Genomic DNA, 72089 nt, shown 5'->3' with positions numbered 1-72089 from the left:
TTTGATACATATATATTTTCATAGGCTGTCTTTAGTATTTTTATGTTTTTAAGTTAGTGTGTCTTGTTGTTTAATTAATAAAATCTTGTTCATTTTTTCTGAATTGGCGGAGCATCTGTTTCTTTTTAACCATCTTTATCTTATAGATTAGTTTAGGTGTAATTTAGAGTGCTACTAAGGGGATTGTCTATGTTCTTTTCATCTGTGTGTCTTATATAGTTTTCACTATCCCCTAGCACCATCAGGTCCTATTTAATTTATATACTGACTTTAATTGGGGTATATATTTTATTTTACCCTTATAGTTAGTTTTATTAAAGGGCTTGAGTTAACCTTATATATTATGTGTTGAGCAACTTCTCTTTTTGTGTGTTCTGTTTATACTTGCTTTTCTTAGCTTATGGTTTGTTAGCTCCACTTTATAATTGTTAGATTGGTTTTTTGGATCCAGGTGCTTCTGCCAATTCAGAGAATGAATATTAGCAGCAATGACCAAAGGCGGTTAGCTAGTGCTAATGAGATTTTCTCAATTATGGATGAGGGTACACAATCAGAAGTAATAGTATCCACCAGTAAGGATAAAGATAATATGCATACACTTAAACTGCTTACTCAAAAAAAACTGAGGGTTTGGTGGAATAAGACCGCCTTGGAAAAGTATATTTTCAATAAATTAATACCAAGGGGTCTGAGGTTGCAGACATTTCCTGCATTTCAATTCAATGACATCAAACTAAAGGAACAATGGGAGAACACACTTAGTACCTGTTCCTTTCAGTTGATGCATATTTTAATTGCACATGATGAAAGTGTGTTAAAGGACATAGCAGAACAAACAGAGTTAACATTGAAAAACATGAAAAGTGAAACAGCAGATCTAATTGCTAAAATAGAGCAGGACTTATCAAAATATGAGGAGGACATTACAACTGTCAAGAAAACAAAATTTCTACGTGACTCTGCTGATTATAAAGCAAATAATGTTTACCGCTGGGAAAGGGGCAAGAAACATGGTAAAAGGAATAAATCTAACATTGATGCAGCTGATATCTCCCCAGGCTTCACCTCTTCTGAAGCAGAATCTTCGGATACAGATGCCACACATGGAGCTGACTCCAATTATAGAGCACCTTTTTTAGGCAGAGGTGGCCAACAGGACAAAGCAGGAGGAGGACTCGGAGGGGACGCAAGACGCTTGCGAGACAGGCAACGTTATGGCTACAAAACAAAGAAGAAGTGACGGTTCCCGAAGACTCAGAAGAATTGACAGTTATGAATCTGTCAGACATCTGCCTGACTGCGGATCAAATTAATGTCCTTAAAAAGGGCTTATCATTCGCCCCTACTTCAACAATGGATAAGTTTGAATGGATTAAGGACTTACATCTATTTTGCCGCAAACTTCTTCTGAGGAAATTCTATTCCAAAGGTAAAGACACCTCCATACATTTGGAAGGAGATGATGGATGGAATATGATGGAACGTCAACTTATTTCTGATATGAATACCGAATTTGTAGGAATTGAAGATTCTGTCCCAAGGGAGTCCAAAATCCTAGCTCAATTTCGTCCTAAATCCACATTTTGTCCACCATTCCAGACATGCCCACAGATAGAAGTATTTGTATCCCTGGTGGCCAATGATATTTTGAAATTACCTGAGCGATCAGGGGCCAAAAATCTGAATTCCCAGGAATGGCGTGCTGTGAAAGAACTTGGCAAAATGACAACGGTCGAGTTCAAACCAGCTGATAAAGATGGCAATGTGGTGGTGTGGCCTAAATCCCAGTATGAGCGGGAAGCCTTTAAACAACTGCGAGATCGAAACTGCTATACAGAACTTAGTGCTGATCCCACTGACAAGTTCAAAAAAGAGCTTGAAATTATTCTCATTGAAGCCTGCACAATGGGTACTATAACAAGCAAAAATAGAGAGAGCCTAATTACCAAACATCCTATTATGGCAACCCTGTATTTGTTACCCAAGATACATAAGAGCATGACCAATCCCCCTGGGAGACCAATTGTGGCGGGTATTGGCAGCCTGTGTGAGCCCATCAGCCAATTCCTGGACCCTTTCTTACGCCCATCCGTGGAAGCTTTACCATCATATTTACGTGACACTATGGATGTCCTTTCACGATTGGATGGCATCATGGCTGATGCCAATACTATTCTTGTCACGTGTGATGTGGAGGCTTTATACACCTCCATAAACCACAAAGATGGCTTATGCGCTGTGGAATATTTTTTTGAAAACATCCTCTTTCAGTCCAAATCTCACTAATCTTCTCTTACAGCTTCTTTCATTTATACTATATCACAATTATTTTGTGTTTAAGAGTAGATTTTATTTACAGATTAGAGGGACGGCGATGGGGGCAACATGTGCCCCATCATATGCAAACTTATTTCTGGGTTGGTGGGAGAGGGAGGTGGTTTTTTGTGAGGAAAATCTTCATCTTACCATGCATGTTTTGTTGTGGTTGAGATACATTGATGATATTCTTATTCTCTGGCAGGGCTCTGCTACAGAGCTTAGGAGTTTCGTGGATGTGCTCAACCACAACAAACTCAATATTAAACTTACTTATAAATCAAGCACTGAATCAGTGGACTTTCTGGATCTCAGGATCTTCATTGATGAGGTTGGCAGTATTGGTACTGATATTTTCAGAAAATCTACCTCCACAAATTCAATCTTGCATGCCTCAAGTTTTCATCAGCAGCACCAGATTCGGGGCATCCCCCGCAGTGAATTTTTGAGATTAAAGCGTAATTGCTCAACCGAGGTTTGTTTCGAATCTAGAGCTGCTCAGATGCGTCAAAGATTTAGATCTAGAGGCTACAGCAATAAATATATTCACGCTGGGTATCAGCACAGTGCAAGTAGCAAACGCATTATATTATTACATCCGAAAATGAGGACACAAGACACCAAAACACGTTTTATTGGTACATATAATGACAGGTGGAAAGATCTCCAGTGTATTTTACAAAAACACTGGCCTGTCCTATGTACAGACGGAGAACTAAGGGAAGCGGTAGGTGACAAGGTCAACATGACAAGTCGACGGTCACCTAACCTCAAAGACCGACTTGTACATAGTCATTATGTTCCCCATACATGCGAAACATTCTTGTCTCTCAGGAAAAAGGGTTTCTCTAAATGCAACAGCTGCTCTGCCTGTAGGTATATGGTACAGACGGACACATTTTTGAACAGTAAACACACTAAAGAATATAATATTGGGTACACCCTTAACTGTAAGACCAAGGGGGTGATATACTGTTTAACTTGTCCCTGTGACCTTAAATATATTGGCATGATTACACGAGAAGTCCGCTTTAGGGTCTTAGAACACACAAAAAATATCAAAACGGCACAACGGGATTTGGATTCATTCAAAAAAATTACATCTGTAGCTAGACATTTCCTTCAACATCATGCTTCAGACAGTACGTGTCTAACAGCATTTGCCTTTGATAAAGTGGCCCTAGGCATAAGGGGTGGGGATTTGGAGAAAGCTCTCCTTAAAAAGGAGTGTCGCTGGATAGTTCTTCTCAATACCATGCAGCCCATGGGACTAAATGATTCTTTAGGGTTTGCTATGTTTTTATAGTTTATAATTGACATCTGTACATATATGCAATATTGTGTTCCAATTTAACTTCATTACCTTGTGAAGACGCGTGGCCCCCTTTCTTTTGAAATTAATTTTGCATAAATATGTATTATTTCGTTCCTCTCTGTTTTACTATTTAACTTTTTTAACAAAATTTCATAATTATTTTCTGATATAATGTCATCTTCTACTCTTTTATAAATATACAATTCTCCTCATTAATTTTCTCATGTTCTCAATACTAACTCTAAATATACTATTGTTCTATGTTATTAACATATATGTCTTTGCTTTGTCAGTGCATTGGCAAATGAATTGATTCCATCCAACTGCACCAGTCCTTGATATGATCTGCTAGTGACGTCATCTAATACATTACCTATGACGTCTGCTTCAGCATAACCCTTGCGTCAGAATCACAGCATCTATGGAAACATCTCCTATACAGATTCCTTGGTTTCTGTATTTTTGCTTGGACTATAAAATGCTTTGGTAAATGAATTGATACCTTCCATTGCACCAGTCTCTGATATGATCTGCTAGTGACGTCATTCAATACATCACCCATGACGTCTGCTTTAGCATAATCCTTGCTTCAGAACCATAGTATTGATGGAAATACCATCTACACAGATTTTTTTGGTTTCTGTATTTATGCTTCGATTGCTAAAGTGTGTCTATGTTTTCAGACTATGTCAGAGAATAATATTGTTAGTTTAGTATTATTGGTATAATTACAATGATGACTAGTAGTAACTGGATAAAACTAGATCTTTAAAGTTGTATTAATATACTTTAAACTACTTCATGCTGCATTTTATTCCTGATTTTGTGCAAAATGATGCTGTTTGCATTTCTAGAGATGCAAAAGAAAAACGGTGCTGCTGATTTTTATGTCTGTAGCTGCACCACGGTCTTTTTGGGGAGAGATGTTTGTTACAAAACCATAGCTATCTATATACTTGCAAGCTGTCACTTTTTGTGCTGTGAAGTTGTTATTTTCATACACACCAGTGCAAATATATGGGCTTAATTTGAAGCTTTGCCTGAAATGATTACAATATTGCTTGCACTGGTGTGTGTGACGCAGCTCAATTTAGCAGGTAGCTTTAATTGGACAGGAAAATAAGAACAAAGCTGGAACTAATTACTTTACCATCTATAAAACACTGCACACCTTCACTTTAAATTTTACCACTCCAGGAAGAAGCCCACTCAGGGTGAAACATGTTGAGTGTTTACTTTACTACAGCCTTTATGTAATCTTCTATTTTGAGGGACTTTTGATGGATCTGATGCAGCATTTTGGACTTTATTTTTTGTTCCTGTTATAAGCAGACTTTGGAAACACATCCTGTACAATCAATATGGACACAAACTCTACACAATCTAGCTGCAGCTGAGTATTACCCTCCTCTTACTGTTTGGGCATTACCTGTCCTTGCAGTGCAGTGCACTTTGTGGTGTTTTCAATATGTATGACTCTGTTTGATAATATGTCTTTATTAGTCATATTTTTCTTTATTTGCTGCATCAGTTCTCATTGATTTCATTTTGGGGAAATGCTGTTCAGGGTATAACTATTATTATTGTTATATTATTTTTCCCTGGTTGCTTTATTTCTTTTTTCCCCCTCTGTTTTTGGTATACATACTTATTTTTCCTGGCTATATACTGGGTCATTGACTATATACTTTTTCCAACGCAATTATTTATTATTCTTTCATGCATATGTCAGTGGGAATATATTTTGTATTGCCTATTATGTTAGACTAAACTACTTTGTTGTCATTATTTAAACTTTATTTAGACACATTTTAGCTTTTCTTTTTTCTCTTTGTAATACTGAAAGTGTTTGATTAGTAGTCCTCTCTTTATATTTTTGATACATATATATTTTCATAGGCTGTCTTTAGTATTTTTATGTTTTTAAGTTAGTGTGTCTTGTTGTTTAATTAATAAAATCTTGTTCATTTTTTCTGAATTGGCGGAGCATCTGTTTCTTTTTAACCATCTTTATCTTATAGATTAGTTTAGGTGTAATTTAGAGTGCTACTAAGGGGATTGTCTATGTTCTTTTCATCTGTGTGTCTTATATATATATATATATATATATATATATATATATATATATATATATATATATATATATATGGAACACACAATAGATGCCGCAATCAAATCACCCTTGTGTGATTAAATAATCAGTTAACCAGAGGTCAAGGTAAAAGGTAACCCTCTGGTGGTGCTACCGACCCAAAGGAATAATATGACTAAAAAGCTGATTTAAAAAAAGCTAAAAAATCAGCTGATTTACAGCACATTTAATGGTCACAACTTTATGTATTTCTAGCTATGTGCCTAACTATCTCTCATCATCATTAAGAGGTTTATGTATATTTACTACAATACTGTATATATCCAATCTTTTTCTTGTGGTCTGTATCTACTTACCATTTATATTCATTGCTACTCTTGTTCTGGATCGGCCGATCTCAGTAAACATTACTTGGGGAGAAATATTTTTCCCCTAGTTCTGTTATGTTATATTTGTAATGATATATTGTTACCCTGCTTTGGCTCTTATCAGACCAATTGTACCTCTTTGATGTTTTTACGTTGTGTCGCATAGCGATCTGACATGTGATTTGTGTGGGTCTGTCTTTTGTGTTTTTTATACTCTTTGTTAATAAAGTCCATTTCTATTTTTCATAATTCAGCATTTGAGTGCACCTTTTTGACCCTACTCTCCCTCCTTTTTAGTCATAATATATATATATATATATATATATATATATATATATATATATATATATATATATATATATATATGTGTGTATACAGTGTATATATATACACAGTATATACTGTATATGTATAGGGATTGTTATTATATATATACTGTATATATCCAGTATATATATACAGTATATATTTATTTCTCTTCATGTATTTATTTATTTATTTAGATTTATTTATTAATTGTGGATCTGCTGTGCGTGAATTTTTTTATTGGGAGTGAGGGGGGTGTTTGGCCCTTGGTGTGAGTTTAGGACTTGCAGCAGCAGCACAATTAATAAATAAATCTAAATAAATAAATAAATATAAATAAATACATTTAAAATACATTTTTATTGATAGTGTAGATGTGCAGAGGGTCTCCAGAGCAGAACCGCACTGGTTTCAGGTCTGGGGACCCCCTGCTCCCCGAGATACAGGCCCCTTTAGGGGGTGCCGGTATCCCTCTGCTCTGCTTGGTTTACAGGCCGCGATCACGTGGTCGGGCCCTTTAAACCAAGCAGAGGGATACCGGCACCCCCTGAAGGGGGCTGTATCTCGGGGAGCAGGGGGTCCCCAGACCTGAAACCAATGCGGTTCAGCTCCGGAGACCCCCTGCACATGTACACTATCAATAAAAATGTATTTCAAATGTATTTATTGTCATTTATTTATTTATTTATTTATTTAGATTTATTTATTTATTTTTTGGTGGCTGCTGTGTGTGTGTATTTTTTTTATTGTGGGTAGCGGGGGTGGGTGAATGGGGTATTAGCCCCAACAGTGCTTGTTTAGGGCTTGCGGGGGGGTAGCGGGAGGGCTTAACCCCTTCATGACCGTAGCGGTATTAAGTACTATGGGAGTGACAGTTGCTCATCTCCTCCCGTTTGGCAAAGTTTTTAATGAAGGTAAATATATTGTACAGTACATTATTGAGTTTAAAGCTGCAGTTCAAGCTGCCGTTTAAATAAATTCTTTTTTTTTTTAAAAACCAATACATTACAGTATGTGCATCAATACAATATGCACACAGACAAGTAATTAGCTACAGTAATCTGCAGATCGGTACGTTCTCCTGTAATCAATCGCTTTGCTCAGGGTTATTTAATTTAATTCAATTCTTGCACAATTATTGAAAATGTAGTCCTGCAATATGATTGACTGAGCAGTTACTACAGTAGATACAATTGGTGGATAGTTAGGGAGAGGACGGGGCTCAAGAGCCAGAGCCTATCAGAAGTTTGTTATCTTCATATAGACGCACATATATTGTAGGCTATTGCTTGAACTGCTGCTTTAATTCTCAATGACGCGACTTGACGCATGCGGAATACCGGAAATAATAGCATCATTTTTTTCCCCCAGGAAAGAAACTTTGACATCAAGCTGAAAAAGGCAAAAGGAGGGATTTTGATGGACCTCTAATATTGCTTTTTTAAAACGTTGCTTTCGCATTGTGAGGCTTTATAAAAAAACCTTATACAGTACAGTATGCTGCTATGTTTTCATATTCAATAATTTTTTACATTGTACTGTAATCATCACTACTGTTTGACGTTGCATTTTGCAGTGTGATTACAATAGACTTGCATGTGTAATTAACTCTGCTAAAACCCCCAAAAATAAAAGTGTTTATCTTTTATTCTATATGTATTATTTATTATTCAATACTTTCAAACGCATATGCGTGTCATCACATTTAGGCACATGCGTGTGTGTCTCATTGGAACCTTGGTGAAACGCATATGCATGTTATCACATTTAGGAGCATGTGTGTGTGAATTTCAAGTCTGAAAAAAAAAGAGAAACATCCTTTTTTTTTTCTCGACATGGGCTTAACAATTTTTGCCATTCTTACAATTAATCACTAGCTTTTTAATTCTACAGTAATGTATACTGTACTTTATGAGTTGGGTGGCATACTGTAAGCTTTATTTGGGGATGGGGTGTTCAAATGATTCTCATGAATTTAAAGAAGGAACAATTGTATTTGTACAGGATAATCAAGGAAAAATGAATAATACAAAAATACAGTAGGTCACCTCTTCTTCCAAATTTACAATCTTGTCTTTATTTACTTCATAATGGCTGCATTGCATTCTGTAGTTCTTTTGTCATTGAGAGAGGGGGGATTAGAGCAAATTACTGACTTCTACTACAGTATACACACAGTACAATACTTTTGCACATGTCCTCGCCCCCTTCCTGTAGTGCTGCAGCTCTGAAAAGAAAAGAAAAATTGTGCATTAAAGGCATTGAGTATTTCACAATATTGGACTATAACTACTGTCAAACTATATACAGTATAACTGTGTAACTACATTATACTGTACAGTATATACTTTAACTCTAAGCTGTATACAGTATAACTATAACATGTTTTGGATTGGAGCACTGTGTCTTACCTGCCAGTATTGGGGGGAGAGGGGAGGGTATTTCCTGCACTTTAACTTCAACCCAGCTACAGACATGCACATGCAAAACAGAAATAGAAATAGATGATTATACAGTACCAAGCATTAAAAACATTAAACAATGAAACAATTTAAAACAATCAACAGGTTTTTTTTTGTTAAAAACATTTTTCTATACATTTTGAACTACTGTACAGTACACTAGAATAGAACAGAAAAGTCGTTTGAAAATTGGCTGGCCTTCCAGGGAACAGCCCTTGTATACCTCAAAAGGCCATTGATGGTGTCACTCACGGTTCTTATAACATGAGTGTTAACATTAAAATAACGCTGTACTTCTTCCAAAATTGGGTTCCTATAATTTGCCGGCAGACTCTTCTTGCTTTTATTTCCTTGATAAATTACATTGTGGGTCCACTCGCTATATATCTCAAAACTGACGGGTGTTTAAAGATGAACAGGGCATATTTCTGGGCAAGACCAGCACTTCCGATCTTGTATTTCTCCCGGACGCGCTGGGGCACTTCTCTCAAGATGATGTCTGGGAGCGTAACAATCCTGGGTGCTGGAGCGGGTGTGCTTCTGGCAGTGGGCGAGGTTAGGTTGTCTGGGAGGATGCTTTCCTCCTGCCTTATCGAGGTTGTCATCTCTTGTCGTGGCCTTACCGGGGTTATCATCTCCTCCACCAGAAGGGCATGCATGTATTCTGCAGGCGGAAGGGGTGAGCGTGGAGGGTCCCATTGTGTGCTTGGTGTTGGAACCGTGAAGGTAGAATAAGGCACCTCCAGGCCACCCTCCTGCTCTTGCGTTGGACATACAGGGGCAGGGACTCCAAGCAAAAAATAGATCCTGCGATGTTCCTCTCCATCTTATTCATACGCCTATCCATATTCAACATGGTCTCCAAAAGAAGATTAATCTTTTGCACCAATGAGTTTTCAGGGATTTCGACAAAACTTAAACCATTCAGCATGTGGACGAACAAGCTGGATCTGGTGAGAGGAGTGCTGCAGACATCTGCGTGGATGGGTGCTGGAGCAGATGAGCTGGGGGTTCCCAGCAGAGCATCGTAGGGGATGGGTACTGGAGCAGATGAGCTGGGGGTTCCCAGCAGAGCATCAGAAGGGATGGGTGCTGGAGCAGATGAGCTGGGGGATCCCAGCAGAGCAGCATCGTGGGTGGTTGCCGGGTCAATGTCAGGCATCCAAAGCCTTTGCTTTAAGTATATGGCAGCCATTTTCTGGAATTTTAGATGGTAGGATAGTCCAGGTCTGTTAGCCGTGATCATGGGTTGGAGAATTCGCAGTAGTCGAGGGTAAGCTGAGGTCAATATCCAGAGGAGTCCACTTACAAGCCAGATCGGTACACAAAAGGTTAATCTGAAAGACAAGACTGGAAAAAGGCAAGGCACAACTGTAGGAAGAAGCGAGGCTGCACTGAATTATGCTGAGCACTGACTGAGAGCAGGAACAGGGTATATGTAGGCAGACAGAACCAATGGGACAGGGGGTGGAGTGGAGGCGCGGCCCCAGCAGAAGCTGGGATAGGCTGCAGGAGACAAGAGGCACAAATGATGCTTGACACGCAGCTGGGGATCGTTGCACGTCATCACGTGGGTGCGCTGCATGCAAGAGCAGCGCGGCGCATCTGGGGGCGGAGCCAAGATCTGTGGCAGGGGCTGAAGAGCTGCGGGTGCGCGCGCTCTGTAATCAGAGCGGGTTTGCGCGCATGAGCGGAGAGTGGAGCAGAGTCAGCAGCAGCACTAGATAAGGAGGGAACACGTCGCAAAGGACATGTTCCCCGATTCCTTACAGTACCCTCCATTGAGGTTCGGCCTCAGGACAATCTGCTTAATGTTTGTTCGGAAACCTGGCATAGAACCGCCGTAACAAACCGGGAGTGTGAATCTGACGATGTGGTACCCAGGAGCGTTCTTCGGGTCCAAAACCCTTCCAATGCATGAGGAATTGGACACCTCCCCTGGAGTATCTGGAGTCGATTATAGATCGGATCTTGAATTCCTCTTGACCGTGAACAATGACCAGAGAAGTTTCAGGAAACTGAGAGTTCAGGGTGACCGACTTCAACAAGGACACATGAAAAGCCGTCGGAATTCGAAAAGACCGAGGCAGCTGAAGGCGATACGCAACAGGGTTGACCCTTTCGAGGATGGTGAAGGGACTCAGGAATCTTGGAGCCAGCTTCAGAGTGGGTGTCTTCAGTCTAATGTTTGTTAAAGACAGCCATACCTTGTCTCCTGGCCTAAATTTGGGTGCCTCTTGGCGATGACGGTCCACCTGTCTCTTCTGTCTGAAGACTGCCTCTTGAAGAGTCTTTTACATTTTCTTCCAAGAGTTCTGGAGAAAATTTACCCTGAAATCAGCTGCCGGCACTACGGAAGGGTTGGAGGAAATAGGGACGCGGGTAGGGTGAAAGCCATAATTTACATAGAAGGGCGACTCTTGGGTGGACTCGTTCCTGAAGCCACCCTGTATTTTTTGTTGAATTTTTTTAAGTGCACTTGGTGCGATTTTCCCCTTCAGATTTTGTGCTTTTTTAAAAATAACTTTAGACCTTTGAGTAATATTGTCCTTTCGTACTGGGTCATTTAGCAAGATATGCCAATGTTTTTGGACTATCTTGCTAATACTACTGGCTTCCCTATTGTATGTTGTTAAAAAAGCTGTATCAAAGGTATTATTAGTGGTTACTTTGTTGACACTCGGTTGAATTAATTCCTCTCTTTTTAAAGTAGCCACTTTATCAAATGCTTGACTCAAATGTTCCTCCTTATAATCTTTCTGTATAAACCTTTCTTTAAGGGTTTCACATTGTTGCTTAAAGATATTATCATCCGTACAATTCCTACGTATTCTTCTGAACTGCCCATAGGGGACATTATCCATCCATTGGGATTGATGGCAGCTTGATCGTAAGATATAATTGTTGCTATCTACATTTTTGAAAAAAGATTTGGTCTTCATTTTATCCTCATGTATGCAGATAGTAACATCCAGAAAATCCAGTGAATCTTTACTAAATGTGGACGTGAATTCTAGATTGAATGTATTGACATTCATATCCTTTAAAAATACTTCTAAGCTATTGACATCGCCTTTCCAAATCATAATGATGTCATTGATGTAGCGCCGCCAGAGAACCAAGTTTGCCCCAGTCCACCCTCAACCCATATATGCCTCTCTTCCCTAAAACCCATGAAGAGGTTAACATAACTGGGAGCAAACTTGGTTCCCATGGCGGTGCCACATATTTGCAAGTAAAAATGGTCCTCAAACCAGAAAAAAATTCTTATTTAAAATAAAACTAATACCATTAATTATAAAGTCAATTTGGGATTCAGGGAGATCCTGATCTTGCATCAGAAAGTATCTAACAGCTTCACATCCCTGATGATGCAGGATGGAATTATATAATGAAGACACATCGATAGACACCAATATATAGTCTTCTCTCCATATAATTTTGTCTAATAATGATAAAACCTCCATTGTGTCTTTAAGATGTGATTTCAGTCTTTTTACAAAACTTTGCAGGAAGGTATCGATATAAGATGATAAATTAGCAGTTAGAGAATTTATTCCTGAAATAATAGGCCTTCCCTGGGGGTTGGTTAGACTCTTATGAACTTTTGGGAGAATATAGAAGATTGGTAATTGCGATGTTTTGTTATATAGAAATTTAAATTCTTGCTCAGTCAGAATACCTAGTTCTTTTCCTCCATCTAAAAATACTTTTAATTCTTCTGTAAATACTTTTGATGGGTTATGTTGTAGGATGCTGTATATATCCACATCTCCTAATAATCTTCTAGATTCACACAAATAATCCTCCCTGTTCATAATTACAACCCCTCCCCCTTTATCAGCTTGTTTGATTACTATGTTAGTGTCATTAGTAATCTCCTCAAGAGCCTCTCTTTCTTTTTTAGTTAAATTATTTTTAGACTTTTTCTTTATGAGGTCCTCAAAATCTTTAGTAATAAGTTGTTGAAGGACCTCTAAATGGTTTCCCTTTGATTGTACTGGGTTAAATGTTTATTTTTTCTTTAGATTAGAATGTCTGTACATATCAGCTTCTGCAGCTAAAACTGGATTCACTGGATTCACTGGATTCATTCTTGACTCAGTATTTTTACTTAAGAAAAAGCCTCTTTATTTTGATACTGTTGTAGCGACACTGAAGTACTGTATGTTTCTTCCCCTTTGCTACATTCAATCTACACAGTAGTTGGTTGCTGTATTAAGTGTGTGTGATATATTTGCGACTACACCCTCTTTATCTGTCTGTTTGTTTCCTCACCACAGGTTCTTTATTGCCATGAATTACTTATTTGTGCTATAAGTGCATTTTCTTTACATCTATTAGGAGTCTATAACTTGATACGGACAAGATCCGTGCCTCAGAGCCATTTTAACACACTTTGTGGGCTCTTATGCACTTTTTATATCAGGACATGTAATATTTATGTTTTCTCAACTAGGAGATATATCCATCTGCTGCGATTCTGTTGCTAGTATCTCAGGTACTCTTATATGAGCTGTTGTATCTTGGTAATATAGATTGTATTATCTGACACAATACATTTTGATTTACCTTTACCATCTGTGGGTTTATGTAGGAATTTCCATGTGCCATTTATTTGCAATTATTTCAATGATCAGTCTCTTGCTACCTGTTTAGAACGTACAGGTTCTTAACTATTTTCAGTGCTGGACCCAGGGGTTCTCCTTTATCAATTGTGAGTTAATGTATTACCAATAGTAACTATTTGTTATGGATTTCCCCTCCGTCTCAGTTTTTGTATAGAGCACTTTGGTTTGTTTTATATGTTTAGTCACTAATGCAAGTCGTCTATTGTTGAAACATTTATTTTATTTATTGATAATAAAGCATTGCTTATTAATTTATTCATCATTACATTTACTACAATGAGTGCTTTCAAAAGGGTGTTCTTGTCTTATATGTTTTATTGAATTTTAATATTTTATTGACTTAATATTTTTCTTAATATTTTTCTTGATAAATGTTTGAGTTTTTAATATAATTAATGTGATTTTAATAAAGTTTTGACACAGAGTTATGTACTCTTTGGAGAGAACCTGTGGGTAAATGAGCTAATTTATTTTACATATGTAATTATACTCATTAACATATTGCTATATAATGGATACACGCACTATGGACATTTTTGCGCTCCTGACGAAGCTGACTGTGTTCAGCGAAATGCCTTGAGCTGTGAGTTGTGACGTGACGCCGAGAGGAGTAGCCGCCGATTATCTGTCCCTTTCCCCGGCGAACCCGGAAGCAGTTGCAAGACCGGCGGATGTGACGTCAGACGCCATCCGAAGCAACCGGGCTGCGGGAGGATTCTATAGACAGAGACAGCCTCCGTGACTCACCAACCATTTCCTCGGCAGGATCAACAGTCACATTCACCTACTAATAGATGTGCCTTTTTAATGTATACACCATGTGAGTACATTACTGTTTTGTTTTTAGTGCTTATAAATTTTTAATTGATCTGCACTATCGGCTCTTTTCTGTTATTTCTCTCGGAGATACACCAGACTCTACAGATACCTGAGTAGCTGCTGATACATCTTCCTCTCATTGCTGGTCTAACTCCTTACAGTCTGTAAGTAGGCTCTCTATATAAGCCAAGTTACGTTATTTGTCTCTACATAAGTTGAAAACAGAAGTGCACTATATTTGCCTTTCTCTCATTCTGGGGTGATCCTGATGAACATGCTCCCTCCGATTCCTGGATTTGCTGACTTGTAGTTGGGATTGTGTACATTATCCCTTGGAGGTTGAGACTTAATTTTTATCACTTTACAATAATTAATTTGTTCACTTATATTTAAGTATTTCACTTCTTCACTTTATTAGTTCACCTGTGTTTAAAAGCGCCTGTTTGAATCACTTTGGTGTATATGAAACTCTCAGCATGTTTGGCCACCAAATGTTGCGTCTGATTAAATCTGAGGTTCTCTTGGTATCAGGGTTACCGGCAGATTTGGAGGAGTGACCCCAATCAAAGATTTTCCGGTGGAATCGTGGAGCAGCAAACATGCAACCGTCCGGCACCTCCATACCCTCGGAAATAAGTGTTTGAGACTCCAAAATCTGGTCCAGCACGTCAAAGGAGTTTGCAGAGAGGATATACTTAGGGAGAAGAATGCTTTCTGGACATCTTCGGACTTGTCTTCATTGATGAATTGGCGGGATAAGGCATCAGCCTTCAGATTCTTAGTACCAGGAATGTAAGAAATAATATAATTGAACCTTGAGAAAAAGAGTGCCCAACGAGCCTGGCGTGAGCCAAGGCAGTGAGCGCCTTTGATATACAATAATTTTTTATGGTCCGTGACGATTGAAATGGGGTTCTCGGTACCCTCCAGGAGATGTCTCCATTCTTGTATAGCAAATTTGATGGCTAACAGTTCTCTGTTCCCAACAGCGTTATTTTGCTCTGCAGAGGAGAATTTATTTGAGAAGAACCCACAGTGGTGTAATTTATCCTGAGGAGATTGCCTTTGTGAGAGTATGGCACCTGCCCCGATATCAAAGGCGTCTACCTCTAAAGTGAAAGGGAGAGTATGGTCTGGTTGACGCAAGATGGAGGCGGAAACGAACGCCCCCTTGAGAGACTCGGAGGCCTGGCATGCTCCAGGGGCAAGGAGGAAGGATCCGCGCCTTCTTAGTCAGGACAGTGGTAGGAGCCACAGTGACAGAGAAATTACGGATACATTTACAGTAATAATTGGCAAAGCCAAGGAACCGCTGAATCAAAATGAGAGAAGTGGGTTGGGGCCAATCAAGAACGGCTTTAAGTCCATAGCGAACACTTCATCAGAAATAATGTAGCCTAGAAAGCAGGTAGAGGTTTGATGAAATATACACTTTTCCATCTTGGAATAGAGATGATTCTCACGAAGGAGAGAGAGTACAACTTCGTATGCTGGATGTGTTCTGATAAGGACTTATAAAAAATTAGAATGTCATTGAGGTACACGATGACAAATGAGTTAAAGACATCACGGAAAATCTCATTTACAATCTCCTGGAAAACCGCTGGTCAATTACAAAGTCCAAAAGGCACAACCAAATATTCGTAATGACTGTCGCGTGTGTTAAAGGCTGTCTTCCATTCATCCCCTTGTCGTATGCATATGAGGTTGTAAGCCCCACGAAGATCAAGCTTAGAGAAAATGGCAGCGCCTTGCAAACGGTCATAAAGTTCTGAGATAAGGGCAAATGATTGCTATTTTTTAGGGTGATCTTGTTAAGACCTCTGTAATCTATGCACGGGCGAAGTGAACCATCCTTCTTCTTAACAAAAAAGAAACCAGCTCCAGCTGTAGAAGTGGAATTTCTAATAAAGCCTTTCTTTAAATTCTCTTGAATATATTCGGAAACAGCCATAGTCTCAGGAAGGGACAATGGGTAAGATCCAGCTTTACGAAGGATGGACCCGGGCAAAAGATCAATTGGGAAATCAAAAGGACAATGAGGGTGAAGGGCCTCTGAAAGGACTTTATCAAAGACATAATGAAGTCGCCATATACTTCAGGGAGAGAAGTTTTGACAGGATTGCCGATTTCTAGATCAGCGAGAACTTGAACCGTGGACACAGAAAGTTTCTTAGAAGATAACTCCCATTGTATAGGTCTTTTATCAGTCCAATCTATCAGAGGTTTGTTTTGTTGCAGCCAAGGGAGGCCCAGGATTACCTGCACAGAAGGGGAGTGGATTAGGTCCAGTGAAATCCTCTCCTTATGTCCGTCCTTTGTGGAGAGTGAAAGAACAAGAGTCTCCAAGGAAATGAAAGCTGGCTGGAGAGGGCATCCATCAATGGCCTCGAGACCAACAGGTACAGACTTCTTTATCAGAGGAATCTTGTGTTTGATGGCAAAATCCTAAACCACAAAATTTCCCCCAGACCCGGAGTCGATGAATGTGGAAGCAGGTACTCTCGAACAGTCGAGGAAGATAGGGAACATAATCCTTTTCAGCAGGTTACTTTGCATAGAGGGGGAAGAAGAAATAGTACACAATGAGATTCCCCCATACCTTATTGGGCGTTCACGTTTCCCAGCCTCGTGGGATAGTGATGCACCAGGTGCCCAGGCAATCCGCAATAGAGACATAGACCTTCGTTCCTCTGACGTTTTTTCTCTGAGAATGAAAGTTGATAACTTCCTAATTGCATAGGTTCTGGAGCTTCCAAAGCAGGGAAAGTGATAGGAGTAGGGCTGCGGATAGGAGGCATAGAGGTAAGAGTGCGTGAATGATGGCGTTCAACCCGCCTCTCCTGAAGGCGTTGATCCACCCTGATTCATACTGCTATCACATCCTCAAGCGCAGGAGGTTGTTCCTGGGCGGCTAACTCATTCTTTAGAGTCTCGGAGAGAACTTGCCAGAAGGCCGCTGATAGAGCTTCGTCGTTCTAGCCCGTCTCCGCAGTGATGGTCCGGAAATCAAGAGCATATTTTGAAACAGATCTGTGGCCCTGTGAAATGTGAAACAAGGAAGAGGCAGCAGTGACCTTACGGCCTGGAGTGTCAAAAGCCTGTTTGAATTCTTTTTGAAAACTTGCAAAGTTTCGCGTAAGTTCAGGTCTCTGTTCCCAGATGGGAGAAGTCCATGCCAAAGCATCTCCAGTTAATAATGCAATAATATAAGCCACTTTAGATTTGTCGGAAGAAAAGCGAGAAGGGGTTAATTCGAACTGAATGTCGCATTGGTTGAGGAAACCTCTGCACCCTTGTGGGTCCCCTGCATAGCGATTGGGAGTGGGGAGTCGTGGCTCCAGAGGGATATTAAGCTCCGGATTAGAGGAGGAAAAAGTTGTAGGCCGGAGAATTCTAGACTGAGACTTTTGGAACGAGGCTGTGGCTAACTTTTGAGTCAGAGAAATGACTTGATTATCCAAGTACTGGAAGTGCTCAGAAATAGAGGACAGTGCTTGGCCCCTCAGGGGGGGGGGGCTATGTTTGTTGGGATCAGCATACTGTAACGCTCGCACTACCCACAAACAAGGCAAGACCCTGGCATTGAGGTGGGAAGGTACAAAGCCACGCACCCACAGCAGCAGAAGCATGCCTGGAAGGCGGATTGTCTAGCATTGCCGGGTCTGGGTTGGAGAGAGAGGGTTAATCAGTATACTTGCAGGTCCTGGGATTGGAGAGAGTAGAATCGTAGAAGTCCGTTAGCCGTGGTCTGAGATTATAGATGGTAGGATAGTCCAGGTCCGTTAGGGGTTGGAGAAGTCGCCGTAGTCGAGGGTAAGCCGAGGTCAATATCCAGAGGTTCACTTACATGCCGGGTCGGTACACAATAGGTCAATCTGAAAGACAAGACTGGAACAAGACAAGGCACAACTGTAGTAAGCAGCGAGGCTACACCGAATTATGCTGAGCACTGACTGAGAGCAGGAACAGGGTATATGTAGGCAGACAGAACAAATGGGACAGGGGGTGGAGCGGAGATGCGTGGAGCCAAGCTCCGTGGCAGGGGCTGAAGAGCTGCCGGTGCGTGCTCTGTAATCAGAGCAGGGTTGCGCGCATGAGCGGAGAGTGGAGCAGAGTCAGCAGCACTAGGTAAGGAGGGAACACGTTGCAAAGGACGTGTTCCCCGATTCCTTACATGAGATAACTGTAGCTCTTGAGAGATTTGCCACTTTTGCATTCCACAAAAAAGGACGCCTATCTCTGAAGCCGCGTCCCAAGCACCCAGGGAAGATGCATGTGTGGGGTGCGATCTCTAGGATGCATCATCATCTTTGAGGGTAGAATAATGCACAAAGTCACATGCTGTGGCCTTATGCACTGTACAACTGTAATGTACAGTATTTGGTACATTTTTCTTTTCTTTTTTCTTTTCTTGTTCCAGGAATCATGGATAAAGTATTTTTCCAAGAGCAAATAGTCCCCGAGATTGTTGAATACATTAGGCATGATTTCCCATCTGGTCACCGTTTCTTCCAGGACAATGACCCGAAACACACGGCATCTACTGACCATATTTTTGCGAGTAGTATCATCTGGGTTAAGACACCACCGGAGTAAGTTCTCCATTGTACTGTACGGTAACTGTTTCTCATTGTTTTACACTGTTTATATCTCTTTAACTAATTCACCTTCCCCCCCCCCCCTTCAATTTCAGATCACCAGATTTGAATCCCATCAAATTGGTATGGGTGGATCATATGAAGGATCATATTAGAAAAGTTGTTAAACCGTTCAAAAAGGATGAATTGGCAAAAGGAAAAATGAGTTTCTGGAACAACATACTCACCGTACGATGCAATAAATATATAGGTCATATAGCTAGCGTGTTGCCCGTTCTTTTACAGCGTAATTGTCAGGCCAAAAAGAATGTAGCAAGGTACTGTACTGTAGTTAGGTAAGTATAGGTACAGTACAGGTACAGTATATATAATACAGGTATATATATCAAAATATATATTTATATATATATAATACAGGATGTACACGGTACAGTACATTTGTATTAGACATGTATGTGCTTTCAAACCTACAGTAGTATAGTTATAGTTATACAGTATATAGTTACAGTACAGGTTATACAGTAGTTATAGTCCAATATTGTGAAATACTCAATGCCTTTAATGCACTTTAATGCACTATTTTTTTATTTTATTTTCACAGCTGCAGTACTACATGATTGGGGGGGGGGGGGGGGGGCACACGTGCAAAAGTATTGTACTGTGTGTATACTGTAGTAACAGTCAGTAGTTTACACTAATCCCCCCTCTCTTAATGACAAAAGAACTACAGAATGCAATGCAGCCATTACGAAGAAGATAAAGAAAAGATTGTAAATTTGGAAGAAGAATGATTCATTTTCCCATGATTATCCTGTACAAATAAAATGGTTCCTTCTTTAAATTCTTTGTGTGTGTGTGTGTGTGTGTGTGTGTGTGTGTGTGTGTGTGTGTGTGTGTGTGTGTGTGTGTGTGTGTGTGTGTGTGTGTGTGTGTGTGTGTGTGTGTGTGTGTGTAGGGGGTGGGGGGGAGGGTGTTTCTATTCAAGTTTACAGCAGCCTTGCCAACCATGGCATGTGTATGCAGGATTATTACTGTAGTTCAAAGAAATCTTTTGAACAGGTCATCACAATATTTTGAACCCCCCCCCTAAAAATTACAGTATGCTACCCACCTCATAAAATACAGTTTACATTACTGTAGAATTAAAAAGCTAGTGATTGATTGTAAGAATTGCAAAAATTGTTAAGCCCATGTAGAGAAAAAAAAGGGATGTTTTTTTTTTCCAGACTTGAAATTCACATTGAATGTGGAGTCAGTAATTTTCACCAAATCCCCAAGAAGGGCTTTTCACAAGTGCACATGCGTGTGAAACCGGCCTCAAGAAGACTCTACACAAAGAGTCCAATTGAATGAATGAATTTGGGGGAGGTGTCAATAAGCAATTGAAATACTTTAGGCTTTGTGTGTGTGTGGGGGGTGGGTGGGGGGTAATACTTCTCAAGTTTACAGCATCTTTCCCAGCCCGGGCGTGTGTATGCAGGATTATTAGTTCAAAATAATCTTTTGAACAGGTCATCAGAATGTTTTGAACCCCCTCCACCCCCAAATAAAAATGACAGTATGCCACCCACCCCATAAAGTACAGAATACATTACTGTAGAATTAAAAAGCTAGTGAATGGCAAAAATTGTTAATCCTATGTCGAGAAAAAAAGGGATGTTTTTTTTTTCAGACTTGAAATTCACATTGAATGGGGAGTTAGTCATTCTCGCCAAATCCCCAAGAAGGATTTACAGTATCACACTGATCCGGGTGTGCAGGATTATACCTGTACCTGTAGTTCAAAGACATACACGCATGTGCTTAAATGTGATGACACGCATATTCGTTTCAAAAAGATTCCAATGAGAACCACACCCATGCGCCTAAATGTGATGCCACGCAAATGCGTTTCAACAAGGTTCCAATGAGATATACACGCATGCGCACAAATGTGATGACACACATATGCATTTCAATTAGGTTCCAATGAGACATACACGCATGTGCCTAAATGTGATGACACGCATATGTTTGCAGTATTAAAAGAAGAGCAAGACTACAGTAGCAAAAGTTGAAAGTATTGAATAATAAATAATACATATAGAATAAAAGATATACATTTTTTATTTTTGGGGTTTCTTAGCACTGTACACGCATGAGCGGAAAAAATATTTTACATTCGGAAGAAGAAGCGACGTATTTTTGTATTGCTCCTTTTCCCTTTATTATCCTGTACAAACACAACACTTAATTCGTTCAAAATACTTTTGTTGTGTACTCATATATTTTTTTTTTTTTATAACTTCAAGTTTATTGGAATATTTTCAATATAAATAGCATCGCAATACAAATAACACGAACATTCACAGTATTACAGTCATGTACGATACTGCTACATTCTCCTTCTGGAGCCACAAGCGTTCATGCGTTGCACATGATATCTCTAAAACCAGTTGGGATATTTATGTAGGTTAAACTTGGGGGAACAACACAAAAAAAAAGTAAATTAAGGCGGGGGAGGGTGGGAAGGAAGGAAGGGGAGGGGGGGGGGGCGCGGGCACGCTGCACTGCCACTTTCCCATAGGTGGCTGGTAGATTTACTATACACCGTTTGTTTGCCGACTTCTAGGGCCGCCCAAAGTGTTCACATGGTGTGTCCTCAACTAGGTCTCGTAGTCCGTTCCGCTTACTTTGTACGAGAATGCACTTGGAATAATCACTGCCATATCGTGGCTACCTCAACCCCCAGGATGTCTGTCTGTTCCAGCCAAGGCATCCAGACTTTTAGATATTTTTCGCCAGTGTCATTGACCAGACTCGTCAATTTCTCTATCTGGCATACGTACCATAATCGATTCCGAATTTTTGGGATATTTGGGATCTCTGGTAGTTTCCACATAGCTGCGATCTCGCACCTAGTTGCTGTTGCAAAATGTGCAACTAGTTTATTACCTGATTTTGAAAGACCCTTCCATGGTCTGTTCAATTTGGAACAGCCACGGATCAGGGGGAATTGTGAGGTCAAAAATCCTCTGGATCCAATGTCTAATTTCATCCCACAGGTGTGAGATCCGAGGGCAAGACCACGGCATGTGCAACAGGTCCGCCGATTCTCCGCACTGTTTGGGACACAGCGGGGAGTATCCTGTGACAAACCTTGATAATTTTAATGGGGTGAGGTACCACCTCATCAATACTTTATATGCATTCTCCTTCAAAGTAGTGCATATGGAGCTCTTGGCAGTAGCCTCTATTATAGCAGTCCAGTCATTCTCCTCCAATTCCTCCCCAATATCTGTTTCCCATCTAAGTTGGTACGTCAGTTTTTGTCGTTGCTGTGAGCTCCCAGAACCGACCACTTCTCTATAGATCTGCGATGTAAGTCCCTGTGTGTCTGTTTTCGTAAGACAGAGCTTTTCGAATGTGGTTAATGGTGGGAAGGGGGAGTTTTTGGCGAAGAACGCTCGTATCTGGAGGTAGCGAAAAAATTCGGAATGTGGGATGTTTTTTTCAGATCTAATTTGTTCGAATGATTTAACTCTGTTCGGTATACCCTCCAGATCTCTTAACCTAAGATATCCATATTTTTTCCAGGGCCCTGTGGCATTTGCCACTAGTCCCGGTGCAAAGTTAGGGTTGCCCCACAAGGGGGCCATCATAGAGCGCCTTGTGGTCAGGGTATGTTTATATTTTGTGGTCTCCCATACCGACAGTGAGTTGGCCACCGATGAGAGCGGTCGTTCAGCCCATTTAATAGCTGTTTTGGGTAACCATAGCAAATTCTCTATCTCTAGTGGGGCACAAGCCCTCTTTTCCAGATCCACCCATCTTTTCAGATCGGGGTTGGTCTGCCATTGTGGGAGTTGACACAATTGCGCCGCTTTGTAGTAAGAGACCAGGCAAGGTATCGCTAGGCCTCCTGTCCGCGTGGTTTTTTTCATAATTGTCTTATTTACTCTCGGTTTTTTCCCTCCCCAGATAAATTCGGAGATATCAGACTGAAGTGAGAGTATATCCTTCAGTCTAAGTGGCACTGGTAGAGTCTGAAACAATTATAGGATACGGGGGAGGAGATTCATCTTGACACTATATATCCTTCCTATCCAGGAGATCTTGTAGGGCGTCCATTTTTTAAAATCTGCTTTTAGTGTCTTGATTAGTTTGGGGTAATTAGCATCATAGACGCCCCTGTAATCTTTAGTTATGTAGACCCCTAGATATTTAATATGTTTTGGTTGCCAATTGAAATTAAAGTTCAGACTCAGTAGTTTTTCAGTTTCCTTTGGGAGTCTGATATTCAGGGCATCTGATTTGGTTTGATTTATTTTGAATCCTGATATTCTATTAAATTTATCCAACAGGTCAAATAGGTTCGGCAGGGAGGTTAGAGGCCTGGAGATTAGCAGCAGTATATCGTCTGCGTACAGGGCAATCTTATGTGATTGTGAATGCACCGTAATCCCTGAAATATCCGGGTTGTTACGGATTTGCGCAGCTAAAGGTTCCATACATAGGGCGAATAACAGGGGGGATAACGGGCACCCCTGACGTGTGCCGCTTTTAATTTGAAATAAATTAGAGGGGAAACCCTGATGTATGACCTTGGCTGCGGGGCCCGAGTATAGCGACATTATCGCCCCACTCACCCTTTCCCCAAAGCCGAATGCCCCAAGCGTCTGTTTTAAGTAGGGCCAGTCAATCCTGTCAAACGCTTTTTCCGCATCCAGACGCAACATCATAACGCTTAATTTCTGATTAGTGGCTATTTCTAGCAGATCAATGATTCGTCGGGTGTTGTCCGCAGCTTGTCTACCCATTATAAAGCCGACTTGATCTGGATGTATGAGTCTGGGCAGGATAAGACTTAATCTATTGGCCAGTAGTTTGGCGTATATTTTAACATCTGTATTAATTAGGGAAATTGGTCTATAACTTTTACAGTCCTGCGGATCTTTCCCAGGTTTATAGATAACTGAGATTGACGCCTGGAGCATCTGCTCCGGGAACGGGGCTCCTGCTAATACAGCATTATACATTCGGAGCAGCCATGGGGCTAGGTTCTCTGCGAACGCCTTATAATACTGCCCCGAAAATCCATCTGGCCCCGGGGCCTTTGAGGGTTTAAGGTCCGTGATGACCTGGGTAAGTTCTTCTAATGTGAAATCAGCCTCCAACCCCTCCCTGTCCTGCTCGCTCAGCCCTGTTAGGTTGGACCGTGCTAGAAAATCTTCCGTGGCCCTTGCCGTTTTGGAGTTATGTGCCACCTTCTCTCCATTATATAAATTTTCGTAGAATGATTTAAATTCCTCGACTATGCTTTTTGGGTTGGATGTGGAGGAGCCGTCCTTCAGACGCACCGCCTGTATGTTATAATTAGGCTGTCTAGTGTTTAGTTTGCGCGCTAGCATGGTATCCGGCTTGTTCGCCTTTTCGTAAAATTTCCTCCGTGACCAACTCAGAGACTTATCAGCCTGGGAGACCAATAGTAGGTTTAGTTCGATTTTGATGTTCTTTAACTCCAATAGGACCCTCGGATCTTGCGTCAGTTTGTGTCTTGATGTGAGGGAATTTAATTTGGATTGGAGGGCTGCTATCTTGTTATTACGCTCTCTCTTTCTACGGGCGGCAATACCAATTAAAGTGCCCCTTATGGTTGCCTTATGGGCCTCCCAGAGGGTGAGGTCGGAGCTCACCGAACCATAATTAGTCGTGAAGAATTGATCTATCTCCTCTCCGACTGAGTCGCATATAGCTGGGATCTTAATGAGTGACTCATTTAATTTCCAATTTGCACCGGGTCTATCAGGGCGAATTTGGTTGCACCTCAGCTCTATAGGCTCATGGTCTGACCATGAAATATCATGGATCAAAGCCTGGGCGACCAAGGGAACCAGTCTACTAGAAATGAAGAAGTAGTCGATTCTGCTATAGACGTCGTGGGGGTGGGAGTAAAAAGTATAGTTTTTTTCTGTGGGGTGAAGTTCCCTCCAGATATCTACTAGCTGGGCTTTCTTGAGACCTGATTTTAGGGTGTCAATCACTTTCTTACGACCGTTTCTAGCGATTCCCGATCTATCTAGCTTGGGGTTCATAGTAAGGTTGAAGTCTCCCGCTAGGATTATCTGACCTTTGGCTACCTGCGTCACTTTCTGAAAAAAATCCTTGATAAATTCGTGTCCTTGCTCACCCGGGGCATACACCGAGGCTATTGTCAGTGGCTGTTCTTGTATTGAACCCACTACTATTAAGTATCTGCCTTCACTGTCTCTCCTAATCGTGTCCAGTGTGAATGGAACCCTGTTGTGGAAGATAACTCCGACCCCTCTTTTTTTTTCTGCAGGGGGCGCCCAGTAGAATTGTGTGAATTGTCTATCTAGGAATTTGGGTACACTGTTACGGCTAAAATGTGTTTCCTGTATTAGGAGGATGTCGGCCTGTTTTGCCTTAAAATCTATAAAGGCGACTTTTCTTTTCGTAGGGTTGTTAAATCCCTTTACGTTTATAGATATAAAATTCAGCGCCATATAGTTAGGTCGGTGTCTGGGATCTGCGTAGAGATGTTATGGTTCTGAGGTGGTCCAAATCTGGGCCTCCTATTATCGTGAGTGTGACCTGTGATAGGTATGTGCCCCTGGGTTGGCCTTGCCCTGCTCTGATGGTAGGCCCGCAGCCCCAAGGATAGGGAAGGGGGGGAGGAGAGGGGGAAGGAGAAGGGGAAGAACTGGGTAAATAAAAAGAAAAAAGGAAGAGCCTTGTCTGGGCTGATCCAGAGTCGGCTCTTATGCCCTGTTTGTCGGACCGCTGACTGGCACCCGTCAATCGGGAGTGCCAGTCTTTGTGGGCATGTCCTCTGTAGGGCGTGTTGGCTCCCATGGACTACCTCCATGAGATACCTTGTGAGGCGCCGGCGAAGACCAAAGGTGTCTCGCACCGACATTGAACTTTGTGTGTGTATTGCGGCATCACATAACAATCTTTATTACAACTTCAAAAAGTAAAACAATAACTATAGACTTAGCGTAATTCAGCTTCGGCTCCACGGACGCATCCCGGCGTACTCATATTTTTTATCTGTGTATGGCTAAGGAGCCTTAGAAGTATGAACTCGTAACGTTAATCTTCAAATTACAAGTATACACACACACACTTGCAGAACTGTACGGCAATAAAAGACAGGTTGAATTGCTATTAGATTTTTAAGACAACAACTCGCGATTGCCCACTTGAGTTTCTCGGTGGTATTGCAGACCTCGCTAAAATGCAATTTTCTGAACCCGATAAATCCAGAGTCAACACATATCTTAAGGCGGTACGGCTGGAAGAAATCGTGCGCCATAATATAGGTATTCCGAGGTATACACCGTGTGATGTGTTCAAATAAAGGCAGATGCATCTGTACGTCCATCAAGTTCAACCTACTGTAGTGCCGACGGTTATTCTAACACAAACCAGTGGCAATCGACAAAAAGACCCAGGTACATGCTGGGTACATGCTGGGTCAAACTGAATGGGACTGCCAGGGACCCCTACTGTGTTAATCCGATGGGTCATTAGTCAATGCAAAAATGCCTTAAACTTGCCTTAAATTAGCCAGGTTACACCCAGCAAGTACCCAGGATGTAACCGGGCTAGTTTAAGGCAAGCTTTAGAATACTAATTGTCTCGTCTGTATGCTAAATTAAGACAACAGATACTTTATCCTATATCTATACTTCCTTATTGATCCAGAGGAAGGCAAACAAAAACCCCAGTGTCATATCATCCAATGATATCTCATAAGGGGAAAAATAAATTCCTTCCCGACTCCAAGACTTGGAAATCGGATGAATCCCTGGATCAACATCCTTCCCATGTATACTTATTTGGTATATCCCTGTATACCTTTCCTTTCTTAAAAGATGTCCAACCTTTTTTTGAACAAATTTATTGTATCTGCCATCACTGTCTGCATGGGTAATGAATGCCTCATTTTAACTGCCCTTACTATAAAAAACCCTTTCCTTTGTTGCTGGTAAAATCTCCTTTCCTCCAACCTAAAGGGTTGCCCCCGAGTCCTTTGTATTGACCTTGGGATGAATAGTTCATTTGATAGTTCCTTGTTCTGTCCCCGAATATATTTGTATACAGTTATCATATCCCCTCTTAGACTCCTCATTTCTAATGTAAATACATCTAATTTAGCTAGCCTCTCCTCATAAGTTACATTGTCCATCCCCTTTATTTATTTGGTAGCTTTTCTCTGCACTCTCTCTAGTTCCAGAATGTCTTTTCTAAGGAGTGGTGCCAAAAATTGTACTCCCTATTCAAGGTGTGGTCATGCAGAACTAAGGAAGTGTTTGCAGTCTCCCCCGATCGCCACGTATCCATCAGTAGCTGCCGCCGGACTACACACACCGTTTATCCCTGCCTGTATTGTTTGGACGTCTTGTAAGTAGGATTCCGGTTTTACACACCGGATCCATCATCTGCTCTAGGCAATTTTATTGTTGTTTTATTAAATTACTCTTTTATCATTTGTCATCCTACCTGTCATTGTCTTATGTTTGTCTTGTCCTATGTGTTTTATGTTCAGTCATAACACTGTTGCACTATGATTTTTCCTTTTCTCTCCCTTGCTTCATACATGTAATTCGTTGCTGTGGAGCCTGCTGTCTAAGATTGGATCTTCTTCCATTGGACATTGTCGTCAATATTTGGACTACACTATTGTTCCTCTATTGGACTTTGAGGCGCCGGTCTGTATTATTATTATCTGTTTTTCCACTAACTGTGTTTTGGGTTAGTTTTATCTGGCAGCCTTGCCCTATAGTTTATAGGTGTATCATCACGCATCATTATCACTGTATATTTGTTGTAAGTTATATGCACTGTTATTATTATTATTTTAGCGCTATTCACACCATCCTTTTTCTAGTACCTGAGTGTTATCAGAAATGCACCTTGCTTTTACGATTAACCTCTTAGTAGCAGGAGGGAGAGTTAATCTGTTAGGCACTGATCCCCAGACGTTACCTCAAGTGGGAGCTTTTTCTCTCCTGAGTGCTGAATAGTTGAATTTTTGGCCCTCTTTTAGGTCTGCCCCATACAATTCCCCAGGTCAAAGTCAATTTCCATTCCAACTCGTCTCATTTGTCATCAATTTATTGCAGACCAGTTGTAATTAAAGAAAATCAGATATCCTGGGTGCACTTTTTTTTCAATCGATATTTAAACAGGCTTGGATCCAGAGGGTCCCCCGGAGTTGAACTGCACTGGTTTCAGCTCTGAGGCCCCAATACACATACAGTTTTTGGTGCCATGTTTCTTCTCCCATCCCGTGGAAACAAAATGGGCATCATACTGCACCGACACACTTTATTCGAGCAAATACCCAGTATGTACCCGGCAGATACCTGGAATGCGCCGCTCCTCACCTCTGACAAGCCCCGTTGCGTTTGCCTTCCCAGCCTGGGTTCATGCCTGGCTGACGGGCGGCTGATCTGTTAAATGATAATGATTAGGATTTAATAGGCTGCAATGCTTCGCGTGTCTACCAGATGGCATAAATTCATGAATTGTAATGCAGTATATATATATATACTGTGCAGTATTGCAGCCAGTGGGAATAAAATGCTTCAATCCCTGCTTGGAAAATACCTCAATGCACTCGGGCAGAAAACAGTCACAAACCTCAATACACCCGGGTATACCCGAATTCGTGGGACTAGCCAAGCTCGAATAAAGTGTGTCGCCAGTGTACCACGTCCCGATAAAAATCTGCAATGAATGGCAATGCAACTTCCTATTGGATCACTGCCAGTGCTATGTTTGAAAAAAAAAATAAAACAGTAAGTGCACCAACCCCTACGGTAAAACTGGAACCAGAGACTCCTGAGGGCTGAAAATAAATTCTGTTAAAAATATATATTATATATTTCCGTATTGCGTTGGATTGCTGTTTTGATAGAAAAACATTTTATTTTTTTAAGTAGTTTTAAAATTCTGTTACAGTTACAGCAGCGGCAGCTCTTATTCGAGCAAAAGCCGCTGGCTGTATGTGGCTGGGAAGCGGGTAGCCGCGGCGCGTGGCGGCGCACTGTGACGTCACAGTCACAGGCGCGCCCGGCTTCCCCGTCTTCCCCGGCTTCCCCAGGCTTCCCCGACACCCCTGGAGATGAAATTAAGGTAAGCGGGGGTTCGGGGAAGCAGAGTGGCAGAGCAGATGGGGTACAGGGGTCCGGAAGGGTGTGTAAATTGCGCGCGATGGAGGAGGGGGGGTGAGTGGGGAAACGCGGCGGCGCGCGTGCATTACTGGCGGCAGCTGGGGCAGATCCCGGCATGCCGCCGGTATTTAGTGCAATAAGATATGTCGCTACTGTATGTACAGCCGCGGCCCCTTTTATTCTCCAACATCTCCGAATTTTTCCGGGATTTTTTTCCGAATGCCATGCACTTCACCGCACTTCACCACGTTCATGCCGCATTCTGACCACATTCATACCGCATTCATGTTGCATTCACACCCGCGGTTGATGCGCGGTTGATGTGTTTATTGATAATGGTTCAGATTTAATTGGTGGCAATTCTTTGCGTATCCACCAGATGGCAGATATTCATGAATTGTAATGCGCATGCGCTTCAGTAATGTGTAGACTTGCAGGTGTTAAAAAAAATACCACAGTGGACCATTGTAAATTGGCCTTGGGACTGAAGGAAGAAGTTTAGGCTTTTCATATTAAAAAAAGATAAGCACAGTTTCTGGTCTGGTTATTGTCCTGAGAGTCCCGCCATGAGTGCACAACTGCAGTCCGTGTTCCAAAAACCCGACAGAACGTACGCTTATTTAATATGGGCCGCGATTAATGCAACAGATGATAAGATGGCAACAGTTGTTCAAATTTATCAGTATTTTATCGAAAACTATGACTTTTACAAATTTTCGCCAGATGCTCATGTGTGGAAGCGTGCAATAAGGAAAAAGTTATGTAGCGATCCATGTTTTTTTCGAATTGATCCCGATTTTATTGGAGGGTATTGGTGTGTATCACCGGGTTTTTCCCATATCTATGATCATGGAGACGGCAAAAGGCGAAAGGTCGTGTTAAAACCAACTAAGAAACGTCAGTCGCTGGCAAGCAATGCGACAGCGGCAGCTTCCAATAACGGTCCGACCGTCAGTGAAAACCTGGTGACCGGCAACCCTTGCTGTCTGTCCCTGCCCGGATACCTGCAGCATGAGCCAGATTTCGTGTACAGTTTCGAGCAAGCTTGCATGTACCTAAGCGATTTCCAGCCTCATCAGGTGACTACAGGTGTAGTAGTCCCGCTGTCACCTGTCAACGACGTGTATGATCAAGAATACGGGACTGGCAGTGGCTTGGCGCCAGCTGATTGGGAAAGTCTATGGTGAGTAATGTTGCCGTATTTTATTCTGGTTTTTTTTAATTTTGAAAATATCAATATCAGTGCGATTCAAAAGTCAAGCGATTCTCCTGTAAGCAATACCATTTGCTGAGCGGCTTCTACAGTAGATACTGCACAATTGGTGAAAAGCTAGGCGCATGCGCATTGGAACCTTCTTGAAATTCATATGCGTGTTATCACATAGATGGTAGGCACATGCGCATGTGAACAGGAGACACCCCCCGAGAAAATTATTGGTGGGACTGACTGTGGGAACTTCTTTAAGGGACTGACTGACTGACCATTACAGTAAAACTTTTACTTTTTTTTTGTTCCTCAGAAAAGAAAACTTTGTCATCTCATTCGAAAAACGGCAAATAGAGGGATTTCGATGGATCATATCGCTTTGTGTTACAATGCCTGCACATTGCTGAATCTTAGTAAAAAAAACACGTACCGGAGTCTACAGTTTAGTGGCCGCTGTTATTGATTAGGATAGAATACCTGAAACAGTATGCTGATGTTTTCAGACCGTATACAATACTTTTTTATATATACTGTATAATAAACCCGAAAAAATAAAAAGTATGCATTTATTCTACATGTATTATGTTAGTATGGTTTACAGTCAGCACAACAGTATGGTGTTATTAAAAACAATTCTTTATTCATAAAATTTAAAAAAACGCAACATCTCCTTTATTAAAGTACAGAAAGTCAAAACATGGTGGTGTACAGAACAGTCAGTCAGGCCTGCACAACTCCAGTCCTCGAGGGCCGCAAACAGGCCCAGTTTTCAGGATAACCTTGAAAACCGGGCCTGTTTGCGGCACTAGGGGACTGGAAATGTGCAGGTCTTGTGTACAGTAAGTAAAAACATTTCTTTATTAATACAAGTTAAAACACGCAACATATCCTTTATTAAAGTACAGAAAGTCAAAACATGTACAGCACAACAGTATAGTGTTATTAAAAAAAATTCTTTATTCAGGAAATTTAAAAAACGCAACATCTCCTTTATTAAAGTACAGAAAGTCAAAACATTTACAGTAGGATGGTGTACAGAACAGTCAGTCAGGCCTTGCGAACTCCAGTCCTCGAGGGCCGCAAATAGGCCTGGTTTTTATGATAACCTTGAAAACCGGGCCTGTTTGCGGTCCTCGGTGACTGGAATTGTGCAGGTCCTGTGTACAGTAAGTAAAAACATTTCTTTAATAATACAAGTTAAAACACGCAACATCTCTTTAATTAAAGTACAGAAAGTCAAAACATTTACAAAAACATTTATAAAAAATAAACAACAGTTGAACAGTCACGGAAAAGCGATCCCCACCAGATTGTCCTTCCAGGGCCGATGCCTTGTACGGCGCTAAATGCCATTAATGGAGTCTCAAACGATTTTCATTAAAGTATTTGTTATTGAAAAATAGCGCCGCAATTCCTCCACAATAGTCCTTAAATTTTCAGGAAGCGCCCTTTTCTCGCGATTTCCTTCGTAGTTCACTTTGTAAACCCACCCGCAGTACACCAAGTAGGACACGTAGTGCTTAAAAATTAACATGGCATACTTCTGTGGTAACCAGCACTCATCACCCTATACTTCTCCCTGAGTGCCGGTTGCAGCTCGCGCAGGATGATATAGGGCACCGTATCGATGCAAGCGTATGTAGGTTGGGTTCTGGAAACTGGTGTTCTTCTGTGAGCGGGTGTGCTTGTGGCGGCGGGCGAGGGTAGGTTGTCTGGGAGGAAGCTTTCCTCCTGTCTTGGTCGCCGTGTTGTCTCCTGGCGTGGTCTTGACGGGGTTCTCATGTTATCCTCCTCCGCAACGGCATACATGTACACAAATTCTTCTGGTGGAGGGGGTGCGCTTGGTGTTGGAAGGCGGTCGAAGGTCCCATTCATCACATCCATGCCACCCTCCTGCTCCGGCGTCGGGGATACAGGGGCATGAACACCGAGCAAATTATGTATCCCCGCTATGTCAGTCTCTATCTTCTCCATCCGTCGATCCATCTTCTCCATCCGTTGATCCATCTTCTGCATCCGTTGATCCACATTTAGCATGGTCTCCAGAAGCAGATCTATCTTTACCAGCACAGTAGAGTTCCCGGGGATATCTACACTTAACCCATTCAGCATGTGGTCTAACGAGCTGGTTCTTGTGCATGGCGTGCTGTGGACATCTGGGTGGATGGGTGCTACGGAGGATGAGATGGGGGTTCCATGGAGAGCAGCAGCAGCGTTGTCGAAGAAGTATGGAGGATGTGACCTGTGGATTTCCGGGAGAGAAGAGGCAGCGCTGTCGAAGAGGGATGGAGAAAGTGACCTGTGGATTTCCGGTCGAGAAGCGGCAGAGTCGTCTAAGCGTAATGGAGAAAGTGACCCGTGGATTTTAGGGGCACCAGCGGCAGCGTCGTCGAAGAGCTGTGGCGAACATGGCCTGTGGGTTTCCGGGAGAACGGCTGCAGCGTCGTGGATGAGTAGTGGAGAAGATGGGCTGTAGATTTCCAGGAGAGCGGCGGCATAGTCGTCGAAGCGTATTGGAGGAAGTAGTCTGCGGGTTCGATGGGTTGGCTGCCATTTGTTTTGCGTTGAGTGTACATCACCGTTTTTCTTCTTGGCATAATAAGGCATGAAGATGATCGATGTCAGCACTGCTCCTTTGATGACAGACTCACCAGGTAGGTAAAATAAAATCAATTTATTAAGTCTACATAAAACAGATACTAGAACACAACAAAAAAGACCTTTTTTGGAGGTCTTTTTTGTTGTGTTCTAGTATCTGTTTTATGTAGACTTAATAAATTGATTTTATTTTACCTACCTGGTGAGTCTGTCATCAAAGGAGCAGCGCTGACATCGATCATCTTCATTCTTGTTTATCTCTGGATCGTGGTCGCGCAGGAAGTGCGTCATACACCCCTTCAGGTACCACATGACCGGGAGACACAGAGGGGACGGACTATCGTGAGCTGCGTGAGCTCTATCCATGGGCTGCTGTGATTGCGACCACTGGCCCTATATGGGAAGCGGGTCTGCAAGTGGCTCTTACCCCGCATCTCCAAATGTTTTTTTCCTGCTCTGCATATACTCTTTATCTAGCTTAGACAACTGTGGGAGTACCCTTGAGTGGACAGACGGTTCCCTTCGATATTTACGTGTATTAAAACCCTTAGCCTTTGGGGTCAGCAGAAGGTTTTCTTTATTAGCCTTAGCCTGTCGCTTTGGCCTTGGCTTGGAAACGGCTCCTGCCTTTTGCTTTTTCTGCATGACAGGCACGGCAGAGGCGAGTGGCTTCTTGCGTCCGTAGAATCGGGGTTGATCCATGGAAGCAGATGGCACAATGCATTATCTGGACAAGGGCAAATTCAGATAAAGATCATCGAGTGGTGGGCTATGCAAAGTGTGTAACCTTTTATGCATGGCGACGAGGTGCAGGTGTTGAAAGTAGGAGTACTCTAATGTGAGTCATTAACGTATAAATACACCATCCATTTTGTGGATTCACTGCACATTGAATACACATCGACTAAACATCGAATGTACATTCTTGTGTTTGTATTTCTTTCTACTCGCAGCAATGCCTGTTATAAAGATTTCAAAGGATCTCAGCATGAGAATTTAGAGATGTAGTGGAGCGGACAACGAATTGCAGATATCCAACGCTGGTTAGCTGCTTCTGGCCTCGTTGTGCCATCAACCACCGTGTGCTATCATGCACACGGAAAAATCAGACAAAGCACGAGGACACCAACGGTAACTAACGCGTAAGTATATTTATATAACTATATAATACAGTATATCTATTATTGTTTATATTGCTGCATATTAATAGAACTATATATTGTGTAGATCTATTTAATTTTATAGTTATTTCGGTATATTTACATAACTACAATATATCTATTGTTTATATTGCTGCATATTAATAGAACTATATATTGTATGATCTATCTAATTTTATAGTTATTTCGGTATATTTATATAACTACAGTATATCTATTGTGTATATTGCTGCATATTAATAGAACTATATATTGTGTAGATCTATCTAATTTTATAGTTATTTCGGTATATTTATATAACTACAAAATATCTATTGTTTATATTGCTGCATTTTAATAGAACTATATATTGTGTAGATCTATCTCATTGTATACTATTTTGACTGCAAATGATGTGCTGTGCTTATGGCCTACTGCACTGTAACTTACCGGATTGTTGTTTTTCTGTACATTGTAGGGAGACAACTCTTCTGGTCGACAAAATAAGTGAAGAGAATGATGAGAAGAGTGCATTAAGGGTCAAATACACTCTGGAGCAAAATTACAATCTCACTGTATCCGAGACCAGCATAAAGAAGATGAGACGCAGAATTGGATGGAAATATGGACGTGTGAGGTTAGTACTGGACAGTACAGGAGGTAAAAGTGTTGTTTAAGAAAGTGAAAGTGAAAACAAAGAAAAACCTGGCGCCAAAAGTTCATTGGATAATCCTGTACTCCTCAGGGGATCAGCACACTTGCTTGACAGGCCATATAGGGGAAAAAACACAAACAGACACAGATCATAGTGCAACACTGTAGGGTTAAAACAGGTCTACACTAATACACACACTGCACATATAACATAGAGACTCCTAGTGACTATAAAAACTATTTATTAAATAAAAAGAACTATGCCATAAAATGGTTTGGACAAATGAGAACACCGCTGGTCATCCAGATATGAAAAATCAGAGCCCTACTTACAAGCAGCAAGGCAAATACAGGCAATGCAACAAAGAGTCTTCCGGCTGCTGCTGATGTCTTTGCAGAGATGTGATTCCTGCTGCACCGTGACTCTCGTGCTGACTCTCCCTCCAGGGGTTAACAGGAACAGTGGCAGTGTTGGAGGCCTGCTTGTGGGGCTCACAGCTCTCCTCCACGTGAGGCTGCTCTCCTCACTTCCTCCTCCGGTTACACAGGCTGTCTCAGCGTGCCTGCACGCGAGTGTGCACGTGCCCTTAAAGGGACAGTACAAACGTCCTGTATGCCAAGAACTAACGGCTGCAATGGGGCTCAAATGTGACCAAGTGTCCCAAAAAGTCCAATACCAAGCTCAAAGTGACTGTGTCACCTGCCCTACGCGTTTCGTGGATGTTACTCCACTTCCTCAGGGGCTACAAAGACTGACACTGAATGACATGTACATATACCCTAACCAATTAAAAATTAATTGCCCAATTAGGCTGTATAGCCTGCATGTCATTAATATCAAATCACTACGTCTCTAACAACATAATACACATACAATACATTAAACAACATTAAAAACATTCAGATATCAACTGATAACCATATATCCCAAAATTGAGGCCAGATGTAATATCATAATAGGCATTGATATATACCAAAATGCCAAATTGTGGCCAAAGGATAAACAAACCTGCTTAAGCCACTTAGTATGCTACTGCTGGTACAGAGTCAAATGGATAAGGTGTCATCCATTAAGTAATGGTTGCATTTAACTAATGTTTGTTTGAGCCATTTCATCTACCTAAAAAGGAGCCCAATTCAAAATCAATATTGAGCCCATATGGGGATAGAGTCTTAAGTTCATAGATCCAAAAGGCCTCCCTCCTATTGATGTGTTGAATGTTATTACCACCTCTCCAATTGGGTGTACACAATTCAATAGGTTGACAGATAAGGCCCTTTGGATTTTTGCCATGATGTACCAAAAAGTGGTGGGACACACTGTGTGATGTTAAACCCTTTTTGATGTTGTAGATATGTTCATATATACGTCTTTGAAACGTACGACCAGTGCGACCCACATATTGCAGGCCACAAGGACACTGCAACATATAAATGACAAACTCTGACTTACATGAAATATGTGACATGATTTTGTAGTTTTTGGCGGTGACATTAGATTTGAATTCTGTGCTACAACAGCTGTACTTACAGGCTATACATTTACTGCATGGTTTAAACCCATTTTTAACCTGATTGATGTTCATTTTTATTTCACCTTGGTTTAAAGGGTAACTAGGTGCCAGTTTGTTCCTAAAGTTACCAGCTTTCTTAAAAACAATAGATGGCTGTGGTGTTAGTATCTGTGACAAAGTTGCATCCTGTAACAATATAGGCCAATGTTTGGCAAAAATATTCCTTATTTTGGGGGCCATAGCGTTATATTGTGTTATAAAGGAAATATTATTTTTCCCTTGGCTGTCCCCTTTGTCCTTATATTCCAGGAGTTTGTTCCTGTCCATATCTTGAACTAAAGAGATAATATTCTCTAGTTCGTCTAAGGGATAGTTCCGATCTAGAAACTTATTTTTGAGTTCACCCGCCTGCTCTACAAAAGATTCCAACCTGGAGCAGTTGCGCCTAAGTCGGATGAATTGTCCTTTTGGAATATTCCTAATCCATTGCGGATTGTGATGGCTGTTGGCCATAACATACTTGTTGGCCTGTACAGGCTTAAAAAATGTTTGTGTATGAATGTGGTCATCAACAATACTAATATTTAAATCCAAAAAGTTAATGGTGGTTTTATCATATTGGCATATTAGTTTCAAATTTCTGTTATTGTCATTAAGGTACAAAATGAATTGATCTAATAAATTCAGTTCCCCATCCCAAATAAAAATAACGTCATCTATGTAGCGCCGCCATAGCACGAGGCTTGCACCAAATGGGCAGTTGTTCCAAATGGCCTCCTTCTCCCATTGCCCCATAAAAAGGTTCGCATAACTTGGGGCAAACCTCGTGCCCATGGCGGTACCACATATCTGCAAATAATACTGTAAATTATAACAAAAATAATTGTGTGTTAATATAAATCTAATCCCATCCATCAAGAAGGCCTTAAGGGCAGAGGATAAGGTGTTGTCTTCCTCGAACTCCCTTCGGATGGCCTCACATCCCTGTTGATGGTCTATTATTGTATACAGGGATGTGACATCACATGTTACCCATACATAACTAGACCTCCAATCAATCCCACGCAAGATTTGCAAGACTTGTGTAGTGTCCTTCAAATGTGAATCTAACTTCGCTACTAGTGGCTGTAAATAATAATCTATAAATTGAGATAAATTGGACATGAGTGATTGTATTCCTGAAATAATAGGACGACCGGGGGGGTGTGTAAGATCTTTATGAATCTTAGGGATAAAGTAAAATAGAGGTATACGTGGGTGCAAATTATTCAAAAAGTCAAACTCATCCTGCGTGATAGCTTGATTGGCAAGTCCCGTATCTAAAAGGGTAACTAATTCAGAGTGATAGATGTCCGTTGGGTCACTAGCAAGGGGGAGGTAAGTAGTAGTGTCACCAAGAAGTCTTCTTGATTCTTGGACATAATAATTACTGTCCATCACTACTACTCCCCCACCCTTGTCGGCTGGTTTAATAACAATCAAATCGTTACTGGCCAGTGACTTTACAGCCAGTTTTTCCTCTTGATTGAGGTTGTCGTGTTTGATTTTAAAGGTACGACTTGATTGTTCCAGATCTCTAGAAACCATCTCCACGAAGGTGTTCACAAAGTGGCCTTGGACAAACTTGGGATTAAAAGTGGACTGTTTTTTAAATGGAGTAGATTTATATACATTACTCACTCCTACAGATTCAATCTGGTTACTGATGGCATCTTTGGCGAAATACTTTTTTAAGGCCAACTTTCTGGCAAACTTCTGCACATCAATAAACAGATTGAAGCTGTTGGGCCCACATACAGGGGCGAATGTAAGGCCCTTACCCAAGACTCTCTTTTCCATATTGTTTAGGGAATATTTGCTAATGTTAAATATATTTTGATACATTTCTCTGCTGTCAGATTTTACGTTGCATCTCTTATTCCTACCTCCTCTTCTCCCCCTGAATCGTTTTTTCTTTTCTTGTGGATGTTCACATGAAGCATTGAATCTAAAGGAGGTTTTAAAACTTTTGTGATTTTCACCTCTGGAAATATATGATCCCTCTCCTTCCTCCACTCTAAAAAAGAGAAGGCTGGTTTGTTACTCTGGGAGGGGTGAGGTTGATATATACTTCCTTCTGCCTCTACTTCAATCTCATCTGTAGAGAGAACCTCAAACTGATTGTGGGTGGGGATAGGTTCCAACTGTGGTGTTATATCAGTGTTCTTCTTGATGGTATGGTTGGGTTTGCGTTGCAGAATGAACTGCTGTGTGTTATGAATGGGTAATGGGGAATTTGGTATGGGAAGACTGGAGACTGTGGCATGAATACTAGGGCTGTTAACTGGAGCCTTTATATGATTTGACTCCTTTTTTTTGGTATAATTGTTATTGGAACGATAGTTTTTCTTAAAAGGTTTTCCCTTCGGATCTTTAATATCCTGTTTCCAATTTCTATAACACCCTGTGTCATAATCCACCTTGTCACGTAAAAATTTGGTCTGTTTATTACTTACTAACTCTAGTTCCATTTTGTCAAGTCTTTTTTTGACTACTGGTTCCAGAGCCAGTAATTCATTATTGTCCTTAAATTGTTCCAATTTGACTTGAAGAGCAATAATTTGCTCATCCAATTCTGAATGGGACTTCTTACGTTGTTGTACCAACAATTGCATTAATTTAAATGAGCATTCATCTAGGGCTTTATTCCAATCCCTCATGAATACTTCATTTTTAGAGTCTGTGGTAGGAGGCTTGAATATCCTTAGGCCACGTGGTATGCGGTTGAATTCACCGTATTTACTAAGTGCTATGACTTCCCATAGTTGTTTTGTTTCTAAGGTAAGCAGTCTTTCCAACTCATTAATGAGTGGATGAAAGTCTGCTGAAGGAGATTCCAGTACAGGAATTCCATCTTGGTTGCTGAAAATTTGGTCTATATTAAAACCCCTCTGTGAGCGTGAATGAAATAATGTATTCATAATATCTAAAGCTGCTACACAAATATGTACAATAAGCAAAAATGTGAAAAAGAAAAAATGTGCACAAGCGCTAAAGACTAAAACACCAGTGTGACAATTGCAAAATATATATATATAAAGGCTGCCTAGTAATACTGTCAGTACTGACAGAGAAAGTGAAAGTGAAAACAAAGAAAAACCTGGCGCCAAAAGTTCATTGGATAATCCTGTACTCCTCAGGGGATCAGCACACTTGCTTGACAGGCCATATAGGGGAAAAAACACAAACAGACACAGATCATAGTGCAACACTGTAGGGTTAAAACAGGTCTACACTAATACACACACTGCACATATAACATAGAGACTCCTAGTGACTATAAAAACTATTTATTAAATAAAAAGAACTATGCCATAAAATGGTTTGGACAAATGAGAACACCGCTGGTCATCCAGATATGAAAAATCAGAGCCCTACTTACAAGCAGCAAGGCAAATACAGGCAATGCAACAAAGAGTCTTCCGGCTGCTGCTGATGTCTTTGCAGAGATGTGATTCCTGCTGCACCGTGACTCTCGTGCTGACTCTCCCTCCAGGGGTTAACAGGAACAGTGGCAGTGTTGGAGGCCTGCTTGTGGGGCTCACAGCTCTCCTCCACGTGAGGCTGCTCTCCTCACTTCCTCCTCCGGTTACACAGGCTGTCTCAGCGTGCCTGCACGCGAGTGTGCACGTGCCCTTAAAGGGACAGTACAAACGTCCTGTATGCCAAGAACTAACGGCTGCAATGGGGCTCAAATGTGACCAAGTGTCCCAAAAAGTCCAATACCAAGCTCAAAGTGACTGTGTCACCTGCCCTACGCGTTTCGTGGATGTTACTCCACTTCCTCAGGGGCTACAAAGACTGACACTGAATGACATGTACATATACCCTAACCAATTAAAAATTAATTGCCCAATTAGGCTGTATAGCCTGCATGTCATTAATATCAAATCACTACGTCTCTAACAACATAATACACATACAATACATTAAACAACATTAAAAACATTCAGATATCAACTGATAACCATATATCCCAAAATTGAGGCCAGAAGAGAAGAGTGCATTAAGGGTCAAATACACTCTGGAGCAAAATTACAATCTCACTGTATCCGAGACCAGCATAAAGAAGATGAGACGCAGAATTGGATGGAAATATGGACGTGTGAGGTTAGTACTGGACAGTACAGGAGGTAAAAATGTTGTTTAAGAAACTGTACTGTACCTCTAAAATTATTTATTCCTTGTCATTACAGAGCAAACCCTATGATAAGGGACGTTAACAAAATCAAGAGAGTGGTCCAGGCCCAGGCATGGATCGACAGTGGAGAAACTTTCCAGGATTGCACTTTCACTGACGAGTCTACTGTTTCGCTGGAGAGATTTGCCACCTTTGCATTCCACAAAACAGGTCACATATCTTTGAAGCCGCGTCCAAAACACTCAGTGAAGATGCATGTGTGGGGTGCCATCTCTAGGCGTGGACCAGGATGCATCGTCATCTTTGAAGGTACAGTAAAATGTATCACACGCTTTTGCCTTATGCACTGTACTGTACTAGTGTGCAGTTTTTTGACCACTTTTCTTTTCTTGTTATAGGAATCATGAATAAAGCTTTCTTCCAAGAGAAAATTGTGCCTGAGATTGTGGAATACATCACACGTGAGTTCCCGGATGGTCACCGTTTCTACCAGGACAACGATCCGAAGCACACCGCGTCAACAGCGCATATCCTTGAGCGCGGTATCAACTGGGTGAAGACGCTAGCAGAGTAAGTGCGGTAACCGTGTCTCATTTTTTCCCACTGTTTTTACTGTGTACTGTATCTCTTAAACTAATTGTCCTTTTTTCCCCCCTCCAATGACAGATCGCCAGACTTCAATCCTATCGAAATGGTCTGGCATCAGCTGAAGGACCATATCCGAAAAGTCGTGAAACCCTCCAAAAAGGATCAGTTGGCGAAAGGCATACTGAGTTTTTGGAACGATGTACTCACCGTGGAACGATGCAATAAATATATTGACCATATTGCGACTGTGTTGCCCATTGTGATCGCGTGTAATGGGCAAGCATCAGGAAGGTAGTATGGTATAGTACTGTACTGTAGTATTGTAAGTACAATATGATACAGGTAAGTATGGCACAGATTTTTTCTTTCCTAGTAGTCAGAGTATACAGTAGTTCCAGTATAGACTAGTTTGACAGTACTAACTGCATACTGTAGTCCAATATGGAGTAGCTATACTGTACACAATGCCATAATACAGTATACACCTAACTGCTCAATTTTTTTCTTTCCAGAGAGAGCAGCGCCAGCCATCTGGTTACAAAGTATTTAACAGTAGTCACAGTATACAGTAGTTCCAGTATAGACTAGTTTGACAGTACTAACTGCATACTGTTGTCAAATATGGAGTAACTATACAGTACAATGCCATAATACAGTATGCACCTAACTGCTCAATTTTTTTTATTTCCAGAGAGAGCAGCACCAGCCATCTGGTTACAAAGTATTTAACAGTAGTCACAGTATACAGTAGTTCCAGTATAGACTAGTTTGACAATACTATACAGCACACAATGCCATAATACAGTATGCACATAACTGCACTAATTTTTTGTTTTCTTGTCTTTTCAGAAAAAAAGGATGGACTGGGGGAGAGGGGGTTAGTGAACTGTTTGTACAGTTAAGTGTACAGTATCTAAACTACAGTCATGAGGTACACAAAACCTCTCCTCTCTCAATGAACTACTGTACTGTACACAGAATGAGGAAGAAGATAAAGACGGAAAAAATTATATTTATATAGATATATTTATATATATATTATATATTATTAATTAATATTATTATCAATGTGCATTATTCATGATTATCCACCGGCCCTCAATTTCCATCTGACAGAAGAACTGAATAAAGACTGCATTTTGTATTATTCATGATTATTTTTATATTTGTTTTTTTTGTTCCTGATAAAATAAATATTTATTTACATTCATGATAATCATAATCATTGACAACCCCCCCCCACACCTACACAAAAGAAAAAGAAAGAATGAAAAAAGTGGTAATTTACTGCATCAACAACATGAATCAGATAATGTTTTTTTAATTTCTCAATTTCACAGTGCTGTGCAAATCAGATTTACATATCAAATTCGAGAAGGGATTTTCAAAAGCGTTACCGTAAGCAAAGCCTCAAAGGATTGGGGGGGGGGGTGGATCGGTGAGTCATGCGCAGTAATCATCAGCTAGCTCCCTTCCCAAAGAGGATTACAGAGAGGTGACTCTAAGCCAACAATAAGAAAATTAGGCACGCAGGCGCAGAGAGGTGATGCTCGACTAGGGACAGATTAAAAACACAATGGCAAGCTTTAGAAACGGAATGGCTCTGGAGAGGTGTCTGTCGATAAGAGGTTCAAATCCTTGAGCGAGCCTTGTGTGTGTGCGTGGGGGAGGGGGGTACAGGGTACAGCTGCATTAAGGATTACAGTAGCTGTACTGCAGTTCAAAGAAATGGCATATATTCAAAAGGCAGGTCATCATAATAATTTGATCCCTACACCCCTAAATACAGTACTTAAAAGCACACAAATCAACCAAGTGCAGTCAAAACGCACAGTGTCGCAGTCAAAAGCTACAGCACACATTGAATATCGTAATATCAAGATTGTTTAGGCAGGCTTGTGGAGAAAATAAAAATAAAAAATGAGTAGAATTTTTATTTTTGTGGTCACTTACTCTTGAGCTTCGCAAGCAAGCAGTGATGAACTTACAGACGCATGCGCAGTAATCATCAGCTATGTACTGTAGCTCCCATCCCATGGTGTGGGAGAGGTGTACTGCACTGTAGAGAAGATAAGAAGTTGAAATACTGCAGTGCAGTAAATTATCCTGTGTGTGTGTGGGGGCGAGCGAGGGGAGAGCGCTGTATATGCCGAAATGTGATACTGTTACAGTACTGTACACGGCTATGCGTTTCAACAATTTTCAAATGAGACATACAGCACTGCAAAGGCATGTATAAATATGCAAATTTACAATTACTGCGCACGCACACGCAGACTGTATACTGACGTAGGTTGAACTGCTAAAGTATTAGACTTCGAAGACAACAGCTCGCGATCGCCCCCCTGAGTCTTTAGACGGTATTGCAGTATTGTGACAGCGATAATAAAATGCTAATATTACGAGCGCTAAAATACCGCATTACACTCCAGACAAAAAACCCCCAAAATGCATCTGTCCGTGGTTATCAGAGTTGCGCCGCTACGGCCACACGAGGCTAAAGGCGGCCGCCACTGTATCTCCAGTTCTACCTGAGTGGAGAGGCCAAAGCAAAGGCCATAAAATGTGCAGCCACATAGAATAAGACCTTGAGAAAAGTAGAGCAATGGAAAGCTAAAGCTGCCCAGATTTACTGTAGCAAAGGGGTTCCCAGTATTTCTTCAGCAGGAGGATTCAAGGCATTGGGATAACTATTAGATATTATTGTACATTGACTGTTCAATAAAGAGTTTGTGGTTTTACAAAAGTCCCTGGCTCACTGATTCCGGATTCCTTCCTCTCGTCCTGCCCCTGAAAGAATGGACAGTGACTGACTATGCAGTACACAAATTCCTACAATAGTTTGGTCCCTGGACCGAGAGGGGTTTACACTACTAAATCAACATTTATACCCCAAATTAGTATTTCTACTACTGTATAAGCAATTTAATTAATTTAGGATAAAACCGGACAAAGATGTTCTTCTTTTTACTACCCCTATTTCTTGTGCAACACTGATTGAAATGATTGTTGTAGTCAATTGCAGTAAAAAGGCTTCTTTTGATGTCAGATTCATATGTGAGAAGAGAACAAAGGCTTTATAATCAATTTTAATAACATATGTAAATTTCAATGACTGAAGCAAAAGGGATTTTTTTACAGTGAAGAGCTGAAACTGAACTATTCATATACAACATTCAGCTGAAGCCATTTAGAATCTCTATTGAACGCCTACTCTACTAATTATTTCATTTTAATATGCAAAATCCTCTGCAATGTACTGCTGATTAAATTATTAAGGTGTAAAGAGTTTAATGTTTGTGGCTATACCAAAAATAATATCAACTTGAAATTACTAAATCTCAATTCCAAAATGATATGTTAATGTAATCATTTGATAATACCGTATTTTTAAATAATGCAGAATTAATGGTTTTTCCAACACATTTCTTTGCTGCATTTCTTAAAATGTAATTGCTCAGAGTCAAAATCTCCCCTGCTGTTAAAAATTATATTCCCCCACTCATAAATTACATTTACAAATGTATATTGTGACTGTCATATTCATACATATTTATTTATTAAAGTTAACAAAATGAATACGTCTACATATTTCTTCAGTGTTGTACTAGTGGACACAAGTACACACATTGAACATTGCATGCCAGGAGATCATATTAATGATCTCACCTCAGTTATAAAAGTTAATTAATTTTATGTTTTATATCTTAAAACTGTCACTTAGAATTACTTTTATTTATTTATTTTATTTATTTATTTATAAAATGTTTTACCAGGAAGTAATAAATTGAGAGTTACCTCTCAATTTCAAGTATGTCCTGGGCATAGAGTTAGGACACATAATACATGGTTACACATACAGTTACATAAATGAACAGGGTTTACATTATATACAAGACATTGCATGCACAGTTATAGAAAAAATATTGAAATATAAAGAAAATTATTGGCTTATGTAACAGTTACTGACCAGATTAAAATGTGAGACAGCCTTAGTATTGAGAGAACTTAAACTGGTGGTGAATGTGAGAGTCTCTGGTAGGTTGTTCCAGTTTTGGGGTGCACGGTAAGAGAAGGAGGAGAATTTCAAAATCATGTGGCCTGCCTAGTGTGACCATTTTACTATCTGTGATGAAACCTCAGACTTGAACTATTATCTAATAACATATTATTTGATTTTATTTCATATCTAGCCTTATGTTTATCCAAAGCAGTTTATTTTATTTTAGAGTCTACAAACATTGTTGGCAGGGTATTCCAAAAATCCACCACCCTTTCTGCGAAGTAGTACTTTCTCACATTTCCCCTGAGCCTGCTACCCTCCAACACACTGAGCAGAAAGGATTAGATATCAAATAGACAGCAGCTTCACTGAAAAAAAATTTCCCCTTAAAACACAAAAATTATCCCCACCTTTCAGCATGCTATCAACCAGATATCCTTTCCCATGGCAGACAACCATGGTCTGCCACTACCATCATGTGCCACCAGGGGCGGACTCCACATTGGGTACAACGCACATAGTAAAGTACAGTATAAAAAGTTAATTTTACTAAAAGATAATAAGCTCTGCGTACATCAGAGTATATAAAATCAGACAATGGATAGGTGGGGTTACCACACAGGGGGACTGCTGGAGTCGTCACTCTTCACCCAATGTAGAGGGAAGGAACAGCAGACCAGCGATCATCAGACCAGGCAGGAGGGCCCTCTGGATCCGTGGAGTGCACTCACTCCGTTTCTGGACGATGAGATGGTAAGTCCACAATGTGAATTTCCACACACGAGTCCCAAGACGGAATACAGCAGTCTCCGTTGGTGTCTCCGCTGCCTAACGCCGACAGCACGCCGCTGCGCCTTGTGGGACGCCCGCTGATGACGTCACTGGCTTCACTTCCAGTGCAGAGCCCAGAGCAGTGTCCGCAATGGCGCACGGCGCCGCACAGCACACAGGGAGGCACAGAGTGTAACAAACGGGGACAAACTGTCACATGGGACAGGGAGGGACAAATTAAAGATGAAATAAATAATAAATGGTTTAAAAATGAGCTGAAACACACTCCAACGCGTTTCGTAACACACAGTTACTTCTTCCGGGAATATATGCAGCTGGGGGAGTATACATATTTATACATCAAGCACCCAATCAGAAATAAGGTTTCATATTGCTGCACCAATCAATGAAGGTACATCAAAAAAGCTCATTAAGATACTGCAAACACAGTGTTAGTTAAAAGAAACAGAACCTATATAGAATATAAAATACAATATAGTAAAAACAATATAAATGTAAATACATTAGTCGCTATGTGCTGTGTGGCGCCGTGCACCATTGCGGACACTGCTCTGGGCTCATGTGGTTTAACCAATCCTCTCCCAATTGAATATCCTAAATACATTGCCTCCTCCAGGTCAATGATACACTTGGGAGGATTAGCAGTAAAACCAACGGCGCAAATGGAATTAAGTACTGCTTGAACCTTTGGGAGATGGGATTCCCAGTCTTCACTGTGGATAACACCATCATCCAGGTATACCGCCGCATATCTAGTATGGGGTTTCAATGTAAAAAATGCTGTATGGTGCTCAGAAACATAGATCAAAAGCTGCAATAAAGTCCTTCAACAGAATAATTCCATGTGTAGAGATCCTAGGGGTACCAGGAGCATTAAACCAAACCAAAATCCTGTTGGATGTAACACCTATTTCCACTATGACACGATGGCCTGGATGGAGTTCCACTATTGTAAGTAACAACTCCCACTAGCTAGTGTCCAGTCAGATATATCGCTGTGGAACAATAAGGTGTAAGGTGTAAGGTGTAAGAGTAATATTACTCACGGCTGGGTGGTCTTCCTGGTATACCTCCTCCGGTAGGTGCATCCGGTCTTCCAATGGTCACAGCAAACAATACAACCTTTTTGGGACACACACTCTCTTGCAGATTGTTTTTTCCACCCTGTATTCAGTTGTGCTCCAACCTTCCTATATTGTTTGTTTAGTATGGGGTTTCAGAATCCTGTCCATCATTCTCTGGAATGTAGCAGAGGCACCATGTAGCCCGAATGGTAATACTGTATACTAAAACAGGCCTTTGGGTGTTGAGAAAGCAGTTTTCTCTTTTGCCTGTTCAGTGAGAGGGACCTGACCATAACCTTTCGTTAGGTCTAGAGTTGTCAGGTAATGTGTTTTGCCCAACCTTTATATTAACTCATCAAGCCTAGGCATTGGGTATGAGTCAAATTTAGAAATACCATTTAACTTGCGATAACCATTGCAGAATCTTGAAGTGGCATCAGGTTTTGGAACCAGCACAATAGGACTGTTCCACTCACTGTGATTCTTTGATTACCCCAAGTTTTAACATCGTTTTCCACCTCCAAGTTTATAGCTTCCCCTCTGGCTTCAGGAATCCTATAGGGTTTAAGGTTAAACTTTTTCCCTGGTTCTGTAATTATGTCATGTTTAATGACTTTAGTTTTCCGTGGGGTCACAGAGAAAACATCCCTATTTCTCTTGACAAAATCCCTGACTTCCTGTTTCTGATGTGCAGCAGAGTGTATGGTATGTTCACCTCAGGATCAGTGGTGGGAAGTTCTAAGGGCTTTAAAGCAACCAGGACTTCCCTATCCTTCGAAGGTTTTAACAAGTTTGTATGATACAATTGTTCAGGTTTTCTTCTTGCTGCCTTATTTTATAATTAACAACGCCTAATTTCTCAATGATTTCATATGGGCCATGCCACTTTGCAAGGAACTTGTTCACCCCTTTAGGAACCAGCACTAATACCCTATCACCAGGTTGAAACACTCTGATCCTAGCATTATGGTTATAGTTGTTTTTCGGTGCTTCCTGCGCTTTTTGCATACAGACGAGACAACGAGTATTCTAAGACTTGCCTTAGAATAGACCGGTTACATGCTGGGTACATGCAGGGTGTAACCTGGCTAGTTTAAGGCAAGTTTAAGGTATTTCTGCATTGACTAATGACCCATCGGATTAACACAGCAGGGGTCCCTGGCAGTCCCATTCAAATGAATGGGACTGCCAGGGACCCCCGCTGTTAATCTGATGGGCCATTAGTCAATGCAGAAATGCCTTAAACTTGCCTTAAACACGACCCAGCATGTACCCAGCATGTAAAACATACAGGACACCTACAAGCTCATATTGAACCCCCAAAATAACCACAACATATATATAAGCATATAAGTGTCACAGAGGAGTGCTACTGATCATGGCAATATATATTTAAAACCAGAGACAGAACATGAAACGCAGACAGAGCTCAGTTCACATCCAGTGAAACTTATACACGGTACAGTGCCTAAATATATATGTATAGATATCTATTAAATAAAATGGTCTTTTAGTTTAACATTTATGCCAAAGTGTTGTAAGCCCTTGAGCCACTACACGGCAGACCACATCTCAGGGGTACCTAGCATGTACCTGGGTCTTTTTGGCAATTGCCACTGGTTTGTGTTAGAATAACCGTCGGCACTACAGTATATTCCCTGACTATAGGCATGATAGCTGCAATTTGATCCTGTATCTGGGATATATGTTCAATGGCACTACGACGGGGTGTTGTCTCCTGCTCCTAGGTCTCTTTAGCTATAGCTTGTAATCCTCGAGGATCTCACCCATACACTAATTAAAAAGAGGAAAAACCTGTACAGGCTTGGGGCACTTCTCTAACGGAGAACATTAGGTAGGGTAACAAAAAGTCCCAATTTTTCCCATCTGTTTCAATTAGGATACCTTTAAGGGTTTTTATTAAATCTTTCCACTAAGCCATCAGTCTCGGGATGATATACTGAGGTCCTAATTTGTTCCATTTGAAGACACTTTCACAATTATTTTTTGACCCTAGACATAAAAGGGGTTCCTGGATCTGTCAGGATTTACTTGGGAATACCCACCCTGATAAACATTAGCATGAGCTATTTTGCTATGGTTTTTGCAGAGGTATTACGTAGGGGTATTGCCTCAGGATAGCGGGTTGCGTAGTCCAGATCAACCAGTATATACTGATGCCCTCTAGCAGATTTTACAAGAGGGCCCACCAAGTACATAGCTACCCTTTAAAAAAGTTACATCAATTATTGGTAGGGGCACTAGGGGGCTATGGAAAGCCTTGAAAGGGGCCGCGCGCTAGCACTCAGGGCACGAGTAGCAATAGTTTGTTATTACAGCAAGCAACCCAGGCCAGTAAAACCCCCTAAGGATTATCTCTCCCTCGTTTTTTTTCAACTCCCAGATGTCCTCCCAGTATGTGGCTATGTGCAAGGTTTAGTACAGTGTTACAGAAAGCCTGGGGAACCAGTAACTGCTTAGTGATGACTGAGTCCTTTTTCCTACTATAAAATTAGGTCATTTATCACTTCAAAGTAGGGATTATGTAACACAATTTCTGGCTGCGTAGCAACCCCATTCAAAACCTGGACATAATCTCTAGCAGCGACTAGAGTAGGATCCTCCCATTGGGCGCTTTTAAAATTAACAGTACTGACTCCCAGGTCCAGTAAATCATCCTCCTTCTCTGTGCTAGTACTAGGCTCTTCACTGCTGTCAACTGGGTTGTTCCCTTCTAACACCGGCAAAGGGCAGTAATTTTTGTTTCTCTTCCACATTACAACCCTGGTCACTCTCCAAATCGACCTCAAAAAACGGAAAGACATGTTCCTTACTAGTTTGACCCTTTTCTAATGAGCCTTGGGCTGCCTTCTCTGTTAATGACCATAACTCTACAAATTTACCTCAGCTGTGGGATATTCCCTTTTATCACCATGAATGCAAATAATTTCCATTTTCTGTATATTATCTATTTTCACGTTGGTTATTTACAGGCTTTGCTACTAAGGTGACCCTACTTCCTGAATCAAGCAGTGCTCTAGACATTTTCCCATTCACGTTCACATAGCACACATGAAAATTATTAATACCATCATTATTAGTAGATCCAATATATCCACAAAATGAATATGGTCACATCTTTCACCCATATTGCATTCCATGAGTTCATCTTTAAGTGGGTAGTCCTTGACTGTATGACCAACCTCATTACATTTAAAACATTTTCTAACATAATCTGACCCCCAATAAGTTCCTTTTCCAGATCTGTTACGTCTGAATGCGCCCCTGGCTCCTGGAGTAGTGTCCCTGGGATCTTGGAAATATCCCTGTTGCTCTTCGGTTTACCTTAAACCCTGAATAGTCTTACCAGGTCTTGCGAGATCCTGGGCCTTGGAATTGCGGGTTTGTTTAGCTGGAGCAGGGTGTAAGAGTTCTGCTGCAGCAACATATCTCTCCATCAAAGCAATCAGCTGATCCGCGGTATGGGTGTCGCTTTGACTGACCCACCGATGCAAGGTAGCAGGAAGGCCCCGTAGATAGCGGTCCATCACTAAAAGCTCCACAATGTGGCTGGCCGAGTTAACCTCAGTTTGAAGCCACTTTCGGTCAAGGTGTATGTGGTTAAACATTGGGGATCTTGCAGCCTAGTCAGGAGAATATGAACATAAGTGGAACCTTTGAGCCCGTACAGCAGCGGTCACTCCTAGGCATGCCAGAATTTCATCCTTCAACTTGTTGTAGTCGCTGGCTTGTGCTGGTTCTAGGTCATAGTAGGCCTTTTGAGGTTCCCCACAAAGGAACAGTGCCAGTCAGCTGCCGGCCATCCCTCTCTTTCTGCTGTGTGCTCAAACACCAGTAGGTACGCCTCAACATCATCTGTTGCAGTCATCTTTTGAGGGTAACGATTGGCTTGAATCGCCTTGGCTCCTTTGTATCTTCCATCAGGGTCCCTGCTCAGCGTCTCTGACACAGCCTGGATCTCCTGTTGAAGCTCACGGATGGCACCTTGCTGTTCCTCACAGGTCACTCTGAATGCCTCAGTGTGTATCCTGTTTGGCTCTTGCTGTGCAGCTGTAGCCTGCTGTAGTGCAGCGATAACTGCAGTGATAGCCTGCTGTTGGACAGCGTTAGTCTCTTGCTGTACCGCGGTAGCCTGCTTGTGTATCTGCTCTGTTGGAGTGATATCCTGCTGCTGTGTAAAAAAAATTAAGGAAAGAAGGAGCACACAGGAGACTTGATTTGAGTTTTGAAAAACTTCAATAAGGTGTTCACAGCATCAGAGCTTTAGTACCGATAACGTTTCAGGACTAACGTGTCCCTTCCTCAGACCCAACACTGAGGAAGAGTCTGAGGAAGGGACACATTAGTCCTGAAACGTTATCTGTACTAAAGCTCTGATGCTGTGAACACCTTATTGAAGTTTTTCAAAACTCAAATAAAGTCTCCTGTGTGCTCCTCCTTTCCTTCATTTTTGTGCCATTATCAGGTCCAGCCTTGAGACGCTGTGACTATTGAGAGGTAAGCACCAGAAGCAGAATTATACTTGCATGTCTTTATTAACAGTGGTGTGCCATTTATTTCTATGATTGCTCTTCTGCTGCTGTGTAAAGTTAGTTTCTTGTTGTGCAGTAGTAGCCTTCTGCTGTGCAGATGCAGACTGGATCAATACCTTGCTAACTTCCTCCATGGTGAGATTAAAGTCGCTCTATACCCTCAGACATACAGTATAATGTGGGTGCCCACATTCACCACCAAATGTGACAAAATACCCTTTTTGGCTGAAGGGTTTTTGTCTGGGATCCTTAAAACCCACTGTCTTTTAGGGTAAAGCACAATCACAGGACAATCCAGGGGTACAGGGGATGGGTTGTGTATTGGTACCGTAGGTACTGTAGTAGGTATTTTAATGTTTATTGCGGGTAGAGGGATTGCGTGAAGGGGTTAGTTGCCACAGGGTGGGTGGTCAGGCCTCGGTGGGTAGTGGGAGGGTTAACCCTTTCATTTCCATAGCGGTTACTACTGCTAAGGTAATGAAGGGGTTAAACCTTCCCAATGCCCACCCGAGAGGCCTAACACCTCTCCTGAGGCTATTACCCCCTGCACTCCCCCTGTCGGCCCCCAATAAACCTAGTAGTCTGTCTTAACTCCTTCATTGCCTTAGTGGTTAGTCGCTAAAGTAAATGAGGCTGCTTACAACTCATTTTTATTCATAGTGTGTGTGAGTAGGGGGTCTCCTGAGATGAACCGCATTGATTTCAGCCTTAGGGACCCCCTGCTTCCCGAGATAAAGGCCCCATTATGGGGTGTCAGTATCCCCGCAATGTTAAAATCCTCCGCGTCACGTGACTGGAGGCCTTTAACATTGCGGAGATACTGGCACCCCATACCGGGGCATGTATCATGGGAAGCAGGGGATCACCGAGGCTGAAATCAACTTGGTTCAGCTCAGGTTACCCCCTGCTCACGTACACTATGAATAAAAATAAAATGTAAGCAGCTTCATTCCCTTAGCAGCTATCCGCTAAGGTAATGATTTTTTCTTACTTCCTGAGATACAGGTCCCGTTATGGGGTGCCAGTATCTCCTGCAATGTTAAAATCCCACGGTCACGTGACCCACAGGATTTTAACATGGTGGGGATACCAGCATCCCATAATGGGGCCAGGGAAGTAGGGGGTCCACGGTCCTGAAATCAATGTGGTTCAGCTCTGGAGACCCCCTGCTACAATACTGTAGTATTAAAATTAAATAAGATCCCCGCGATTGCCTGTTAGAGGTGTGCAGGTAGAGTGACTGATTAAGCCTCTCTCTTACTGTGCGTCTCTTACAGATAGGTACAACCCAGTAAGATTAACACTGCAGAGACCCCTGCAGTATTAATCCGATGGGCCATTTATTCTGTAGTGGACCATCTCGGCCCACCATGCACTATAGTGCGTGTTTCACCCCGAGAAATGGTGGAACAACAGCTGCTGTATCTGTATGCTCCTTCCTTGAACCACAATCCTGTATAGTTTTCGGTAAGTTTTCAGTCTTCTCCCATCAGCTTAAATCAAGCACTCACTCACCAGACCGGCAGCCACATTAAGCATGAAGCATGGGAACTCCCCCAGCCATCCCTGCCTGAGCTGAGTGTGACTTTTCAATTAGCATTGTCAAGTTTTTTTTTTTTTTACAATTGTGATGCCTTTACACCTTGCACACCTGTGGTCAGACCTGCCACTGATCATGCACAGGTACCTGAGGAGGACAAGAGACTGGAATTGACCTTGGGTTAGAGAGGATGTACTATAGTGTGACTCATGGATGCTTTCTATGTGCTTGTTGATAGACTGTTGCAAGAGAAGCCACAACATCTGGAGGAATTTTCTCCCTCTTACCCCTCATGTGCCTCCAATCATTACCCAAATGCTTGGAAGCCCGTACATAGCATCTTGCTCACTCAGTGATGATGACATTGTACCCATGGCTTCCCATGCTACTTAGACTGACCTACAAGAAAGTTGCATACCGGAGTAGTTACCTGTACCTGTTTGCCAAAGCACATACATGGTTACTGTCAGATAACATGGAAAAATCCATGGGGAGAGCTGGATTAATGACCAGGGATCTGGTTAGTAGAGCATTCAGTGAACCGGAGTCAGAACAAGGGATCAGGAGCAGCAGAGTAGTCCGGCTTGCAAATAGAATCATCTGCCAAGCATGCGTCAAGACAGACAGCAAGAACATAGAATAGTCAGGCCAACCAGAACTTGAACCAGGGTTTAGTATTAGTCAAGACTGAACGTGGAACAGGAAGTACTGCAGAACTGGAGTCGGGGCAACACAGCCTTACACTGACCTAGCAAGTCTGTTGTGAAGCAAGGTATGTTGGGATCAGACACCTTTTATAGGCAGTGGAGAAGCCAGGTTATGATGTCACAGCTACTGTCTGCCCCAGGGCCCACAATGACCAAGGCAAATCTGAGTCCTTACAGTAACTAAACCACGGAGGCATAGACACACCTGTATGCAAGTCACTGGGGATCCAGTAGCTGATATCCCTCTTTCCATAAAACCCAGGAAAATGTTGGGAAAATGTGCTACATGTTGCAGGGGAGAGTCACACAGATTTGCCCAGTTAATATTCCAACATCATGTGCCTTTTAATTTTTATGCTGAGTGGTCAGAAATGTAAACCTTGTTGGCTCCCATAGAAAGAAGGCTATATAAAGTCAATTGGTGATTGAGTATACACCTGACAAAGAGTGGTAGGTTCACCCCGAAATGTTGTGTATTTCTGCAAATTATGTTATGAATAAATGTATTTAAGATTCATCACCTCTGAAGAGGTTACATTTCCCTGGTATGGTAGTCGTGATATGAGTACTATAAAGAAAATACCCTACCCATTGGCAATACGTTTAAAGCAAACACCAGGTGAACTAATACCACCTTTAACTGCTGCAAAGTATCCTTTCTACAGGAGCAGAGTGACACCAACATATCCCCCTGGCTCCTTAGCTTGTACAAGGGAAGCCTACATTTCATAGCAATGGGTCAATCTTCATTCACCAAAAACTAAGTACAAATGTGGGCCCCCTATCTTTTCAGGGCATTAGAGCATTCTGGGGCAAAAGCAATCCATAGGCTTCGACCACCTCAGCAAACATCCTCATGCAGTCGAAGGCTGCTGCACCTCTGCCTGAAATGTTCTGAAACCAACCAACGGACCCAGGATCAGCAAAAGATGAGTTACCGGGGCTCACATCCAGGCTGTAGTTTCTTCCTGAGGAAGCCCCACCCATAGGACTCAAGAGACCTCACCCCAACCCTACCATTCCAGCCCCATCTCAGAATTAAATCCTCACTGAGAGCAGTACACCGCCACACACAGGGCACTTGTTTCTAGAGATGGTTGATTTTTTTTGTGGAATTGTATTTGCCTCGAATCAGTCAGTTCCTTTGGTCCGCGGATTTCCGTGGATCAGTCCCACAAATGGCAATTCTCTTTTATTTTAACACTGACAATCCATCTGCTGGATTCTGAAATCCTTTGATGGATTTAAGAATCCAATCCACGGTTTCAGAAATACATGTGTGGATTGTTTATTTCGCAGATTGGAATCCAAAAATCCATCAGCTGATTGCTGAATCTGCTGTTAGATTGTTAAATCCACCAGCGGATTGTATCCAATGGCGGATTTGGATTCATCCACATGGATTGAAACTGTAACAATCCGCGTGCGGATTTTACACCACGGAACGGATTTTATATTGCTAACTCAGGAATTTTCGAGAAATGGATTTGGACTAGTTCACCCATCTCTACTTGTTTCCTTCTGGGTGTGTTGTAGGAATTTACAAAACCACATTGACAGACATAATATGCTGTACACAAAAAGATACACTCTGATATTAGCATGAATACTGGGACATGGGTCAATGTACACTCAAGTATCATAATTAGAAGGCAAATGCACTCATTTGGGTGCATTTTTAACCGTAAGCATAAGTTGCTGATGTTACACTTTATTTTGTAGTACACTAAAAATATTCTAGTGATTTTCAGTTTAGTTGGAAAGTATTGCTATATCATTTGACACATTTATGTTGTAATGTTCATTTGGCTGAGCTACCAAAATGGCTCCTGTGCCACGATTCTTACAGTAGGTTGTGTGCAGCGCTCTTTTTTGGGAGGTAAAGGGGATTTATTTATAGAGAGATGAGATCAAAGCTTTTAGTCACTGTCTGTTATGTTAACCCTTTTCCAGTGTGCTTAAACTAATTAACAAATATTAAAATCACATAAATATAAAATCTACACATTATTTATACACTACATTGGTATGAATTCCTGACAGTTTTGTACCACACAGCAATAGTTATGTAAGTGTGTTAGGATAAGTAGCATCCTACTTCTGACAGTTGTCATAAGTGTATGCAATTTGCGAAAAGTTTTGTTCTTTTAAGTACTTGACAAATAAAGTGATGAAATGTATGTACTTTATTCCATAAAATTGAACTGAGTGTTTTTTTAACCATAAATACATAGTGTAAAACAAATGCACAGCAAACATTGTGCCGTAGTATTTTGTAAAGAAAATAATTTAAACCCCTCTTTTCAAAAAATTTCAAGGGGATTAATTTGGTCATTTTCAAAAAGGAGTAATATTTAATGCTGTAACCACTTTCCAACCAGCCAGCGTCTGATTCTTCAGCCATTATATGATATGAGGCTGATATTTATTGTTAAGTTAGAAAGCTGTACCTCCTACCGAGACTGCAAGTAAACAAGATGATTGATAAATTGTTACGTTCACAATGTCACTGAGTGATATAATCATGCCTTTTCTAAAAACATTTAGTCGAGAGACAGCAATCCAGCTGTTTTTAACCAGGTTTCATCCAGAACTGTGAACTGAAGTCGATTTGTCTTGCTGCTTTATAAGTGTTGTACCAGTCAGCATTTTAGGTGCCTCTTAGTAGAAGTAATTATAATAATAAGCAGTCAGAGCACAAATATCAAAGGTGGAAAACACAATAGCTATAATAACAATATCAATGAAAGTAAAAAAAGGAATATGATTGAGAAAGCTATTCTTGCTGGAATGTCCTCACAATGTGGCATATGGAATATCTCAGAAACCAAGAGTACTGTACTTCTTTATTTATACAGCATTGTGGTAAAGTTGTTTAAAGGATTATTTAGCTTGGTGTCTTTGTAATATTCATTTATTGTGCTTTGTATTCTGTTATGCCAGCTTGTAATTCTCTGCAACCTGTATAGAATTTTCTGTCTCAATTAATTGTCACTACATTCAGTTATGAGATTTAGTAAGTGACTGTAAGAAAAAGCTGCAAGGTGGGTCAAAGTCGTGGACATTAAATTATAGCTATTACAGTAAGTGGCTACATGGTAATTATAGTGAGTTCTTCCACATGAATTACTGTAGATTCACTGTGCATGCAACTTTAAGAATATATTTTAAAATTTAAATGATCGACTTATCTAACAGAGATATCCCATCATTAAACCTCACCTATATAAGTATTACTTGAATATCACTTATTGACTATAATGCTGTATTTTTAATTCATTCAGAACCTCTTTAGCCTCCACCTGCATCTCCCCAAAATTGTAATTCCAAAACACACCAACGTTCTCACCCTCCTATACCCTTATTTTCTACTTACCCTTCCTTAGATGTTGTAAGCTCCTTGTGGCAGTGTCCTCCTTACATACTGTTCTGTAACAATGTATGTTAATTATTTTATTGTCTTTCGGCTTCCAACCCTATTGTACTACACTACAAAATATGTTGGCATGTTCCAAATAAATGTTAATAATATTAATGTAATGACTTCAGGTGATTATATACCACATATTCCACTGCACCAATTTGTTAGTAGCCATATACTGTAGGTCCTGTATAAATGTACAGTGGTTGTTGGTAGTAATACCTTGTAGGGGACCAAAATGAGAGTCTTTATCAATGACATTTATTGGCCCACATGTACTAGTGGTTCTATTCACACCATTGGCTCCGGAAGACACTTTATGGATTATTTAAGTGAATGGGCTGTACTGGAAGGTGTTTTATGACATAGCCTTGCTTAGTAAATATGTGCCATAGTGTAGGGAGCGCTTAAACTTTATTTGTTATGTCGGGAGCTCTTCTAAATGGTATAATAACAGATGAATCAACACAAAGCCAATTGGTGTTGAAGGATCAATTATTTTCCTTTCCTGTGTATTGATTATACCAAGTTGATATTATATGGTCTGCAAGACCTGGATTTATTTTGCTTCCCCATTAAAGAGGGGCCTAAAATAGTACTTATTTTAACAACAGGGTAGCCCAGCTCTCCAACTCTTGCCGTAATTGTGATGCCATCACATTATAATAATGTCACTTATGTTAAACAAATGTTAAATTATTATTGTTTAAGAACTAGAGGTGGTAATGAAATACATCAGATTCAGAATATAGGAAGCTTCCCACTGCAGCCTTAAAATTAAGCACGTCCTCAATATAGTCAGTGCATATGCCAAGAGAAGGCAAAAAAAGGCTTCTTTTAGTATTTCATTTTACAATGGAATAAAAAGTGCAATAAAATGACTTACACTAAACAAGAATTAGAAGGAGCACACACAAGACTGTGTGAGGATTCGCCATCCTGGCGGTCGCTACCATCTCTTCACCTCAACAAGCCTTCTGTGTCGAATGCCCAGCATGCGCAGTCCCATGGTCCCAGTACGCGCGCGTGCGGACCTTGCACACTCTGTGCTGCCGCCCGCGGATTCAGACCCCGCCCCCATCACTGTCACATGACGTGGACATTCGGCCAGCCTCCCTGCTGACGCGCGAGTCAGGCTCCGCCCTCTGACCTCCGTAACGCACGCTGGTCAGCGCACGTCTGGCCCCGCCCCCTCTTGTCCCAGGAATCGGCGTGACGTGCGTGACGTGCGCAGGACGGCGCGCGAGCAGCTCTACACTCCATTGAATTACACTTCCTTGTTCCGCCCTGGCTGGCTATTGGAGGCTCATCCTTTATATACCTTCATTCTTCAGTCAGTCACTGCTGAGCATAGTCATTGTGACGCCGTGCCTTGCCATATCCTTGTTGCTTATCCTGCCTTGCCTTGCCTTGCTTTGTTTGCTGTTAACCTCTTGTTGCCTGAACCGTGCTAGCTCCTTGGACTCCGCTTCTCTCTACTCCTGATCCGGCTTGTATGACGATTCTCCAGTCTCCTGTCCTGACCTTGGCTAAGTACTCCAGCGATCCGACATTCTCCTATCCTGAACCTTGCAACGTACCATGACTATCTGGTACTCTCCAATCCTGAACCTGGCTACGAACTACGATGATCCTAAACTCTCCACTCCTGAACTTGGCAAGTACCTTAACTATTCTCCAATCTATAATCCAGACACGGCTTGAACGACTACTCTACATCCTAGGCACGCCGGCGTGGCTGTGGGTCGCGTTATCCAATCCCCTACCTCAGCACCACGCTCGTGCTTCGTTTGTGGTGAGCTACGCATTCGTTACAGACTGTGGTAGAGTAAAAAAACTTCAAAGTGTATTGAATTCATCAGAGCCAATGACAAGGTAACGTTTCTGGACCAAATGTCCTTTCTTCAGACCAAACATCTAGCATGTGATAAGTAACAAACATCTATATATACCCCAGCAAGGTAATAAAAATCACCTACCCCAGCACCACCTGTAGTGAAAGGCTGTGACCATTCTGCAGCCTAATTGAGTTCGCCCTCGGCGTCTGACGTCATCACGTGGCAGAGCGTCATGACGCACGTGACGTCATGACGCGATGATGTCACATTGCTAAGCAACAACACAAGCATAAACAAGAGCACAGAGAAAGGCTGACTCCCTTCAACAGCCTAGTGGAGTTTGCCCTCAACATCTGACGTCATCACGTGATGAAACATCATGACGCACGTGACGTCACAACGTAACGAAGCGATGACGTCATGTTGCTAAGCAACAGCATAAAAATGAACAATAGAACAGAGAAACCAATAGGAACTCGCACACCAAATAATAAAATTACTTACAATTTAGTAAGAATCGAGGGGTTCATTAGTGTTGACTATGACTTTCACGGCCCTCAAGTGCAGCACAACACCTCTCCAGTCCACCCGACATCTCGTACCGCATCCTCTCAAAACTTTTGTGTGCTACTACACTTCTTCAGGATGGACATGTGCTCTGTGAGGGCTGGAACTACTTTATATAGTCCCAAACAACATAGTTAAATAAAGATACTGTAGATACATACAGATAAACTGAACAGTGAACAACTTAGTCAATATTTTATAACAGGAGATGAAGGTGAATTTAATATTGTAAGAAAAAAAATCATAATTGCCATGGGAGACCAGGACTTTTAACACCTTCTAACTGGGATCATTCACTAGGCAAACCAAGGTAGTGGAACAAAATTAAGTTTATTTGAGTAAACCCGCGTACACACAATGAATATACAAAATACAGAAGAAATACACACTTACTGGGGGTGAAAACTAGGCTCACATACAGTACTGTAAGTGCATGGAGCCTGCTTCGGAAGGCTTACCCTGACCGGGATATACACCTGGCCTTCCTGTTCCTCTTTTCAGCTAAAACCCTTAGTCGCGACCGCTACGTTATATTTTCAAAACTTGGTCTCGACGCTTGACTTAGTCTCCGCAGGGCAAGTTTTCTTAGCTCCAAAAATGAAGCTGGTTGCTCTGCTATTCGCAACAGAGCAACTTTGAAAAGCCCGCCATAGTATCATTGACCCAAGCCACTACATTTTATGGTTCTCTGACTGGGGCATATCTTTACATACACTCCGCTGTGCTATCCTCTACATGGAAATAGAAGGAGTGACCCATCATAGCATGGGTGTAACGGATCGGGGGACATGCGCCTCTCAGCGGGTCCCCGTTACCTCATGCCCCACGGTGGCTCTCTACCCCGGTTCCCCGCTACCTCGGCCTCTCACCTGTTCCGCCCCCACGCCGAGCCGTTCCTCCGTGACCGGGGCGTGCGCACGGCAGCCTTACAGAGGGTGCATGCACCCGATCTTCTTATCAGCCCTCCCGCGCCGCTGGCTCTGCCCCCCATCGGCTGCAGGCGATTGCCATGAATCACACCCCTGTCTCCCTCCCTGCTCACCTGGACCTATCCCTGCATTCATCCAGACAGGCCTCTGCTCCACCCTTTCCTACCATTGGCCTTCCTTCCTTTATAACCCCAATCTGCCCTCTCCTTCCTCGCTCTGCATAGCTTCTCTGTGACTCCTGTGTGTAGTGTCTATGCCAAGCTCTGTTCTCTGTTACAGCTCTTGTTCCTGTCCCTGCCCCTGTTTGGATACCTTTGGATTGATCTCGGCTCTGTTTGACTACGTGTACCTCGCTACCCCTGGACTCTGCTTTGGACCTCACTACTCTGCTTTCTCCTGCCCCTGACCCACGGCTCTTGGACAATTACCCCCCGACTTCTGGCACCCCAGACTCAGCAAGTATATCGTTAACCCTTTCTCACCAGGCCCGGCAATGCATCTTACCACACTCCGGGCACACCCTCACTGCTGTGGATGCGTGTTATACCCTTACCCACCTCAGTATTGGGGACTGGCCAGGTCAGCGGGCATACAGGCATTACAATGGGCATTTCCTCCCACTAGCCAATAGGAACAGGGACTCGTCTTTTGTCTGACATCAGAGGAGCGGGCGTGCCAAGTTGGTTCGAAAAGCCGCGTGGGCGGAAAATATGAATTAGCCAATGGGAGATGCGTCTACGAGCTGCAATCTCCCCCAGCTAAGTCATTGCCACCCGCTGGTCAGGCTCCGCCAGGTCTGGCAGACTCAAAAGGTGCCCTTTGTCTCTGGACCTGGCACTTCGCCATAACTCACCCTTCCTCACCCATCTTTAGACATCCTCTCTCCTTTGAACTCCGATGTCTATCCAGACATCCTGGCACCTATGTTGATGCCCGGGCTGACTGTATAGAAATCTATAGAAAATTCACCAATACAATAAAATAGGTTTTAATAAATAGTATAACTTGAGGAGACTCATACCTGTGAGGGAAATGGGTCTGGGATATCTGGTCTCAAAAGCCATGGGTCTGGGGGACACTGTGTAGCCCCGGTGTAATTCAACCCGCTTACAGTCAAATCATGCATGCTCGCCGGGGAAAATTATGGGACTACCGGTAACTTTGACCTCCTGCAAACAAAATGACTGCATTTCCACACAAATATCCCACCTAAAACATACACTCAAGACGTTTCACGTTTCTGAGGCAAAAGGAACAGGGAAATTGGTAAAACAGAGTATACTTTAACTTTTACAGTTCCCATTACATGGTACTACTTAGCTGCCAGGGACCCACAGTTTTCAGGGGTAACCAGACGGGCTTAGCCTTTATTATACAGACCAGCTACCCCCTACCATCACACCTCCCCCCTCATAATGAAGGATCTGGGGCAGCCACCTCATCTGGTGCCTCCGCAAGCCTGGAGGCTCTGGAGGTATGCTGATCACTGGGATGTCCTGTTGGGAGAGTCCATCAGCATTGTCATGCTCACTGCCCTTCTTGTGCTGAATAGTAAAGTCAAATTCCTGAGGGAAAGGGTCCAGCAAAAGCAATTTTCCATTCTCCCTGTCACGGGAGACCAGGCCATTACACCTTTATACCATGATCATATTACTGAGCAAAGCAATGTGATGAAATAAATTGTAATTTATTCACTTAAAATAGGCAAACACACAATGTTACACAAAACACAGAAAAAAGCACACTTACTTGGGACTGGGGTAACAAAACTATACTCTACTATGTGCAGGGACTTCAACATCCAGAAGTTTACCCTAAATAGTCTTGGAACTGCAAAGATTCCAGGGAGATTTTGCTGATGCAGAGCCTTGCCTCATTCTTGCTGGAAACTGGAAACACTTTAGAATCTTTAGAGAATCTAAAAATTTGGGATAAATCTTAAAACTTGGGAGAATCAAAAAAACTGAGCTGTGTAAGGGCTTGCAAAACCTCTCAGTTTCATTCTGAGAACCTACAGTCCAATCAAAAAGAGCTGAGAAATATCTCAGCAACCAATCTGAGACAAACCAGTATCAAGACAGGGTTTCTCAGATATCTGAATGAACTCAGGGGCAGGTGAAATATGGTCCTTCTGCCCTTGGTTAACTTCCTGCAACCCGCGGTTGGCTCTGGTCTAGCTGGAGAAACAGCTTGAAATGTAAATCGTGTCTCTTGATCTGAGGATGTGGACACTACTTAGCTGTCCTGCCCCAATGGTCCTCACACCTCTGGCCTTTCAAGCCCAAACCTCTGAGTGAGACAGAGTGGCATCAGCTTGGTACAATGCACAAGCATATGTTTTAATACACTTTGCTAATAAAATATACCTTACACTAACGTTCCACTCCTCATCTTTCCGGACGTGGCTCAAATCATGCTGAATAAGCGGAGAATGTTCGCGCAGATCATCAACTCACTGCGGAACAATAAAATCCGCTATTGCTGTGGTTTCCCATGCAAACTATTGTTCACTTATCAAGAAACGATGTACATTCTACTCTCACCAGAAGAAAGTGAGGAAAAACTACGATCATTGGGTCTACTCGAACCAGAGGATCCGTAGGCCTCTCAAAGACCTCGTCATTCACCTAAGGCACAATGCCAGGCATGGGTGAAAACTCCAACCTCTGGGCGAGCAAAGACCCAACCCACTTGAAAAACTAGAGCTGGATACTTACTTAACACCCATTTAAGATGGCAGGCAAGCCAAAACGTGGTCTGGACATAAAGTACTAATCGAGACGTGACCCACTCCAGCAACCCACCTAAAAACTAACCAACGGTCGCGGTACCTGGAACACATCGACCAACTCGATCAAGCCACAACGACCAGGACAACCTGCACATCAAGAAGTTACCGAGTTTAGTTTCTAAGTTTCTAAAACGTGCAAGTTCCAAAACCCAGGTTATTTCTTTGTTCACTGTGAAACTGTTCTTACAAGTTACCCACAAGTTCGAGACATTCAAAGTTTGACAATCAGTTTGGACTAATCCGAACACTTAAAGGGTACCGATATACAATGTTTGTTTGGAACTGTTTTCTAGATAAAAGTGTATTATTTGTAATATAAGTCTTAGACCAATATGTTGTCTATAATAGAATTGGTCTCCCAAAGTTCAGCTACTAATTCTTTATTACAGACTAAAATATTAAAGGTTACATTTTAGGTAATTTTTTCCAAGTTATTTATCCCTCTCCCCCTGTAGACTACGAATGCAGAGTCTGCCAAACTATAGCTGCCAGCCAACCCTACTTAATGCTTTTAAAATTGAGAAAGGATATGTTGATGTAAACAGTTATAACATTCAATGCCCCCCATTCTTGCTTTTATTTCCCTGATGTGTAAGATCACACACACAACCCACCCCGTACTCTTTGGGGTGATATTGTTTTCCCTTTTCGAAGGCTTAGCTCCTAAACAAAGGAACACTGCGGCGCCGAGCCGCTGGGCCACTGCCCGCCCACTCATGTTCATTTAACCTGTGAGTGCAAAAGACTCGCACCACGGGTCCCACTATGGCTGGTCCCCCCAAACAATGTTTGGAAGCCGGGGTCCTCGGTTTACCCCTCCCCACCCTCTTTACCCCTCCCCTCCTCCAAGTTCTGCAAGCATTTGTCACTATCATATAATAATATGTATATCTCTCGTTGTATATGTTCCCATACCAGATTGTTTCCGAAGACGGATGTACCGACTCTTCAACTACATGTAAGTTATCGCTCTGTTCATTTGTATTATAGAACCCTGAACCACCACCATGCCGATTAATATAATATCCCAAAACACCAAAGGCTTAAACACCCCCCGAAAGAGACGTATTGACCTCTCGGAAGCCAAAAGACTGGCAGGAGATATAATTTTGCTACAAGAAACTCATTTGAAAAAGGAAGATCAATCGCTGCTGTTCAGCAATGACTACCCTCTAGTCTACCACTCATCAGCTCCCACGAAAAAAAAATGGCGTAGCTACACTTTTCCATAAAATTTAAATCTCAAAGTAGACAAAATTAAAAGCGATCTCGCTGGGAGAATTCTAATTATTACAGGGTCACTGGACTCCACTGATATAACAGTAGTCAACACTTATGCCCCTAACGAAAATCAAGAATCTTTTTTCCAGGAACTAACAAATTTAACTCTCTCTGTCCAGAAATGCCTTTTAATTTTAGCAGGAGATATAAATGCAATTATGGACCCAAATCTAGATAAATCTCCCAGTCTCCCCCCGCCACAAAAAATAGTTCCTCTACTCGGGGACTTGTATCTATGACCAAGGAGCTGTTGTTGGTAGACTCCTGGAGATTAGTTAATAACAAAGTAAAGGATTTCTCCTTTTTCTCTCACCCCCATAATAGCTATTCTCGAATTGATTATATCCTAATAGACCAACAAATTAGCGATAATATTTCCTCAGCAGTAATTGCCCCCTCTGCTTGGTCAGACCCCTCTACACTTATAACCAAATTTGCTGGCCTAAGTACCAAAAATAAAACAAGGTTGTGGTCCTTGAATGAATTCCTACTACTGAACCCACAAAATCTCCAATTAATAGAAAAAGATCTGGCCCAATACTTTGAATTAAACAATACCCCAGAGGTTTCCTCTTTTACCCTTTGGGAGGCCCACAAATCAGTGATAAGAGGCAAACTGATTGCCCTGGCTTCTCAGAAAAAAAAGAAAAAACAAAACAAATCGAAACCCTAACACAAAAACTATCAGAACTAGAATTTATTCACAAGTCAAACCCATCTCGGAAAAATTACAGGCAGATAATCTCAGTGAGGGGCAAACTAAATCTTTTGTTGGTGTCAAACGCAGAAAGAGCTATAAGATGGACCCAACAGAAATACTATGAAAAAAGTAATAAAGCAGATAGAATGCTGGCACGCAAATTAAAGCAAAAAAAAAAGCTAAAGCTAAAATACATAACATCTACACTAAAAATGGCTCAGTATCCCACAACCCCAAAATTATAAGTGACGCATTTAAGGACTATTACACATCCCTTTACAACCTACCAGGCCCAATGGGAGACTCGGCTAAAAACAAAAGAGCAATAAAGATTCGAAATGACCTAGCAGAATGGCGACTCCCCACTCTAGATCCAAACAATATCATAAACCTTGAAAAAACTATAGAGCCCCTGGAAATTATGGAAGCAATAAAATCAATGAAAATTGGGAAGGCCCCTGGTCCGGGTGGAATTTCTAATCTTTATTATAAGAAATATTCCACAACGCTCCTCCCATTTCTTACCAAAGTATTTAATGAGATGCTACTAGGCCTTGCCCCTCCTAGGGATATGCTTCACGCTACCATAGTGGTAATCCCAAAAGAGGGGAAAGATCCTCTGCTGTGCTCTAGCTACAGACCTATTTCACTGTTAAATACTGATCTAAAACTATATGCAAAGATCTTAGCCAACAGATTAAATAATATCCTCCCTAAACTGGTTCATCCGGACCAGGTGGGGTTCGTCCTGGGCAGACAAGCCCTTGACAACACAAGGAGGATGGTGAATCTAATACACATAGCAAAACAAACAAAGTGCCAATCTCTATTACTCTCTTTAGCGCTTCATGAAATTAATTAATTAGCAACCAAGCTATAAAGAGATACAATGTGACCTTAAGACTTTACACTCCTGACGAAGCAGACGTGAGAACATAGCGAAACGCGTTGAGTGGAAGTCTTTCCTACGGAGCAGTCTGGAGAGGAGTCACGGAAGGTCCAGCCGCCAACAATAGACGATACCGGATCTGACGTCAGATGCCGAGCCGTGCGGGAACGCAGAGGAGCAGAGGCAGAGACAAAGGAGGACGGAGAGTCTTGGGATGGTGAGCCAGCTGGCTGATGATATCCTCCTATACACTTACACTGGCGACACACTTTATTGAAGTGTGGCCAGTTCCGCAAGCCGGGAGATTTCCCGGCTTGCAAGTGGCATCCCCTCGGCGCGCTGCGCGTCACCGATGCGCGGTCACGCGTCATCGGGTGCCTGCGCCCCCTGCACGCGCGTCCAGGGCTCCCCGAGGGAGCCCTGGTGTCCCGCGATGTGGGGGACGGCGGCAGGGGGTTTTGGGGGACCCGGCGGACCCGGAGAGGAGAGGGGGAAGCCGCGATCGGCGGGCCTCTCCTCCGCTGCTTCGGCGCGCGCCCGGCACCCTCCGGCGCGCGCCAGGTAACTGCTGCGGCCGAGAACGGGCAAATGCTCGAATAAACTCGGCCGCAGCAGTATTAAGTGTGACATGCCTGTTTTTATTCAATATATTGTGAGTGCATTTTTTACCTAGATAAAAGTTTTTTATACCTTGGTTGATCTGCGCTATGCAAGTCTGTTTTTCTCTCTTTCACTTGGGACATACCCGCCTGAGTACCTGAGCTGCCCTGACGATTGCCACATATAAAATATCTACCACTGACTGATTGTCAACACTGCTGTTATTAATCTTACATCTTGTAAGTAGCCACTCTTCAGGAGCCAAGATCCATAGAACCCCATTATCATATTCCCATTGCACTTAGATCTGTTTTTGTTTCTTCCCCATGCTCCCCCTGGATTTCGTGTCTACTACTGCTTACATTGGGGAGGATTGAAGACTACCCTTTCCAGTGGGTCTGAGCAGGGGGTGATACTGTATATATTTTATATTCCTATATCACACATTCACTTTTTGTGTTATTTGATTGTTTTACTTACTCATTTGAAGTATTAATTTGTCTTTTCACTTTATATATAATGAACACCATTTTATTAGTTTGCGTCTGTTTTTCACTTTACCACTAAAATATTGCATTTAAGGACTATTACACATCCCTTTACAACCTACCAGGCCCAATGGGAGACTCGGCGAAAAACAAAAGAGTAATAAAGATTCGAAATTACCTAGCAGAATGCCGACTCCCCACTCTAGATCCGAACGATATCATAAACCTTGAAAAAACTATAGAGCCCCTGGAAATTATGGAAGCAATAAAATCCCTGAAAATTGGGAAGGCCCCTGGTCCGGATGGATTTTCTAATCTTTATTATAAGAAATATTCCACAACGCTCCTCCCATTTCTTACCAAAGTATTTAATGAGATGCTACTAGGCGTTGCCCCTCCTAAGGATATGCTTCACGCTACCATAGTGGTAATCCCAAAAGAGGGGAAAGATCCTCTGCTGTGCTCTAGCTACAGACCTATTTCACTGTTAAATACTGATCTAAAACTCTATGCAAAGATCTTAGCCAACAGATTAAATAATATCCTCCCTAAACTAGTTCATCCGGACCAGGTGGGGTTCGTCTTGGGCAGACAAGCCCTTGACAACACAAGGAGGACAGTGAATCTAATTCACACAAAGTGCCAATCTCTATTACTCTCTTTAGACGCAGAAAAAGCGTTCGATCGATTAGACTGGCAGTTTATGTCAGCTACGCTTTCACAGATGGGATTCACAGCCAAAATAGTAAATAGCATAAACACACTATACTCCACACCAACGGCCACGGTGAGGACGAACAACTCTTTGTCTGATCCCTTTTCAATATCAAATGGAACTAGACAGGGTTGTCCGCTGCCACCTTTGTTGTTTGCCTTACCCATAGAACCACTAGCATGCCGGATAAGGATGAATCCCAATATTGCGGGTATTCCTGTTGGCCAGGAAGAATTCAAAATAGCTCTTTTTGCGGACGATATACTATTGACGCTCTCAAAACCTCTCACATCCCTCCCTAACCTTTTCCATGATCTATCAGAATTCGGCTCCCTTTCAGGTTATAAAATGAATCATTCTAAATCCATGGCCCTTAGCTTAAATCTCCCTAAAGAATTAGTAAAATGACTCCAACTAAATTTCGACTTTAAATGGAATTCGAACCATATTAAATATCTAGGGGTCCAATTAACAAAAGATTACTCAACTTTATACAACGCAAATTTTAAACCCTTTTTCGACCAGATAGCTAAGGATTTAACCACTTGGAATCCATATATAATATCCTGGTTCGGGAGAATAACCACCATTAAAATGAATATTCTACCTAGACTCCTCTATCTCTTCCAAACTCTCCCTGTTAAAATCTGTCAGAAAAACCTAAATAATACACAGAAGAAAATGTTAAAGTTTGTCTGGCAAAATAGGCGACCCAGAGTTCGTAAAGATATTTTAAGTCCAAATCAGAAGGAGGCTTAGCTCTCCCGAACTTACAAAATTACTATAGATCCGCACAGCTAGGGCAACTTATTAGCTAGCATTCAAACCCAACCGAAAGGAGGTGGGTCGAGATAGAGGACTTGATTTGTTCCCCATGTAAAATAAAAAATCTTCTCTGGCTCAATAAAAAGTCTAGACCACCCGACATTTATAAGAACCCAGTGCTATCATTTGCCTGTAATCTCTGGGATTCCCTCAAAACCAAGTTCCAACTAACCGGTACTCCTTCCCTTATGCAACCCCTATTCTCGGACCCCTCCCTTCCTTTTTACACAGGAAACCCGCACTCCCATACCTTGGTTCAAAAAGGACTCACAAGAGTTAAGGATATCCTCACCCAGGGAAAGTCCCCCCATTCGCTTCGTTACAAACAAACCATGATATCCCCTCCTCCGAATTCTTCAGATTTCTCCAGGTTAGGCATTATATCCAGTCAGTCTACAAGCCAAGTCAACCCCATGCTTTAACTTTGTATCTTTGTATTTGTCTACACCAGCCCCAAACAAAGGGCATTATCTCCAGAATATATCAAAGTTTATCCTCTATCAAGAACAACCAAACCCCCGATAACTATATTGTATCCTGGGAAAAGGATCTTAACGTCAGTATAGATCTCGATATCTGGACAGACATCTGGGAAGCTGCTTCCAAAAATTCATCATGCGTTGTAATTAACGAGAATATTTACAAGTTAATATTCAGATGGTATATGACTCCTGCCAGGTTGCACTCTTTTCTCCCAGGCGTTTCCCCTCTGTGCTGGCATGGTTGGGGTGAAGTGAGGAATATACTGCACATATTCTGGTCATGCCCCAAAATCCAACAAACATGGATGGAAGTGTTCACTTTAATACACAAGATACTAGAAATCTCTGTCACACACGACCCAGTATATATACTGTATTGCTAGGAAAACCAATGGCTAATATCTCCCAAAAAAAGCTAGACTAATATCCCAAATTTTAAACGCTACACGGTGTACAATTGCCAAAAATTGGAAACAACCGGCCCCCCCATCCTTAAATCAAATAAACAACAACATTTGGCATATAGTCTACATGGAAAAACTCTCGGCCTATCTGAACGGTTCTACCTCGCAATTCTCTTAGATTTGGGCTCCTTGGTTCTGCCATGCAGGTATATCCCCATATATAGACTAGAACACTTTGAACAGAGTGATACATGTGTTATTTAAATTGTTGTGTACAGTGCTATATTGGTACAAATGCTACCCCTTCCCCCCCTCCCCGATCTCCCGCTTCTCTATTGTATCAAAACCAGTTTATTTGCATTACTGTATCCCCCCTTTTTTTCTGTGTTGTATGTTTTGTTTACCTTATTTTGTATGTTCAAAAATGCTCAATAAAAAATTTAAGTAATAAAAAAATATATATATATACCTTACACTCTGCAACACCTGACTTACATTTTAATAAAAACCTCTCAGCTTGATTACCTACAGTATCTGGAGTATCCCCTGAACCCCTATGTTACCTAGGGATGCCCGTAGCTACAGGAACACTTTTCATCCCTATGCCTCATTTTACTGTGCACAAAGAGTATCAGGGACTTAACACACTTTGTTAAAAAAATATACGCTTTAACAATCCGAAGTCTTTCTGGTTATGGGGAATAGAAGAAGAAACTGCATGTCATTTCCCCTTAGCCATATACCCTACACACACTTTACACACTTTATAATAAACTTTGTACGGATTCTAAGAATCCCCTCACAACCTTAGATGATTGGAGTACCTCAGAACCCCTATACCAAGTTCAGGGTGACCTGGGCATTAAATGAGTATACCCCATAACCTACAGACCTCTTGACTGTGTCAGGGACACCTCACATCCCTATGCCCCTTTTATCTTTCTCGTCTGTGCTGAAGCAGGGAAACCCTGTGGTGAGTCGCACAAGCGTTTTCAAGGGGAGATATTACAGGGACCATGTGTCTACATGCATCCAGTATGGAGGAACCAGGCGCTTACCTTTAGTGACAGATTTTCAGAAGAGCGGTGAAACCAATAAATATGGTTATTTTCTATTGGTGTGGAGGTATTCCTGCGATCCCTTCTGCTTCTACCCCTGATAAAGGGATGATCCAAAGCCCTTATGGAAACGTAGAGACAAAACAGAGTAGGGGGAGCGAGGGATGATTAGATGCACAGATAAACAAATGTGGACAAACAGTTTATCATATAGTGAACCCAGTAAGGGGGGGTGGGATGGTGAAGAATCAATAGGTAGAGGTGAACTATATAATAGATGTTTACACGGCCGTGTGTAAACACAATCCAAAGATGCTATCTTTGGGATGGATGGTAACCCTTCTGCAATTGGGTGCAGGAGGGGTCGTGGTGATTCACAATATAAACAAATACTCACACGGCCCAGTGTGAGTAGAGGCGTAGGGCAGATGTCTTTATGGTATATACCTAGGTTCCCCGTCAGAGATAATCCCAGGGGTGCTGTGCACGCTGCTGCTGTGGATCTTATCTAATGTGTATTAAACTTTCACGTTTTTAAGAGCATTGCTGATCCCATTATGTTATTTTGCCTCACCCACGCCCCTTACTGAAACGGGGAGGGAAGAAGCCCAGAACGGGAGAACGGTGAGAGAGACCCGCATTTAACCCCCTGCCTGCCAGCAGCAGCGTGCACAGCACCCCTGGGATTATCTCTGATGGGGAACCTAGGTATATACCATAAAGACATCTGCCCTACGCCTCTACTCACACTGGGCCATGTGAGTATTTGTTTATATTGTGAATCACCACGACCCCTCCTGCACCCAATTCCAGAAGGGTTACCATCCATCCCAAAGATACCATCTTTGGATTGTGTTTACACACGGCCGTGTAAGCATCTATTATATAGTTCACCTCTACCTATTGATTCTTCACCATCCCACCCCCCCTTACTGGGTTCACTACATGATAAACTGTTTGTCCACATTTGTTTATCTGTGCATCTAATCATCCCTCGCTCCCCCTACTCTGTTTTGTCTCTACGTTTCCATAAGGGCTTTGGATCATCCCTTTATCAGGGGTAGAAGCCGAAGGGATCGCAGGAATACCACCACACCAATAGAAAATAACCATATTTATTGGTTTCACCGCTCTTCTGAAAATCTGTCACTAAAGGTAAGCGCCTGGTTCCTCCATACTGTCTATTCCCCAACTTTATCCTCACCGGTGGCTGCAACCTTTTAGTCCCAGATTTCAATATGGCCGAGATGGAGGTGGTTGAAGAACTAACCTCCCCCATAAATTTTGAACCTATCATTATTGCACAGAGTGTGTTTGAGAAAAGGGCACTCAGGAGTAATGATATGGAGAGCAAATTAAGCATCAAAGAGGAAACTAATGCTGCTGACATAGTCAAATCAGAATTTGAAAAACTAGACAAATTTATGAAAAAAGAACTACGTATTCTGTTAGACCGCTCCTATTTAGA

This window comes from Ascaphus truei, chromosome 4, assembly GCF_040206685.1.
Source record: "Ascaphus truei isolate aAscTru1 chromosome 4, aAscTru1.hap1, whole genome shotgun sequence".
Taxonomy (NCBI): Eukaryota; Metazoa; Chordata; class Amphibia; order Anura; family Ascaphidae; genus Ascaphus; species Ascaphus truei.
This window is presented reverse-complemented; position numbering follows the sequence as displayed.